The sequence below is a fragment of the Sciurus vulgaris genome, assembly GCF_902686455.1.
Source record: "Sciurus vulgaris genome assembly, chromosome: 9".
Classification (NCBI taxonomy): domain Eukaryota; kingdom Metazoa; phylum Chordata; class Mammalia; order Rodentia; family Sciuridae; genus Sciurus; species Sciurus vulgaris.
This window is the reverse complement of record NC_136469.1, coordinates 126,591,175-126,663,263: the sequence shown is the minus strand read 5'-3', so window position 1 is coordinate 126,663,263 and position 72,089 is coordinate 126,591,175.

The window sequence follows — 72,089 nt, the reverse complement described above, 5'->3', positions numbered from 1 at the left end:
CTAGGAAAGGAAGATGGCCACGTGTTCAGGGTGAAGCCCAGCTCAAAGGAGTGGCAGCCTTCAGGGACAAGTGTGCCAAATGCTCTGCTTGAAGGAGAAGAATAAATATTTGTTGTCCCTGGCTCTCACTCTTTCTGTCCCCAAGGGAGAAATTCAAATGCCTTTCCGAAGCCTCTCTTCACTCCTCCAAGTGCCTGGCTCCCAGCAGCCCTGGCTGGTTGGCATCTGCCCCTCAGCTGAGTTCTTGTGGAACTCATGTATTCGTGGAGCACGGACCAGGATGAGGCCCTAAGTTAAATACACTGTGTATTAACTTGTTCAGCATCCCCTCACACCTCTACCCATGAGGAAGGAAGCTTTAGTAATCTTTTGTGCAGTGGATGACAGAGAGGCACAGAGAAGTTAGGGAACTTGCCCAGAGCCACACAGCTAGTGAGGGGTAAGAAGATTCCCTATTATTTCCTGTACATCTCTGACAACTGCCACCTGTTCCCTTTACTTGTGACTAGTGCACATTTCTGCCATGTGAACTTCCTAAGTTGAGGACAGATGCTACCCGGTGGCTGGCTGGTTGTTGATCTTCACTACTATCAGTGCCCCACAGGCAGTCCTCATCCTGAAATTGATGGGGCCTGTGCATGCGTCCTATTTGGAAGCGGCAACGTCCCTAGGTGCCCAAGAAGCCTAACTTTGGCTCCCAGCAGGCCAAAGCTGCAGGTTTCCCAGCCCTCAGGGCTAGGTCCAAGGAAAAGAACTACCCAAGGTCAGGGGGAGCTGCTCTCTGCAGCCACGTAGCCACATGGCCACATGGGGCTCTGTGGGAGAGCTGGTGGCAGGCTTAGCTGCAGGGAGGTAGAGAAGCCTCCATCCGGGAAGCCCAGCACAACACAGGCTTTGTGGCTGCTCCTGGCCCAGCAGTCCAGACCTGGGCATGGAGCCAGGAGGAGCACAGGCCAAAGAGGGGGACCGCCTGTGAGCCCCACCTGGAGACTGTGGAGGAGGCGGTGTCTGAAAGCCCTCGGAAGTTCGTGAAGGGCCGGCTTCCTAGGCATGGGACTGTGGCCACACAGGGCCCCGCTTCTGGGGCCCAGGCTTGGTTTAAACTGTTGAGACCAGCCAAATGAGAACAGGCAGAGCCATCTGCTCAGAGCTGCCCAGCGAGGGGGCCGTCACCGTCACGTGTGTCTGTCGGAGACTGAGGCAGGCGGTGGAGCTGATGCCTCCCAGCGGGGAAGGGGAGCTCCAGCTGAGCCCCAGCAGGAGGCTGCTGGCGGGAGAAGCCGCAGCAGGAGCAGAAGCAGGGCGCCCTGTGTGACTGGCCGAGGGAACATAACTGGCTTTCTAGTTGGTCCTGAGTTGGAAGCAGGGACAAGGGTTAGGGAAGCGGTCAGTCAGTAATCAAGTCTGTGGCATTTGGGGCGATTGCTTCAGAAGTTATCATTTAGCCCCTGGGCTGTGACTAGAGCTCATCCAAGTCCCTGCTGGGGCGACTCACAGTAGCTGGCTTCCTGGGCTGCTCACCAAAGATTAGGGCTGGGTTTCCTGGGCAGGTCGTGGGTCAGAGTCTGGTTTTCTGGGTCCAACCACTGCCCTCGTGGCTGTTCGTTTCTCACTCTGCGGCTGCCTCTTGACGTCCTGAACAGGAAGCCCTGCTTTTCCCTTGACACTGGGCCCTGCCCAGGTCCTGGCTGCTCTGGGTTCCCCTTGGGGATGTTGACCAAGGCAACCCCCCCATGCTGTGGCTTTAGGAGGCAGCCTGACGCAGCAATCATTTCTCCTGAAGACAGAGGGCCTCCTGGTCACATCCCAGGGACCTTCCCCGCGGGTCTCACTGACATGCCTCTCCTTCACAGGCAGACAGCTGCTACCGGCAGCACGGCTGCTTTCTCTATGTCAGTGTGGCCAGGCGTGGGGTGGCCGTGAGTGCAGGGTGACATGCACGCCCAGCTTGAGTCACATCTCACAGATTCTGATCCTGTTCATTGTTAATAGGGATGTTTTGATCTGTTGTTGAAATTTTTAAAAATCTAAGAAGATTTGCTAAGCAAATGCCCTGTGCCAAAGGTTTGCAGGAACAGGGACCATTCTGAATCTGCTGAGAGCACTTTTCAAGGACCCAAAGAGCATCGTGATCACCCCAAGGACCTTCTATATAAAATCCGATTCAGTGCATTCTTCACCACCATGAAAGTGACTATTCAAGCCCTCTGCTTGGAGACTTACCAAGACCCCCTGAAAGGCAGGAGTGCCCCCTTGGTGGTGGATGTGTCCTGACACTCCCAGGAAATACCCAAATCTCAGATAGTATGGGACTGTAGGTTGAATGTTTTTCCTGGACATAAATGCCTACTGTGAAGTTTAATTTACAAATTAGACACAGGAATAGATCAACAACAACACAATAGAACAATTATACCAAAATACTATAATTAAAGTTATTGAGTGACATCTCTTTCTAGAACTTTCCATGACATTTTTGAACTGAAACCTTGGAAAGTGAAACCTCAGATGAGAGGGACTGTTCTATTCAAAAGCAAGAAAGCTAATCTCTGGATGATTTGCTCATGGGGGTTCATGGCACAGAGCAGCCCCTGGACCCTGGGTGCTGTCACTCTTGCTCGCTGGCTTCCTGAGCGACTTCTGCCCATGCAGACTTGGGTCCCTCGCAGCATGAGCACCTTCCTTCCCTCCTCCAGACCAGTCCTCTGCCCACGATGCATGTCACCCTCCTGCTCAGAGGCTGCCTCCCAGGAGCCGTCCCTCAGCCCAACCCCCAACTGCTCCAAACCCCCTGGGAGCCGACAGGCCAGGCTTGGCCTTGAGGCCACGCTGCCAGAGTCCTGAGAGCTCTGCCAGGCTGCTCAGCCTCCTGGAGCCTCACCTTGCCCACCTTCAAGATGGGGCTGGCCGCCCACCTCAGGCAGCGTTCCCTTCCTGTGAGGGCATGGACACGCCCTGGCCCCATCCGCCTCGCCGTGGAGGTGAGCTACTGTCGCCTCTCCTCGTTGCTTGGGTTAAATTCCTCTTTCTGATCTGTAAATTTCCCCGTTTAAGTGTCAGCCCAGACATCAACACTGGCTTCAAATCCAAACTCTCAAGGGGAACGCTTCTCCAGGAGTGGTCGCCAAGGGAAATGCTGCGGGGCCCTTGGCAGCTGCAAGGAGTCATTTCTAGACTAGAGGAAAAATGGCCCTGGGCCAGGTCCATGCGCGCGTCCTCTGGAGGCGACTGTTTGCCAGGGCAGGCTCAGTGCAGGTGTAGGTCTGAAGGCTGGTTTTGGAAGAAGTCCCTCTGCTCTCTGGTCACATTTGTAAAGCAGAGTTGGGGAAATGACCAGGGACACAATGAATGATCCTGAGTAGGAGCCAACCATTGTGGGCACTGCCACTTCTCTGCACCCTGGGTCCTCCTTGCTCTGCCCCAGGACCTTGTCCCTTTGAAGACGATTGCACCTGGCTGATACCATGGGGTGACTTACGGGGATAATGCAGTCAAGCACCGTTGCCAACACACCTGCTCTTGCCTCGGTTCAGGTCCCTCCTCCTGTCGATGTGGTGGATCACGTTCGTTGAACTGTGTGTGTTGAACCATCTTTGCATTCCTGGTATGAGTCCCACTTGTTCATGGTTGTTATGGTTTGATATCAGGTGTCCCCCAAAAGCTCATGTGTGAGAAAATGCAAGGAATTTCAGAGGTGAACTGATTGGGTCGTGCGAGCCTTAACCTCATCAGCGTGCCGATCCACACGAACGGATGGATGGGTGGTAACTGTGGGCAGGTAGGCTGTAGCTGGAGAAGGTGGTGCCCTTGGGCGTGTACTTGTCCTTGTTGAGTGGAGTGTGCACTCTCTCTGCTTCCTGGTGGCTTCCTCCTTCCTCTGCTACACTCTTGCCATGTTCTGCTTCACCTTGTGACCTGAGGAATGGAGTCAGTCGGCCATCTGTGGATTGAGACCTCTGAACCCATGAACTCCAAGATAAACTTTTTTGCCTCCAATCGTTCTTGTCAGGTCTTTTGGTCACAGTGGCAAAAAAGCTGACTGAAACAGTGGTGTATTATCTGTATAGTGTACCGCTGGATTTGATTTGTTGGGATTATATGACCCATTTGTACATCTATGTTGTCAAGAATATTAGCCTGTAGTTTTGCTTTTGTTAGGTCTTTGTCTGGCTTTAGTATTGGGGGAATACTTGCTTTGAGCATGAGTTTGGAAGAATTCACTCCTCTCTATTAACTTAATAGGAATTGGGCCTAATGTGGTGCTGCATGTCTGCAATCCCAGTGGCTAGGGAGGCTGAGGCTGGCGGATTGTGAGTTCAAAGCCAGCCTCAGCGACTTAGTGAGGCCTTACGTAACTCAGACCCTGTCTCTAAATAAAATACTCACCCTCACAGAAAAAGAAGTCTGGGATGTGGCTCAGTGGTTAAGCATGCCCAGATTTACTCCAAAGTAACAAAAAAAAAAAAAAAAAAAAAAAAAAAAAAAAAAGAAAGAAAAGAAAAAGAAAAAAAGGAATTGGTATTATTCCTTCATTGAATGCTTGGTGGAAATCAGCAGTGAGACATCTGGTCCTGGGCATTTCTTTGATAGAAGAATTTTTACTGATCAATCTCATTACACATTACTAGTCTATTCAGGCTTCCTATTTCTTCATGATTCAGCCTTGGTAGGGTGTAGGTGTCTGTGGAATCTGTTGGCATGTAGACTGTTCACAATAACCACCAAAGATTCTTGGCATTCCTGTGCTGTCCATTGTAAAGCCTCATTTTTCAATTCTGATTTTATTTGAGTGTTCTTTTATTCTTGATTAGTGTAGCTAAGGATTTGTCTTTATCTTTTTGAAGAACCACCTTTTCATTTTGTTGGAATTTTACATTGTTATTTTTTAGTGCCAATGCCATGTATTTATACTCTGATCCTTATTGTTTTTTTTCCCTTCTACTAATTTTGGTTTGGTTTGTTCTTGTTCTGGTTCCATGAAGTGCAGCAATGAGCTGTTACTTGGGATCTTGGGATCTTTTGCTTTTTTGATGAAAGTGTGTATTACTATAAACTTCCTCTTAGTATTGCTTTTGCTGTATTGGATTTTTTTTAAAAAATCTAATTTTTTTATTCTCTTCATTTGTCTGTTTCCTTTTTCTGAAATCCATATAAGCGGATCCTCTTCCTTTTTTGTCTTATTTCTCTTGCTTTCATATCTTTGCTTTTCTCTCTGCTTTGCCTTCCAGACTGCTGTTGATGGGTGTTGGGTTGCTTCCAGCTTGGGGCATTAAGGACAGCTATGCCACTCTTGCAGATGCATTTTGGTTAATATACTTAAGCATTTATGTTGGGCATATATCCAGGCGAGGGTGGCAATGTATATGTTTCAAAATGGCTACACCAGTTTACACACCTCCAGAGGTGTCTACCCGAGCAAGCAGGCAAGCTGCGGGGCCACCCTGACATCGAGAACCTCTGGTACTCGAGGAGTGACTTCAGGTCTCTGGGATGCTATATCCTCAGATGTCCATAGCTGGGAAATTCCTTGTTGGGATGCACTGCCTGCCCGGGGGCTGCTGTCTGTCTGTCCGGGGTGCTAGAAGTCGTAAAGAATATACTAGGGAGTGTGTCCCAGACACGTGCACAGAAAGACTCTTGTTTGTTCTAGGCCATTCAGATTCCTAGCTCCAACCACCAGTTAGGGCAGAACTTGACTTTACAATGCCCTATAAGTCATGGGATTTAGCACTAGCAGACTTTTGGGAATCAGGCCCTTTGAGGCCAAGTCACAGATCTGATGAGAAGTCGTATATTCCTCTCTGATTGTACTGTCTCATTTAAATACTTTATCCCCCCATGTGATGCTGATAGAAGCGACAAAACTTAACACCTCTCTTCTGCTTCTCTGAATTTCATATTAACAGTTAACTCCCCCCTTTCAAAGTCGGCTGCAGTGGAAATGGAAACCTCATCATTTGGGGTCACACTATCCTAATTTAATTCCTGGTGCTGGGGTTAACGAACTGTGTGGTTTTGAGTAAGTCTCTATACCATTCTGATATCCAAGCTGCTTGATTATGAAATGAGTTTATCTACCTTACAAGGGTAGGTTCAGACAACTGACGCAAAAGCAAACTGAAAACTTTAGGTTGCTAGATAAATATAATTTATTATGTATATTAAAGTTTGGACTTGATCTATTTGGTTATTAAAAACCTATGCGAGGGGATGTTGATAAAATGGGGTGCTGGGGTTTAGAGAACAGGGAAAATAGGGCAGGAGTGACCATGAGGGAAAAAAAGTAGGCTCCAGAAAGCCAGTGGCACTAAGTTCCCGTGCTGCCTGGCAGCCGCCGAAGCTGGGGTCTGAACACCTGTTAGTGAAGCGGCCAGTGCAGAGGTGCATCCGGCCACTAGAGGGAGCCCTAGATCCTGTTGGGTATCCCAGGGCCCTTGTATTTAGCCAAACACCTTACAAGGTTTGCAGATTTAACACTTGTAAGTCTGAAAAAAGCACTAAGCCAGACATGCCCTTTCTTGCTTCTTAAAAAAAAATCATCTGCCTTTTCAACATCACCATCATCATCATGTTAATCCTGATCTTTGCTCATCTATTCATTAGTCTTGTTATCCCACTGGCTTCTTTTCAGAGTGAAAATATTGCCTTTAAAAAAAATCATAATATTCCATGGAAAAGATGATTTGCTAACAATTCAGAGCCAATCAGGGCATCTTTTCTCTCTACTGGAATTACATGAAAGGTCAACATTTTTCTTTTTGAGGTGCCAGGGCTGGAACCCAGCACACTAGGCAAGCTGTCTGCCACGGAGTCCCCATCTGAGATGCCACCTTTTAAACCAGAAGTTGGCTGGGTCAGGACCTGGCTGTGGGGGACCCACCTTGGGGGTGAGCGTGGGAGCCAGGCCTGTGGAGGAGCTCGTAATTGCATTTGATTTTCACAGAAGCAGAACACCAAGGCTCTGGGGGGGGGGGGGGGGGGTCCAGACTGAGAAAGAATCTGTTTATTTTCGGAGTTTCTGATAAAGCCTGAAAAACCACAAAGGTCGAACATTCAACACATTCCTTTGACTGTGTTACCGACTCCTGGGGAAATCCGTGTTTGGCAACTCCGCAGGGATGGGCAGCAGCCTCCCCAGTTTCTCTCCTTCTGGGAAGAGGGGAAAGCAGAGGGGTTATGACTTCCTCCTAGACGTGAGCGGTCAGCCCTGCAGTGACCAGAGCCAGCCTCCAGCCTCCCTCCTCTGCCTGGCATCCAGGTGGGGCCCTACCAGGAAGCTGGCAGGTCCTGGTGCCTGAGCCACTCCTCAAACCCCTGGCCCAATGCCTGGGCATCCCCACACTGCCCGGGAGGAAGTAACGGGGTCAGGAGCCGCTGGGGAGAATCCCGGGACCTTGCGGAAGGCTCACCTTCCACACTCAGGTGCCAGCATTGACCATAACAAGCGCAGGTTACTGTCGTCACTTTAAGGGCGATAGCAGTAACGGAAGCAGGACTCCGGCATTCTTTCCTCCCTTCAGCCAACTCCTGGCCATGCTTCACACGAGTCCATCCCGACCCCTGCTGCAGGATGGAGGAGGCCTGGGCCTTGACCTTGAGCAGCTCCTGGAGGGCACAGGTGGACAGTATCTAAATGACAAGAGAGAAGCAGGGGCCAGGAGAGGAGTCCTATCAGACAAGGGAGCCAGAAGGCGGCTCTGCCCTCAGGATGTGGGTAAGTGGGCCTACGGACCGGGCAAGGAAGAACGTTCCAGATCAACAGCGTAACACGTGCGGAGGCTCAGAAGTGTCAGAGTTCGTGTCACTTCCTCTGATGGCAAGTCCCTGGAGCAGTCTCAGGGCGAGGTCTGGGCGAGCCTCAGACCAGAAAGAGACCCGAGCCATGAAGAAGGTGGGCGTCGCTGTGCACCCAGCACACGTCCCGTGCTCCCATCTCCGGGGCACTGACCAGCACCCGCTGCTTGCCCTGTTGGTCAAGGATGCTGATCAATAACCAGTAACATAATCTAGTCATCAGATGAGCAAGCTAGCTTCAGGCAATGGCACCCTGGGGGAAGGAGGGCCAAGCAGGCTGAGGACGAGGAGGGAAGCGGGGGAGGGGGGTGCGCCATTGGGTGGCATTTGTCATGCAGGGCGCCAGGCGAGCTCAGGATCAACTTCCTGACGAGTGAAGGGCAGGGCAGGGCCTGGGTGTGCAGAAGAGGGAGGCGGGACCCTGGAGCACCCAGCAGGCGCAGGTCTGCCCAGGGAGGGCCGCCGGGTCGAAGGAGGATCCTCTGCTTAGGAGCCCCTCTCCCTGCTGGGTGGAGAAGAGCAGCAGGATAAAGGGCAGAGGCAGGGCAGCGGGAGACCCTGAGGTCAGCGTAGGCCCTGAGGGCAGGTGGGCAGGGCAGAGCTGGGGCTGTGGGCTCTGCTCTCCCGCCAGGTCCCTGGACCCGCCTCGCTGATTCTCCGGCTCCCCACACTTGCGGAGCCCTGGAGCGGGCCCAGGGTACCTTGAAGGTGGTGTGACAGGGGGACGCAGGGAGGAGGCTGCAGACAGCGTGGGTTTCCAGGTGCATCTTGGCTCTGGGTCCTCTCACCTGGGCTGTCCTATTCGATCCTGTGGTGGGACCATCACCCCCACAGCACCAAGGAGGGAGCCGGGCATATTGGAATTAAAAAAGAAATACAACACGTGAATGTCATGGACACCAGGAATTCAGCACCGAAAAATGGCCAGAATGGAAACTCCATGCTGTGCATGTGACTGCATTTTAAAGGTTTTTAAAAAGAAAACAAATTCAGCAAAGAAAAGCCACAGTTTTGTCAAGTGAGAGAGGCAGCAGGAACTGAGCCCGGCCCAGGGCCTGTGGCCTGTGTGAGAGGAGAGGGTGACCCCTGGCATGGGTCGGAGGAAGGTCACCTGGGAGTCCGCGCCAGTCTATTAACGTTCTAGTATATTAGTAAACTCTGCCGTCCAGATGTGATGCCCAGATCAGAAAGCTGAGGACTCGCCTTGCGCCGTCCCTCTGTGCGGGTCTACTGTACCCCGTCTGTAGTGTGCTTTCAAAGTATCCCTGAACTTTCATGCCCCTGTCCCTGTCCATGGTGGCACCACCTGACTGCCAAAGGCCAGAACGACCAACGGTCTCCTCCAGAGTTCCTGGGGTCTCAGCCTCTCTCCAGGCTCAAGCTCGCCATCCTGCAATCCTGGGGTCAGAGTGGACCTCCTCCCTGAGAAGCCTAGAGCTCAACCTGGTTTCCCAAGTCTGATGACCCCGGACACTGGAGATGCCAGCCACCAGCCCAGACTTCCTGCTGCATCCCAAACGCTGAGATGACCTAGGCTTAAAACTCTCGACTGATTCCTTTTCTCATTCAGAGCGAAAGGCAGAGTCCTCACAAACGGCCTGCCAGTCCCTAAGTGTGGTGCTGCCTGTCCTTTACTCTTCCTTCTTTCTTCACTTCAGCCTCACTGGCCTCTTTGCAGCACTGGGAACTTGCTAGGCACACTTTTTGTCCTGGGTCTGCCCTCTTTCTGGAACATTCTCTCCCAGACCACTGGAATGGCCCCCTCGTTCTTGCTCCAGCTCTTGGCTTGGTTTGGCCCTCTTCGAAATCGCAGTTCCTTCCTTGCCCTGCGCTGCAGTCTCCTGGAGACGCAGCACCTTTGCGTGGAATGTTGCGAATTCACGTTTGGGTCTGCAGGTGGGCGCGGACGCGTTTGTTATTTCGTTCATGGACGGATGGATCCCACAGGCATCGGTAGAATGGATGGATGGCCGTTCCCTCAACTTCCCAAGGAAATCCAGAGTGACGTCATTTCCCTCTGGCCTCTGCTGCCAATGTCCCCAGGAGTCTTAGTGCTGATGGGCGGCTGTGCGTTTCAGCCTGGGCTTGGGGGAGATAGCGCGTTTTCCCAGGCGGAGGCGGACTGTCCAAGCCTGGCTCCTCTGCTGCCCTGCTGCAGGTTCTGGCCTCTCCAAGGAGCTGAGTGCGGGAGGGTGGGCAGCATAGGGAGGGAGGTGGAGCCACGGAAGGGACTCTCTGAATTGGCCTGCATTTCTCAGGAGGGATGGGCAGGAGGACCAAGCCTCAGTCGGGAGGTGGTTGTGTAGAAATTTAAGTTAAAATGCTTTTCTGTGTCGATCACCTGTTACTCCTCTGCTCCCGGTGAGGTTTTCAAAACCAGCCCAGGTGGAGCAGGGGCACAGAGAGCTAAACAGGAAACTCTTTGGGTGGCCTCTTCTGTGGGCTGGGCTCCCCCAGGCCTTTGTAAGCATGGCCCGTAGACCTGGTCATCAAACCACAGAATTTCCATGCGGGCAGCCAGCAGCTCCAGGGCTGCCCCGTCACCCCTGCCAAGCAGGAAGCGTGCCCCCACGTTCCTGCCCCTGGCTGCCCTTCCTGCAGGCTGGGCCGGCCAGGATGCCAGGGCAGGTGGCTAGTTTCCAGGGGGCTTTGCCACCTCCGGCTTCATGGAGCCGTTGTTTCCAGAACTAACAGTGCTGGGCCGTTAGTGGAAATGCAGCAGGCGCTGAAATCTGAAAGTCAGGTGGCATCAAATGTGACCTGAATTTGGTGGCTCAGCCTCACCTGAACTCAGACTATTAATAGTGCCGTATTTAGCCTACTTAGCTTGAAAATGAGTAGGTTTCACGGCAGAAATCTTCATAAGTTTAACTGCAGCGTGCTATGCCACGTCCCGGGCCATCCAGCCATGTCAGACCCCCACTGCCTGAGCTTTCTAAGATGTCAGTGTTCAAGGGACGTGGACCTGTGTGTGTCCTCGTGCTGGAGACATTGGGGTAAAGCATGGCACAGCGCTCGGAGTCAGACCATGTGGCTTCAGCTACACGTGCTGGTTGTATGGTCTTGGTGAGCCCCACAACCTTCTAGACCCTCTGTTTCTTCTTCTGTAAAATGGCAGCCATGACATTGCTTTCCCAGGATTGTGACAAGGTCTGTCCCTGGCTATCTGATCACCTGCACCTCTGTCACCTCCTCAGGTCCTTCTTAAACTGCTTCTCCCCAGATGTCTCCATGCCTGGCGCCCGCCTGTGTTCTGAGGTCCTCCTCCTCAGGGCTCTTTCCCCAGGGAAGCCCCGATGCTCCAGGTGAGGTGCTGGTCTTCGCTGCTGTCCTCCCGCCTTGCTTTCCTGCCCGTGTCCCCTGTGGAATGTGATGTGATCTTATTTCCCCTTGCTCACATCTGCCCTTCTGAGGGTCAGGTCCCCGAGGCTGGGGTTCCTTGCCAGCCCGTGGAGCAGCTCCTGCTGGTGCTCAGGGCGGCTGCACGGGAGTGTGGACACGCGCAGTGCCCATGGATGGAGAATGGGTCCAGCGCCAGGCGGGGGTGGCAAGACGGGGCAGACCGGCCTGCCCACGCTCCAGCCCCCACCTTCCTCCCTGTGGGAGGTTGCGCCGGGTTCTTGCTGTGCTTTTAGGGGGCCTGGAGGAGGCCGAGGTGAACTGGGCGGGTGGGGGACATGGGTGTGAGGAGGTTCTGGCAGAGAAACGAGGCTGGTTTTGTTTTTTACGTGAGGACAAAGCCGCGCAGACGAGGTCTTTTCTTAAAGGCTGGATTTCGGGAAGTCGCTTGGAGGGTTATTGCTGCTGCCCCCACCGTGCCGCCCTGGGGCCCTGGGCCGGCTGTGCTGGGGGGCAGACCCTCCTGGGGTGTGGACAGGGCAGGGCTCAGGCAGGAAAGGCCCGTGGACAGTGTCCCCAGCCGCTGTGCCGGTTCCGGGGACAGGTTGGTTCTGGAAGCGTCCTCAGGCTTCCCGGTACCTGACTGCGAGTCCCCTGCTAAGGGACGGGAGCTTCCCGGGTCCTTCCGTGGCCCCCGGCTCTCCAGCGCTTCAGCAGCTGTGCCAAGGGCTCTCGGCGGCTGCGGCTCGGACGCTTCTCAGCCTGTGAAGCGGCTGCCCTGCTGAACCCGAGGGCACGGGCCGCCCAGAGGTGGCCAGGGCGGGCAGACTGAGGGGCCGGGCACCGAGTCCACGGGCCAGAATGGGCGCCATGAGAGGACGCCGGAGGTGCGGGAAGGGCGCTGCGACCTGCCACCGGGGTTGCGGAAATTTAACGTTTTGTCGTGATTTCTTTAGATTTTTAAATAAGAAACAAAACGTCGGAGACCTTCGTGGAGAGTTCCCACCGGTCGCCCCCGCTCCCCACTGCCCACCTCTGATGTGACGGGCTGGTCACCTCGGAGGACCCGACCCCATCAAGCACCCGGTACAGTGTCCGTGGCCGCAGCCCGTATTTCATCCTGGGTTCTTAGTCTTCCCTGGATGTCCTCTTGCGCCCTGGGTCCCATGGCGGAGTCACAGGCCCGCTCTCGGCTGGGGCACTGTCTCAGATTTCCTTCCTTTTCGTTGTCCTTGGCAGCGTTGAGGAGCACCGAGCAGGTGCTCTGAATCGCGGCCTGTGGTTCTGGCTTGTCTGCTGTCCTTCCTGAGGTTAGACTGGCTCCTGGGCTTTCGACAGAGACAGGGCTGAGGTGTGGGTCTCATTTCCCTGAACCAAGGGCCAGTACCGTCGGTATTATTTTTCATTATTATTATTATTATTTGGTACTGGGGATTGAACTGCAGGGCACTGGACCACTGAGCCTCATCCCCAGCCCTATTTTGTGTTTTATTTAGAGACGGGGTCTCACTGAGTAGCTTAGGGCCTCGCCTTTGCTGAGGCTGGCTTTGAACTCATGATCCTCCTGCCTCAGCCTCCCGAGCCTCTAGAATTCCAGGCGTGCACCTGGCTTTTCCTTGTCGATGTGGGCTACCTAGCTGAGGTGGTGTTGGTGAGTTTCTCCACCATAAAGCAACCCCTGCCCCCCATTTCCATCCTGTACTTGTGGGAGGCAGTCACTGGTAGTCAGTTTTCTGTTGAGAGACAAAATACCTGAGGTGATCATCTTATGAAGACACAAGGTTTCATTTGGCTCATGGTTGTTGAGGTTTCAGTCCATCGTCACTTGGCCCCATGGCTTTAGGGGCTGTGCTGAGCCAGCTCGTCACAGTGGGAGCAGGTGGCCGGGCAAAACGCCTCACCTCAAGGCTGAAAAGCAAAAGGGAGGAAGAGAAGGGGGCTGGGGTCCCACTAGGCCTTTGAAGGACCCCAGGACCTCCCACCAGGCCCTACCTCTTAAAGGGACCACCACCTGCTGATGGTGCCCAGGGCTGGGGACGGAGCCCGTAGCACATGGGCCTTTGGGAATGTTTAGGGCCCAGCACTAGCAGTCTGTGCACAGACCACACTTAAGAGCAGGGAGCTGTGCCCCTTCCATGAGGGACAAGTGGCACATGAATGTCTGCAGATCTTCGAATGTCCGGCATTTGCTCTCTCCGATATGTTGATTTACTCAATCATGTCTGTCAGAAGGACTCAGGGACCTTTATATGACACTTGGGGTCAAGCGTGACGTCATTTGTGGTGTGGCGTAAGTTGCTGCTGCTCCGGCCATTGCAGCTCTCTCACCTGGCTTCTGTCTTCGCCCATGTCTGAGCACCAGTGTGCTCATTGCTCCTCAGGTGGCATCTCAGGGCTATCTAGAAAGACGTCACCAACAAGTCTGCTCTGCGTGCGTCTCGCTTTGATGGAAGATAAAAAGTCGCTCCAGCAATATTAACAAAAATGAGTGAAAAGGAAGCAGAGGGGAGGGAAAGAGACCCCGAGGGATGAGGTGACCAGAGGACGCTGCACGCACGCACGGACAGGACGCGGGGAATCCACTGTTGTGGATGATTATAATGCAACAACAAAAAAGAAACAAGTAGCCCCTTCCCCTCCTTGGGCACAACCGTCATTTCTGTGTTTGCTCCAAGGTGCACAAAGAGGGACGCTGTGCAAGTGCCGTTGAGGTGGGTGGTGGACATTTTGGAGGAGGAGGCCCAGGCCCCTCTCCAGGCCTGGAGGCCGGAGAAGGGGCAGCCGTTCTGCTCCAGGAGGACCAGGGCGATGGCCAGGCAGCCTCCTGCAGCCCGGGGTCCCGGCTCTCTTGGAGCTGGGCACACTGACTCCTCAGGTCCCTCCTGCTCTGGCCGAGCCTGCCCAGGGCTCTGCCTAGGCCGCGGTCGGGAGCTGTTCAGCCATTTCCCAGGGCCTGGCTGGAGAACATACGGACAGAGGCTGCTTTAGTGTGGACCCCGAAGTCTCCCAAAGGCCTTGCGCAAAGGCTCGGTCCCCAGTGCTACTGGGGGAACCTGGGGGAGGAAGTAAGTCATGGCACTGGGATGAGCCGTAGGGGGGACAGGGACCCGGCGCCTCGTCTTTTCCCAGCTGCCACGAGAGGAGCGGCCTGCCCCACCAGACCACCATGCCGTGCCCTGCTGCTCGCGCACCCCCAAAGTAGGCCACTGGTCATGGACTGCAGCTTCCAAATCTGGAACCCAAATCAACCTGTCCTTCCCTTTTTTTTCTTCTTTCTTTTTCAGTGCTGGCTCCGCATGCCAGGCGAGTGCAGTGCCACTGGACCCCCCTTTCTTATTTTATTTTGAGACAGTCTCTCGCTGAGTTGCCCGGGCTGGCCTAGAGCTTGGATTCTCCTGCCTCAGCCTCCTGACTAGCTGCATGACAGCCACGCACCATGCACAGCAGTCCTTTCCTCCTTTTAAGTTGATCATCTCTGGTATCGTGTCGTAGCAACGGAAAGATGACTAACAGAAGCTTTTCTGGGCTTTGCACAAATTTCCCACGAACCTGGGTCTGCGTCTCCTCCGGCCCTGCCCAGCCTGTGTCTCTAGCCCGACCTGCGGAGGGTGGTGGGGTTTCTCAGCCCTTCTCAGGGCCAAGCACTGAGCTCGCTCAGCACTTCTCAGTCTTCCACTGAACCCAAACCCCCTGTAGGGTGACCATTTCTCAGTGGGGACATTGAGACATGCCCCCGTCCTGATCTCCATTAGCCTCAGCCTCCTCGTATCCCACCCCTCTGGCCCGCTGGGTGTGCAAGGGAAGCAAGGTGCCGGGTCGAGACCGTCTCAGCACAGGGCCCGCTGCCCAGGAGAGCTCTGCCCCGCCCAGAGGCGAGGCTGCCCTGCGGCCGAACTCTGTGCAGTCCTCCCCTGGGGCTGTGGTAGGAGGAGGCAGGAGCTCTGGAGTGATGAGGCCACAGGGCTCATGTCCTCCTAAAGAGGTCCCGGAGACTGTCCCTTGTCCCTTCCACCACGTGAGGAGGACACAGCAAGGTCACCCATGAGAAAGGGGCCCTTCCCAGATCTGCTGGCCTTGAGCTTGCACTTCCCAGCCTCCAGCAGGGTTTGCGGCCGCCCAGTCTGTCTTGCCCTGTCACAGGGGCCTAACCAGCTGGAGAGGACTCTGGGCCCCGAGGCGTTTGTGAGTGGGCCCTTCCTCTAGATGGCGCTCCAGTTAGGCTCTCTGCCCAGCCCCTCCCCACCCCCCCTCCCCTCCCCTCTTCCTCACCCTCTTTTTTGGGGGAGAGGGTACTCAGGGTGCTCAACCACTGGGCCACATCCCCCGCCCCAGTTTGGACTTTATTTAGAGACAGGGTCTGACTGAGTTGCTTAGGGCCTCGCTTTTGTTGAGGCTGGCTTTGAACTCGCCATCCTCCCGCCTCAGCCTCCCCAGCCTCTGGGACTACGGGCACTTCGTCACCCTCCTGCTCTGCCCTCTGTCCCCAACCCCGCCTTCCGCTCCTCCATCCCCTTTCTCTTCTGTGCCGCTCCTGAGCCCGCTGACCCGCCGTGGGCGCTGCTGTCCCGCTAGGTAGGACCCAGCGGGGCCGTTCAGGGTCCCAGGGGGAGACGGCTGCACCGGGTCAGCCCGAGCCCGGGAAGCGGCCTCTCAGGACAGCCAGGGCTCCGGGACCTGCGCCCGCGGCAGGGAAGCGAGCCTGGACCCCAGCAGAGCCTCCGGCCTCCGAGCCCGGCCAGCCTCTGCTCTAGAGGTTTGGTGGAGGAGGAAGAGCCGGCGAGGGGAGGCGCCTGCGCCGCCAGCAGGTCTCCTCTGGGGCGGGAGTCCGGCCGAGCCTCCCGGGGGGTGCAGGGAGGAGCCCGGGGCCCCGCAGGCTCGCAGGGACGCCCTGGGCCGACTTGCCGGCCTCGCTGGCTGGCAGTCGGCTTGGCTCAGTGGACGGCTGGGCAAGGCGAAGGTCCCAGCCGTGTCCACTTGGGCACAAATGGAAGACGGGCGCTCTCTCGGTTAGGACAGATGGGAGCCCTGCCAGCGCGCCCAGAGCGAGGAGGTCCCCAGGGCCTCGCGGGCGCAGGGCCTCCCTCTAGCGGCCAGTGCCCGCATCTGCTCGTCCCGGGGAGACAAGGCCGAAGAGCTGCGCGCACACGTAGCTTCTCCTTGGGGGCCGTGTCCACCTCCCACGGCTTCCTTGATAAATAGGCCCCTTTGCTCCCTACCGTGTGTTGACGTTAGCCACCCATCAAGATATGAGCCCACGGTCAACCTTCATCCATTGAATTCACACAACCACCCTTTGCAGAAGAAACTAAGGCACAGAGAAGTTAAGAAACGTGCCTAACAACACACAGGGAGCAGGGAGAGAAGCCCCACACAAGTGAGAAGCGAGGTGCCATGGCTGCAGGCTGGACTCCTGAGCACACGCTGGGTGGCCTGCCCTCTGTTCCCTCGGCCTCCTTTGTACTTGGGCCCTGATGCCAACACTCACAACATCCCCCATCTCCCTTGTCTGCCGGGAATCCCAGCGACCAAAGCCTTTACTCTTATGTCCTTCCTCTGGTGGGTGCTCTGCACAGTGGGGAGCACAAGGACTGTCACCAGCTCCTCTGCACAGAGGGACACTCAGGCTCAGAGAGGGCCAGCGACCTCCCCAGTGTGGCACAGCTGGTCGAAGGCCTGGGACTGAAGGCAGGTCTCCCTCGCTGCACTTGGCCACTCTCCCTGGAGGGCCGAAGGACAGCCCCCTGCCCCCTCTAAACCGTCCCTCTCAGAGCCAGCTTCCTCTGCCCTGTGCCCTGGTCTTCATGCTGCCCTGGTCCCGAGGCCCCTTTCTGTCCTCTGCGATGGTTTCCATTTCACTCATTGCCCTGACCCTTCTCTCCCCGCACACCCGCCCTGTCTGTCCTGGGCCATTTCCCCTCTCCTAAACTGCTCCAAAGCAGTGTCGCCTCTCCCGTCTCCCAGCCCAGCCCAGAGCGGAGTCCTCAGGACCACAGCATGTTCTGGGGCTGAAGATGGCACTTAGCGGATGCAGCTCAGCCCGTCCCTTCGCACGCTCTTCCGTTCCGGAGAGGCCACCATGTCTGTTAGACGGACACTCAGATTCCCAGGCTCCTGCCCTTGAGTGGCTTGGCCTGGACCTGCCCTGAGGAATGGGCATCTGGCACAACTCTCTAAAGTGATTCTGGTTCAGGGGCGCCCCAGGTTGAGAAAGTGCTCCCAACCGGGCGGTCCTGGGTGGACGTGGACGTAGTGCTGGGCCTCAGCGGGTGGGGTGTTGCGGCGGCCTGAGCCAGAGACCTGCAGTTTCAGCGGAACTCGGAGCTATGGTGGGAGAGGGCCTGGGAGCTTCCTGGAAGTCCTGTGCCCATCAGCCGTGACCCAGGAGGCGGTATGGACCAGCGTGACGGAGGGAGGGCGTGCCCACCGCAGGGTTGCTCACTCTGGGCCGAGTTCCCTGTGTTAACCCAAAACGTTTCAGCCCAAGTGTTCGTGGTTCCTGCATCTGCAAGGCAGAGCCGGGAGACCTGAATTCCCAGCCGATGTCATTGACAAATATTAATAAGAATAAAAAATGTGACCTAAGGTAAGTCTGATTCACGAGGAAGCTCCGAGGAAAGGAACGGGCTGGGCGGCCTTGTCGCTTCTCGTTTTTGTCAAGGTTCCTCAGGATGGTTGGTTGGGCACAGATCTGTCTCAGTGGATTGCTGGTAATGCCACGGCTCCTTCAGGAGCCCACCCAGGGAAAGCCAGGCCAGGGATTAAAAACATCGAGAATGTTCGGAGTCTTCCGGATACAGCTCAGGCAGTTGAGGGTGGTGTGCATCTTCAATTATCTGTGCACAAGGTCCCTGGATAAGATGGAATCATCTGCCCACCTCCTTTGGCAGGGGATTTTGTTGCCATGGTAATGGAAAACTGGGGACCAGGCTGAGAATATATCATAACACGAAGACTTTAAAACCTTGGTGGAGGAGGGACTTGTCTCTGAGCCCCCTTTGGTGGGGATATGCCTGACTCTGGCGGCAGGTGGACAGCATATGGGCATAATGGCCTGCCTGGGTGTGGCCAAGTGGACTGTGGCTCCTTTGAATTGCACCTTGGTAACCCAAACACAGGAGGGGGTCCTGCCGTCAGCCGGGTCCCTTCCTGTCTGGATGCTTTAGTCTCTGGCTCCTCCCAGTTCTTCCTGAAGGTGGTTGTGCCCTCCTTGAACTCTCTGGAAAGTAGAGATTTTCTGCTTTGCCCAGGAAGGTTCCGTGACTCTGTTTCTCCCCCTGGGCTGTGTCTGTTAGCGCAGACCCCCATTCCCCTACCTCAAGCCCCATGGTGGCATTGGACAGTTATTTCTTCCCAGAGCTGGAGACCAAGTGGAGAGAGTCCACAGGCAGCATAACCAGCTGCTGGGCGGTGACCCCAGCACGGGGCTGGAGACCCGGGGACGTGCCTGCTGGTGCCCAGCTGGAGGGGCATCTGAGGGCCTGAGAGTCTGCCTGGCATGGGGCCAACCCCAGTGGTCAGAGATGCCTTTGACGTCCGTGGTGGTTTAGCCTCATAATTTATTGGGAGAGGACATGCTGGCTGAAGAGTCTTGTGGGCTGGGCTGGTTTGTCTCGGGGTTATACGAGTCCCTCTTGTCCTCTTATGGGGATGTGTCCAGCGGGTGGCTGTGGCCAACCATCAGGGCCACCATCAGCAAGATCCCTTTACTGAGCACCTGCCATGCACTGGCACTGTCCTAGTTATGGTGGGGGCTGCAGACCTGACTCCTGCTTTCAGGAAGAAAATAATCTCATAGGAAAAGACATATTCAAAAACAACTGCTTATATAGTCGCTTGGGGTACATTACAGGCAAGGTACAATTCCAGTACCCCAGGGAGATTTATTCTGTCTGGGGAGGGAGAGGCCTCCGTCCTGGGAACAGTGGGTCATTAGGTGGAGCCTGGAGCCAACTGTGGGAAGGACAGAGTCACAGAAGGTGGTCATGACCCAGGAAATTTCAGCAAACAGTTATTTAGCATTTACTAGAGACTAGTTGTTAATTCACCAAAACTTCTCAGCACAAGACCATTAGACTGGCTACTATGAGAGAGAGCGAGAGAGCGAGAGCGAGAGCGAGAGAGAGAGAGAGAGAGAGAGAGAGGAGAAAGAAAGGAAGGAAGGAGGGAGGAAGAAAAGAAGGAAGGAAAGAAACCCTCCTCAGAGAGTTTTCAGTTGAAAAATAAACTAACAAAATTCCTCATTATTTTGGACCCACCCTGGACACTTACCCCTCCCTCCCTATGTCTCTGCCCACAAAGTCAATCAAACAGGATCAAGAACCCAGGGTCCCAGGCCCTGAAGGGACAGACTGGTGCTTAGTGCCAGGTACCAGCAAGTGTCCCCCCACCCTGAAACAGGACCCACCCCCAGAAAGGTCTGGAGAGCTGTTTCCATCATCCTCTCCTTTCTGTTGACCGTGACCACGGAGGCTTCAGTCCACATTAAGCCTGTTTCCAGCTTAGCTGTGCTTGGTACTCCACAGTGAGGCTTAGAATCACCATGAATATCCTGGGGAAGAGATGGAGGTTGACCTTTGCTGAGCACCTTGGCCTTGGTATCTAAAGCTGGTTTGTATTAACAATGGGATCCCTACAGGCACCCTGAGTGGTAAGTAGGTAAGTACTGATAATACGCTCATTTAGAGGCTAAAACACTGGTGCTTAGTTGGGTTCAGTCACTGCTCAAGATCGTACATGATGGTAGAGTCAGTTTTTTTGTTGTTGTTGTTCTTTGGTACCAGGGATTGAACCCAGGGGCACTTACCCACTGAGCCATATCCCCAGCCCTTGTTTGTATTTTATTTAGAGACAGGCTCCTGCTGAGTTGCTTAGGGCCTTGCTAAGTTGCTGAGGCTAGCTTTGAACTCATGATCCTCCTGTCCCAGCCTCCTGAGCCACTGGCACTACGGCGTGCGCCACCACACCTCGTCAGTTTTTTAAGTTCACCAGGGAGGAGGATAGGACTCCCCATTCCGGCTCTCCCTGACTTTTCTGAGCACTTACGTTACTTCATTCTCTTTGCCCTGCAGAACGTTCTGAGCGGCAACGGCAGAACCTTAAGGTGACTGTGGTACTAGTTTTTGTTTTTTGTTTTTTTCCCTCTAAAGCCTCTCAGAAGATTGTAAATCATGGCCCTTGTCTTTGTTTTCCTCGACTGAGATGTGGCTAAGAGGACACTGGGTTTTGCTGATAAAACCAGTAACGGGGACCTATCCTGTGGAGGGGAGGAATGACTTTTCTCTTGGGGTGTTGTTGTGTTTCTTTCTTGTGGGACTTAGCCAGAGAGAGACTGCAGCGTTCCTGTGGCCCACACAGCAGAGCGGGGAGGGAATGAGTGGGCCCAGGTATCTGCGATTTGAAGTAAGGGGTGGTGGGTGCAAATCGTATTCAGACATAGTGAAAATTCCCAGATACAAGATGGAGCAAAAGAGCACTTAAAATCCAGAAGGAGGTAGAAAAGCGAACCCCGTCTTGATGTCTGATAGAACGGTGTAAATGGACACCCTCCCTGTGTCGGTCACTTCAGTTCTGTGGCTTTCTTGACATACGTTTGCCAGGAAGGAGGGGGAGGTGCTGTCATTTTCTGTATCTGGATGTTATTTCAGGGAGAAGGAGGATGGGGGTCAGCACATCAGTGGTACCCTCGCTTCCAGGAATGAGCCACATCCTGGTGGTTCTGGGAAAGGACGGAGTAGCACTTTGTGGTTTATTGGGGACAAGATCTTAGTGGTGATCAGTTTGGGGGAGGAAAAGGACTCCAGATGTTCCAGGGCAGTCCAGGGCCCAGCCTGTCTTTGGTAATCGCCTCACTAGTTCATTCTTATCGTTGGCCACCTGTCCGTGGGCTTTGGCTGCACAGCTGAAAAGGACAGCTGCCTCTTTGTGACCGGGAAAGGAGCTCCCAATGGTTCCTTCTGCCGACTGCACTGGGTCCCCCGTGGTTGACCCACTCCCCTCCCTTCTTCGCCTTCTCCCTTTTGGGGAACCTAACCAGGGCTTTCCCCGGGGGGGTCTCTTTAGAGGAGGGGCTTCTTCCTCTGCCTCACAAGCTTAGAGTGGATGACCTTCTCCCGGCCTCCACTGAGGCTCTTCCCGTCTCCTCAGTACCCCACCTTGCCCTTTGGTGACCCCTGGTCACCCTGCCTGCATCCATGGGCAGTTTAGGGACCCCACTCGCCATTGTCTTCTCCAGTCCAACTGCATCACGCCCAGGCCCAGCTGCCCCCTGTTCTCCCTCCTGCGGGCTCCTCCACGTCCTTAGGCCTCCAGCGCCACCTCCCTAGCTGGCGCTCAGCTGTGACGGGCTTTGTTTCACTAGGAAAGTCGGCCTCGCCCCTGCCTGTGCCCGCCCTCCCTGCCTCCCTCCCAGAGCTGGTCATGGCCTTTCTTGGGCCCATCCTGCTTGCCTCTCCCTGCAGGGGCCTCCTCCTCCTTCCTCCTTCTCCAGTGTTCCTCCCTTTGCTGGCTCATTCCCAACGGGCACGCAAGAGTGTGATGACATTCCGCATGGTTAAATTCAAGACCCTCCGAGGGCTGGCGGCTGCCCCAGCCAGTGCTCTCTGCTCCCTCCTGACGCCACTCCTGGGAGCGGCTTCTCCACCTCCAACCCTCCGAGTCTCTGCAGCTCACCCCAAACTACTCTTTATTCCTACCGCTACCTGGAAACTTCTCCTGTCAGGCGTCCCATTTACCCCCATGGGATAACCCAGGAGCACTTCTCAGTCCTGCCTCTTCCTGCCCCTCATGCAAAGAGCCGCCCACCTGGTCAACTGGGCCCTTTAGTCTCTTCCCTCTGTCCCCTCCTCTCCCTTTCTGTGACCCAACACTTGTTCTGACCCTGCTCCCTTTCACCTCCCTGTTGTAACCTTGTCCTCTTGACCTCCCCGCTGCTGTAGCTGCCCCTCTCCCCAGCCTCCACCCACATGCTGGAATGACCCAAATCATTCCCTACTCTCCCAACTGGATGATCAGGAGTTTCTTTTTTGGTACACAGGATTGAACCCAGGGGTGCTCAACCACTGAGTCACACCCTCAACCATTTTTATTTTTTACTTAGAGACAGGGTCTTGCTAAGTTGCCTAGGGCCTCGCTAAGTTGCTGAGGCTGGGTTTGAATTCTTCATCCTTCTGTCTCAGCCTCCTGAGCGAGTGCTGGAATTTCAGGCATGTGCCACCTCGCCTAGCTAATCAGGACTTTTTTTTTTTTTTTTAATATATTTTTGTTTCAAATTTTAGATTTTCTTAATACTTTTCTCTAGTTGTAGGTGGACACAATACCCCCGTTTTATTTATTCATTTATATGTGGTGCTGAGAATCGAACCCAGTGCCTCACACATGCTAGGCAAGGGCTCTACCACTGAGCCACACCCCCAGCCTCTAATCAGGAGTTTTTAAGCTCATTTTCTTTTGCTTTGATTTTGGACCACTCTACTGATCACTCCTTGAAACTGTCCTCCTTCCTTCTGTCTCTCCCTCCTGCACTTCTTCAGCGATGCCAGGCCTGTCTCCAGTCTGTCTGCATGGTATACCAGGTTCCCTGTGGGCTGGCTCCTGCTCAGCCTTGCCACCCCCGTACCCTGCGGGCCCCTGATCCTCCCGCCTGGCCACACCCCGCACACGGTGCCTGGGGCTCTCTCCATCCTGCATCCTCTTCCTCTTCTCCTTCTGAGACTCTCCTGACTGCCCTTCGCCGCGGTGTCTGCAGTCCCGTCTGTGCCAAGCTCTGCGAAGGCCTGGGCGAGCCGCCTTTATTGTGATCGATGTGCTCTCCGGCCCGTGTGCTTCTCAGGGATTCTCACGTTGCATAACTGGCTCTTGTATTTCTTTCTGTCCAGTAACCGCAGCTTTTCATCTCTGTGCCTCCAGAGCCGAGCCTGTGCTTGGCCCGTGGAAGGTGATGAATCAATATTTGTTGAAAGGATAAATGATTGAATGGCCTACAATTGAGGCCCTGCAGGAATTAGGACCCTGGTAGCTGAGCCATGGCCTCTGTTTTTCCACACGGCACGTGGCGGGAATATGCTATCGCCAGGAGCTTCATGGAGGATTTTGATCAGGTTTCCAGAAATCAGCAAGGATGCTCCCAAAGCTGTTTTTTTTTTTTTTTTTTTTTAAATCTTTTATATGAATACCATTTCTCTGCTCTTACCCTGTCGTCTCTATTGAGAGACAGAGCCCAGGTTCCAGTAGGGTGAGGACAGGAGGTGAGCTTGAATTTGGGTTCCATTTAATGAGTTTCATGCATGAAGATGGGGAAGGCTTGCCCAGGGTCTCAGTGAATTGGTGGCACCTAGTGGGTCCCCCAGTAAAGGTTTATTGAATGACTGATGAAGCACTTGTTACCTGTTGCGGGTAACTTAATAGACAGTAGGAGAGATTAAAAAAAAAAAAAAAAAAAAAAGACTCGGAAAGAGTTCTCTCAAAGATCCTATAATCTGTGGGGACAATAAATGTGTTAGTCAGAACTAAACAAAACAAAAACAATTGAAGAAAGTTTTCTTGAGTGCAATTTAGCCACGAGCCGAGGGAAACTCATCTTTCGAAGTCATTTTAGGAGCATAGCAGCACTGCAGAGCGTACTGGGCCCATAAAGGTCGCTTTGCTGCATCTTCCGCAACAATAAAAACAAGGAGAGAGAATCTGAAGCGATTACTCAGATGGCCCTGAACCCCTAGCCCCTGCTGAAGTTTGGGGAACTATCTGGGACATTCCAGGCACAATAGGGTGGACAGAGGAAAGTGAGAAATATGGGCCTTCATTTTTCCTTCTTACGCAAGAAATAACTTTTCATGGTTGAAATTTGGAAAAGAGAGATGAACAAAAGGCAGGGGGAAAGCACCCAGATCCTACTGTTCTACTCTTTCCATTCTGGGGTGGTTTCGTCCTCCCCATTTCTTCAAAACAACACCAATGATTATTGCTTTGCTTCATACACAGGTATTTCTGTTGTGATTCAAAAGCAAAGTGTAGCCACTGAAGAAGGAGAAGACAGTGTAAAGGAGAAAAATGGCCTTCAGGCTCAAGAAGTGAGCAGCTGCAAGTGACAACAGGGGAGTATCTGCCTCACTACCTCCCCCCTCCCCTTCATTTCATGCATAAGACAAGCAAACAAAACTCCACAGCTTTTTCATGCTTTGTGCCAAATTATGAATCACCAATATGCAAATAAAATAAAAGAGAAGGGCGTGGAGTGTAGCTCAGTGGTGCAGCCTGGGCTTAGCATGCATGAGGGCTTGGGCTGAATCCTGGTTTTAAAAATAAGAAAGGAAAGAGAAATGGTCTGCAGCCCACCAGGGCCCACACCGCACCCTGCCCCTCTCTGCTCCCCCTCTTGCTTTCCTTTCTCTTTCTTAACAGGAATGGGAACCGCTGGGTCAGGCTGAGGGAGACAGTGCAGCACATAGAAACCCTCTGCTTGCTCGCCATCCACGGCCTGGCTAGGGCTAGGGGGCTGAGATGGAGAAGGGCGGGGGCCCCTGCATCTGGTCACTCACTGCAGGAACAGGGATAGGTCTTGAAAAGGCTGTTTCCCCCACCCTTTCAAAGAAACCCTCAAGAGGGAATAGACTCAAATTTATCCTCATCAATGAAGGATGAATTTCATCTGCCTTTGTGGTTTTCTTTTGGGTAAAGCGAAGAAGAGGAAGCACCTTAGGCTGTCTCAGACCCGGATCCAGGCACCTGCAGTCACTTCAACAGCCTTGACTCCGCATGTGGGAAGGTGGGGCCCCCGGAACCGGGAGGAAGGGTAGCGGTGGAAGGCACCCAGTGGTTTACGGAGCCCTGGGCTGATTGAATGAAAAGGCTCCTGATCATTTCCAGTGGCCTGTGGCCTGGAGGGCCCCAAGAGGGGCATGCTGGTGCTGGCTTGAGTCAGCAGGCCCTGGACCTCTGGACCACTGACATGGCCTTGTCTCACCCATCCTGTGCTCACTGGGACCCACCATACAAGACGGGGACCTTGCACTGGGACTGGGAAAAGGGAAACATAGTGGTCTCTGGCCTCCAGGACTGGGAATGTGACTTCTTGACTGTCCTCCTCACTGGGCCTCCCACTTGTATTGTTTTGGGCCAACAACTTTCACTTTAATTTATAATATGAACAGTCGGTCCTTCTAGAAATTTAAAAATAGTTTGAGAAAACATTTTTCATAGTAATATGAAGTACACAGCTTATGAGGCCAAGGAGGGCTGCATTCTTAATTGAGAGAATTTAATAAGGGGAATAGGCACATAAATGATAGTAAAGCTAAGAAGCCAAATGAGCTTAGCAGGAGCAGGATGCTACTGTTTTCCTCAGAAAAGACATATGGGGAGACAGGCTTACTGGAGCCCAGAGCCCAGGGACTGGTTAGTGCTGAGGGAAGATGCCAGCTGCTGAATTCAAAGCAGAGAGAGAGAGAGAGAGAGAGAGGGGCAGGCCCCCCTTATCCACTGGGCTACCTTCTGAAATGTTCAATGGATGTCTGGAACTACAGATAACACCAACTCCTAGGCAGTCTATGTTTGTTCCTATATATACACACCCCTATGATAAAGTTTATAGATTAGGCACAGTAAGAGATTAACAATAGTAGCTAATACTAAAATAGAACAATTATCATAATACACTGTAATAACAGGTATATGAATGTGAGCACTCTCCTCACTCTCTCTCTCTCAATGTTGTTGTACTTTTCATTTAAAGGAATCACTTTACATCTTCTTTGCATAGTCCAACTGCTAGCACACTACTCTTGTGCTTTGGGGCCATTAAGTAAAAAAAAAGGTGACTTGAACCTGAGAGACCACAACAATCCACTTGATAAGTGAGATGGCTGCTCAGTGACTAATGGGTAGGTAGCACATACAGTGTGGATACATTAAACAAGGGGATCATCTCCATCCTGGGCAGGATAGAGGGAGACAGCAAGAGATGTCATCATGCTACTCAGAATGGAGCTCAATTTAAAATGTATAAATTGTTTATTTCTGGAATTTCTCATATTTTAGGAATGCAGTCTGCTGTTGAAACTGAAATCATGGATACGGGATTACTACTTTGAATTACTGCCAGATATGTTGCCCAAGGCAGAAAGTTGGGGGAGAAAGGACTTCCTTTTCCAATGACCTCTTCCTAGTCTGCCAGTGACTTCCACCGACTTAATCAATATTCTCAACCATTTTTCATTATTACCCCACTAAGGAGTCTTTTATGACTTTTCCCCCTCAATGATTCTCTCCCATATAGTTTTCATATCACAGATATATACTGAATATCTGTTTGCATAGTTTTGTATGTAGTTGTGCTTTATACACAAAACATAAAATTTTTTTTTTCAGCTTGCCCAAAACAAACTTTCTCCTGTTTGGCAGTAACATGGACTCCGTGAAGAATGTGTGGAAGGAAGCGAACTGGAAGTCAGTAGAAACGGGACAGCCTGTAGGGTTCTGCTCTCTGTGGTCTGTCAGGGGCAGGACAAGGGATGAATCAGCATCTTGCGTGTCTAAAATAGTGTTTTGTCCATCCTCACACATTTTTGATTATGGGACTGATTGTAGGTTTCTAGGTTAATAGTAACTTGCCATCAGAGACTTGAATTCACCCGTTATCTTCTAGCTGCTACTTTGTTGTTAAAAAGTTCCACGAGGTTCTGGTTCTCAATTTTGATCCTTCACAATTTTCTTTTTAATCCATGTGTTGTGAAATTTCATGACAATGGCCATTTGTGTGGTACTTTTCTTTCTTTTCACTAGCCTTTAAAAATCTGAAAATGTTGTTCTTTGGGAACTGTTTTCTTCTTATTATTTCTTTAATAATTTTTCCTCTTTTTAAATTTTTTTTAGTTTAGTTGCTCTATTTGTTTCTGTATTCTGAGCGTTCCTTTTTCATGCATCCTGTTCTTTTTTCATGGGTACAATCTAGTCTCTCTTATCCCTGAGATATTGTTTGTGGACTTTCAAGTTTATTTCTGCTCTCTGAATTGTCTCTTCCTGTGAGTTTCTTTGTGGGATTTGTTTAGGCCTCCTTTTTGCGGAAGGTCTTTCTTAAACATCTGGTGTTCCTTGGCTGCCTGTCCATCCTTAAAAACATAGCACTGAAAAGCTGCTGGGTGGAGCTTGTTGCCCAGTGGGCATCACTATAGGACAATTGGACAGTGGCCAGGTTTCCTCACTGTAAAGCTCCAAATACAGTGTCTGTGGTCTTTCCTCCTGATCTGGTTTCTCAGACTGTTTTCTCCAGCAAAGCCTCCTCAAGGTTTCAGCCTGGGAAGCCTCAGCATGCCTGCCAAGGTTCGAGCCAAGGGCACGTGGGTTTGTGGAACCATTCCATGAGTAGATTTCCACTTAACACCTCTGTATCCAGTTGTGCCTGACTTCTCAACCCTGCCTGCTGCGCCCAAGCCAAGACATCTTCCTGACTCGACTCTGTTTCTGAATTTCTCTCATTTATGGCAAGTGATTAAAATGGAGTTCCTACCCACTCCAGCTCACAGACTGGGAATGGTGCATCAAGGAACCATTATGATATTGTGATAAGAGCGCAGTGACAAGAACAGGCTGAGCCGACCAGGCTTGTACGCCCAGGTCGGGGAGGGCTTCCTGAGAGAGGTGACATCACAGCCTTGCAGAAGTTCTCTAGAGAGGTAATCCCGATTTCCCAGAGAAGCCTGGCTGAAGGACGTGGATGATGGGAAGGTCTGCTTGGTCTCTAAGCCCATTAGGGGTCTTTGAAATACCTCTGTTCCTCCCCGAGGTTCCTCCCTTTTGAGGCACAGGAAGCTTCAGAGCTCCTCCAAGGGCCGAGGCCAATGTGGGTCAATGGCTCCTCCAGTGGACCCAGGATGCCTTTGCTGGATCCACCAGAGAAATGCACCCCACGTGTCTCACCATTCCCCTGTGCCCCAACTTTGTGGGTGGAGGGAGTGTTCAGAGTGGGGTGAAACCGGGCTCTTAGGGCCGAATGACCCAGAAAACTCAGTCTCCGGGGTGAGGTATGGGATTGCTATTTCCCTCAGCTAATCACAGGGAGGAGCTGGCTTGCTGGGGCACCCCAGTGCACGTTGCTTCCGGCACACTGGCAGCCGGTGTTTCATCGAGCTACGTGCGCCATGCTGGCTGGCCGGTCACTTCCACGCAGCTCTGCACAGTGACCCAGCCTGGGGCTCTTTGAGGGCTGTCCAATGACAGAGCACTGGCGCCCCAGTGACTTTTATGCCTTGCTTTAAGAGTCACGGTGGGGTCATCTCCTACCATGTGTCTTGCAGTGTGTGGGAGGGAAACAAGTGTCAGGACAACATACAGGGAAGAGGACGGGGGACAGCTTCAAGGACACACTTGCGGAGTTGGAGGCTTAGTGCCTGCTGTTGACCCATCTCAGAACTGAATTCAGCGGGCACTCAGGTCTGGAAAGGAGGTACGAGGGGGACTCCAGGCCTGGGCTGTGTCCCTGGAGGAGCACCTGTCGCCCACTCAGCGACTTGCAAAGACTTTCAGGACAGGAGCGCCACTCTTGCTTTACAGATGGCCGTGCTGCAGGGCTGGCCAAGGCCACAGTGCTAGCTTGAAAGTCACCGCTGAAAGTCGCATCCAGGTCTCTTGACCTCCAGTCCCCTCTTCTAGTCAAGCTTAAGTATTTTCTATCACCGTCGCCATCATCATGTCAAAGGGCACTAGCAGCGACATGGTGAGCGATGACACCGATCCTGCCTCCTGTTGTGCGGAGTATTTTATATCCGTGGCCTTTACGACAGTTTTGGCTGGATATTTTCGGAACAGAGAGCAGGGACTCCTATCTATATATCAGAAACCAAGTTTTCAGACTCAGCACTTTTTGAATCTGGAGTTGGGCAACTGGGTTTTAAACAACCATTCCACACACATTTATGAAGCTTTCACGCTGTTTTGCAGCCCTGGGTTGGCACTCTGTGTGTGTGTGTGTGTGTGTACAGATGTGGGGATGGTTGTGAAAGACCATTACTTACCCTCATGAAGGGTAAGTAATGCTCTAGTGAGGCAGGAAGACCAGGAGGCACATGGCTGCCACACAGGAAGCCAACCTCAGGACAGGGCGCGTCACATGGTGGGGCCATGTAGGAACATGGCAGGGCATCCAGATTGGGAGAGGTCACCTGATCTGTGTCTGAATTTCACCTCGAGGGGTGAAACTAGGAGGGTGAAGGGGGGCTGGCGAAGAAATGGGGAGGGGAACAAAGCCCTGGAGGACATTCCGAAATCCACGGTGGCCCTGGCTGAGCACCACCCTGCACACAGAGGCCTGGGTGAATATTTGAGCAGACACATGCTCAAGTCTAAATTTGATTTGATTTGGAGACTGACCCCTGGGAAAGCCTTCGCTGCTCCTTGGGGACCTGGCCCCGAGGACTTGGGGTTGGCCGTGCCACTTGGATCTGGGGCACAAAGGGCGTGGCCCTGCTTCTTCATCTGAATATTAATAGGAATTGGCATCTGAGTGTTGGAGGCAGATTCCTGCAAAACCAGTCCCAGGTGTTTCCTGGGTGCTGGGGAGGGGTGGGTGAGTCTGGCGGGTGTTCCCAGCTGCTCTTTGACAGGTGTCAGGTCAGGAGTGTAGGTCGCAGCCGTCACAGCCAGCTTGACCCTGAGGCGCCTCAGAGCCGCCTGCCTTCCCTGGCCCCTCGCGTCCCTCCCGGTAGTCATCTTATTGCGTCATCACAGCGGGGCCACGAAGGAGAGCGACGGTCCTGCAGAGGCCGTGTGACTGCTCGAGGCCACTCAGGTGGCCGATGGCAGAGCTGGGTACAAGACTTGGCTTTTTTCTTTCCAGAGTCTCAGCCGCTGAGTTCATCTGGCTACTAGAGCAAAGTGCCACAGCTCGGCCGACTCGGAAACGACAGGTTTATTCCTAGAGTTCTGGAGGCTGATCCTCCGCCGGCGCCTCAGTACAGAGTCTGATGAGGGTCGGCTCCTGGTTCGCAGAGGGCTACTTTTTGCTGTGTCCTCACATGGCAGAAGGGACAAGGGAGCTCTTGGGGGCCTCGTTTATAGGGGCAATAATCCCACCACGGGCTGGGGCTGCGGCTGGGTGGTAGAGCTCTTGCCCAGCACGTGCGAGGCCCCTCCCCTCCCCGCATGGCAGGGCCACTGTCACTCCACGGCAAAGCTCCCACCCTGGTCTCCTCACCTCCCAAGCACCCCCTCCAAATGCTGTCACCCGAGGGCTCAGGCTGAACCTGGGATTTGGGGGGCACACAGTTATCCTATAGCCGCGCGTCCCCTTGCCCCTCCCTTTCAGATTCTGGCTGAGCCTCTTCTGCAGCGGGCTGGTGGCCATCACCTTCTCACTGCCTTCCATCCCCTGGAGAACACCGTGCTCCCGAGAGCTGGACCCCTCTGCCCTGCCAAATGTCCTGTGCCCAGGGCCCGTCAGAACACCTTTAACAAACCTCAGCTAAATCTTGCCTCTGTTAGTGGCTTGACATCTCCCCGGTGCCTGGAGTGGTGTCTGGCACACATCGTTGTTGACTGAATTGATGAATTGAAGGAACACAGTTCAGACCGTGTTCGAAGGCAAATGATACGCAGGTGGACAGCACTGTGTTTACCCTGAGAACCTCACCGTGGAGTGGAGAAGACAGGAGATAGAGGCTGATGCTGTAGCGGAGGAAGGATGCCTGACCAGCCAGAGACACCTGTTGACTGACCGTGGCCCCCACCAGCTCTAAGATGTCCATATTGATTTTCTGGGGGCGTTGTTGTAGCTGGGAAGAGGGAAGATGGGGCCCCACCTTGTGGAGGTCATATTCCTCTGGAATGGTGTGTTTTTTGAGTTTTGCTGCCAACTGGGGCCCAGTTCATTGATGAGTTTGGTGTGGCACAAGAAAGGACCCCTTCCCTCATGATAGCCAGATTGCAGGTCACCTCTGAGGCCAGGTACCCAGTCCACACAGAAGAAAGCAAGGGCATGCACTCAGCCTGGTCAAGTCAGAGAAACAGGAGACCCCAGTCACTGCCCAAGGAGCAGAAGAGATGAGGACTGCTTATGGGTGGGTCAGACCCAGGAGGCAAGACCGCTTGCAAGCTGGGCGGCCTAGGTACTTGATCCACCTCTCTGAGCCTTAGCCTCTTCATCCAATAAAATGGAGTCCATGATACCTCTTGGATTGAAGGCCGGGTTGAATGCAGCCTGGACTCCAAGCACTTACTGCAGTGCAGCATGGGAGATGCTCAAGAAGCAGTGGCCAGTCATGATGGACTGTGCTGGACGGGACTGTGTTCACGTCTGGGCTATAACACCTGGCTGCAGACGGCAGCAGTCTGCAGGAGGAAGAGACATCACGGGTGAATGAATGGTCTGGGTAGAACGGGGGCGGGGCGTGTTGCCACTGTGTGGGTGACGGGGTGCGTCGGGGTGGGGGATGTAGACCTTAGGGCTGTGCGATGCAAATCCCAACCCCAGAGGCTGTGCCCTATTGTCTGAACCACTTGCCCTTATGTGACCCCATGACCCTGCTTGGAGGTCACCATAAGTGACTGTGTGAGTGTGCTAGGGCTGCCATAGCAAAGGACGCAGAGCGCATGGCTGAAACACCGGATGCTCCCACAGCTCTGGACTGGACGTCTGAGGTCAGGTGTGGGCGGGTGTGGGCGGGTGGGCTCCATCCCAGGCTGTGATGGGGGGTGGAGTCCAGGCCCCTGTCCTTGCCTGGCTGACAGCTGCTGTGCACGGTGTCTTCACGCCATCTTCCCTTCGTTCCCGTGGGCGCCTCAATTCCCCTTCTTCTCACAGGGATGCCGGGTCCCGTAGGATCAGGGCCCATCCTAATGACATCCTTCTAGCTTAATCCCCTCTTCAATAACCCTCTCCCAACCTGGTTGCATTCTGTGCTACTCAGGGATGGGATTCTGGCCTCTGATTCTGGCATCCTATAACAGGGAGCCACAGGCCCTGGAGGGGGTTGGTGCTGGTTCGTCGTGGCTCAGCGACAGCACCAAGGGGCGGGGGACCTTCCCTCATCCTGAGGCTTCCCTCCGCAGGCCTCCTCTTCCAGTAACTGGCCCATGTTTCTGCCTCTTTCCCTGCCGGGTGTGGAAAGCCTTCCATGGAACCAGCCTGATCAGATGCCAGCAGCCCATAGTTCCTCTGTCTGCCTCCGTCCTCGTCCATTAGCTGGGAAGCCCCAGCAGTGGATGGCACTGTTACTGGAAAGGAGGGCTTCTCAGTGTCGATGTGGCTTTGACCTCAAGCTGTTTCATCAGGTATAAAGACAGATCCCTGGAGATGCTGGGCTCTGGGGACTGTGGGAAACCAGGGGTGCTCTGTGGTCTTTCCGTATTCTGACCATCTTGGGACCAGTCTTGTTTCCGTTTTCTTTTCTTTTTTGTTGATTTTGACTGAATGAGCAAATGTTCCACTGTGATGAGAAAAAGCGTGTAAAATACTTCACGTGGTGTCGGATGAGTGACAGAACCGTAGCATGCTGTGCTTTTAGGTTGACAGTCTGGCTTTCCTTCAGAAAGGGGTGAGGAGAAGCTGATAGCATGGAGTTCCAGGGCACTGGTGACTACAGTAGTCCCGTCACCTGAGTCACTATATGTAGTATTTCCGTCACCCCATGTTGCCGTATGAGGTGGATGTTCTCATTCTCGCCTGAAATATGAAAAATCTGAGGTTCCACTTGGTCAGGGCCACATGGTCAGAAGGTGCGGAGGAAGAACTTGGAGGGGCCCTGAAGTGAGAACCCACGTCTTCACTCCTCGATTCTCTTCCTTGTCTAGTCCGGGAAACTCATATCTTAGGTTCCCCTCACGCAGAGCCAGCCCAGGCATGGTGCTGCAAAGAGGAAAGGCCACCTGATGGTTGAAGAAGGACAACTCAGAAGACTTCCAGTGTGCTGAGGCTGTGTAAGCCTTTCTCTTCCTAGAGATGCAACAAGGCCAGTAATGCTTCTCTTCGCATCTCTGATTCTTCCCACAGTTTACATTTCCAGATAAACTAATAGGTGGAGATAATCCATAAACTCTAAAATCTCTGTAAGGGCAACCCCAGATACCTAAGGTGAGAAGTTATGTGGAAGGAGCTCAGAGCAGACTGGGGTGGTGGGATGTCTCGGTGGAGGTGCATCACCGAGAGTATCAGCAAAAAAAGATGCTTCTGAAGGAAGGGCTCGCTGTAGGAAGCTCTGGGTCAGGCTCATGGCTACCTGAGAGAAGCTGGGACATGCAGGCTGCAGCAGAGGCTCTCCTAGGCCCAGTTGTATTCAGAGAAGCAGCAGAGACAGCATGGTAGAAGGACACATGGGAGCCATTTTGTGCAGGAAGCTGTCTGCCTATGTGGTGGCAGAGGAGACATTTGGGGTTTTGAAGCCTGGAGAGATATTATGTCCCCTTCCCTCCCCTCAATGGATGGTCCAGGAAAATTCAACCCAATAAATGATTACTATTTTTAAAAAAACCGAATTAGCACAGTATTTATACAAAGATCATACTAGAGAAAATATAGAAAAGGAGCAAAATTTACTAATTGTCAAAGAACATTTATGAAAAAATCACACCAGGAAAAATTTCAAAGACCTAAAAATTTTATTGTGTAAAATGAAACCATAAAAATAAAGAAGAAAATAGGGAATAATTTATCTCTACCTTTAAATGCTATTAACATCATTCAGAAGGATGAAGAGTCAACTTGGTGAAATTTTAACATAGTTGAATGAGAATCTCTCTAAGGGACATAACACTTCTAGAGATTAATAGGAATAAGAAAATTATTAGGAAAAAAGACAAACGGTAGTTTAAAGCAAAGAAAGAACGAATGTTCTTCAATCCATGAAAAGATGCTCAACCTTACAAAAAAATAAGAAAAATAAAATGACACTGAGATGTCTTTTTCACCTCAAATTGGCAAGATGTCACAAGTTCAGGGATATGTCCTTTTGGCAAGATGGGGGAAGAAGACACTCTTTCACAATGCGGTTGGGAGGACTTCAGCCTCCCAGGGAGACGAGAGGGAGCTTGGCACTGACACCCGGCCCAGCACTGGACTTCTGGGAATTGATCTGCAGAATTGATGTGTGTGTGTGTGGCATGATGTCCTCCCAAGGTCACTCACTGGGGCACGGTCATTCGTGTGTGCATGCGTGTGTGCCTTTCTGGAGGATCACACAAGAAACTGCTAACACTGATTTCCCAGGGGGAGGGGACAGAGGGTTGAGGACCAGGTGGATGGAACTCCACAGACTGTTCACTGTACACCTTAGCATTCAATTTCACCACTGCCTGCGTCACTTACATTAGGGCTGCTGTAACCAACTACACACACTCAGTGCCTTCAAGCAACCAAGGTGAACTCTCTCACAGTTCTGGAGGACGGGTGCTGACAGGCTGTGTTTCTTTCAGAAAGCCTGGGGAGAACCCTTCCAGCTTCTGGAGACACCTGGGTCCCTTGGCTTACAGATGCATCACGCCAACCTGACTCCACCTTCATGTTGTCTTCTCCTCTGTGCCCCTGTGTCCTCTCCTTGTATAAGGACCTCAGACATGGGAGTTAGGGCCCACCCTGAATTCAGGATGATTCATTTCCAGATGCTTTACCAATTACAGCTGCCAAGATCCTGTTCTCAAATAAGTTCCCATTCTGAGATTCCAAGTGGACATGAATTTTGGGTGGACCCACTACACTATGCAAAAGTAAACACTTTTTAAGAAAGGAAAAATAAAATCATTGCAAAATAAAGCAAAGTTGACATTGTCAAACAAAAATAGTAACTCTTTTAAAGTTAGCCTTTCTGGCTTTTTGCAAGCGCTAAAGCTGGAATCCAAGGTAATGCTTCCCATAAATTAGGGATGGTTTTACTGCAATCATTGTGCATCTTAGTGCTGGTTACCTGTCTAAGAGGAAGGAGAGAACTGGGAGTAAATGCAAATTTATTCAGTACCACTGAGTGCGAAGGGACCGTATTCTGTTAACCAGGGGAGCAGCTGACCAGATTTGTGCTCGGTTTGCATTGTGTGAAATGGTGGGACTCTGTGCACTGTTTCTAAGCTTGTCTCAAAAGGTCTCTGAAAATGTGGCAGGCCCACATATGGGGGAGGTGTGAAGAGTCGGGATGTTGTCTGAGATTGCTCAAATGCACATTGAACATCCCTTATCCAAAATGCTGGGGAAAAGAGGTGTTGCAGATTTTTTCAGATTTTGGAATATTTGCATATGTACAATGAGCTATCTTGGGATGCAACACACGTTTAAACCTGAATCCATTTATGTTTCATAAGCATCTTATGCACGTAGCCTGCAGCTAACTACACAATATCTTTAATGAAACAACATTTCATGGTGTGGAACCTCCCACGTGTGGAGTTGTGTTGGCTTTCAAAAAAAGTTTTAGATTTTGGAGCATTGGAGCATTTCAGATTTTAGAATCTTGGATTAGGGATGCTCAACCCATGCTGAAGACTGGCAGGTTTGAAATAATGGAAACTTTTCTCTCACGGTTCTGGATGCCGGGAAGCCAAAGATCAGGGTGCTGGTCAATTGATATCCTGGTAAGGTAAGGGCTCTTTTCCTGACCTGAAGATGGTGAGCTTCCTGCTGCGTCCTCACGAGAAAGAGAGAGAGAGAGAGAGAGAGAGAGAGAGAGAGTGCATCTCTTATAAGGACACTAATCCTCTAGCATCGTGGTTCCACCCTTGTGATTTCATTTAACTTTAATTATTCCTTATTCCAAATGTAGCTCCACTGAGGTTTAAGGCTTCGGTGTATAAATATTTCAGGGGACACAGTTCAACCCACAGTAGGTATTTTAAATCAACTTGAGCATTTCTAACATGGGCAAAGTTGAGAGGTGTGGTATAAGATTTGGTCATGGATCATGAAACAGGCAGAATTTGAGAGATTTGAGACTCAACCATGGGAAGTCATCATTTATCATTTACCAAACTATGCCCAGCCTGGGAGCTGGGGAAAGAGGACAAGAGATTCACTCATGTGAATATGAAACACTTCTTTTTAAAGTTTTTGGGTTGAAAACAAAGGGCTTTCCTTCAAGGGTACTCACTACTTAAGGAGCTGCAAATCAGGCCTGGCTTCCTGTCCTAGGCGTTGTCAAGTGCTGGAGGGTTTGTACTAACACTTGACCACTGTGGAGATTCTGGCACGTTGCCTCACCTCTTTGAGTCTCTGTTTTCTCATCTGTAAGAAGGGAATGTAAAGCCCTCCTTGGTTTGTTATATAGACCTGCGGAGCACTCGGCACAGGGCACATAGTAAGTGTTCATTAAAGCCGGCCATTATCATCATCGATAACGAAGAACACACGCCTGGAGAAAGCGTTTCCAAATGCCCAGAAATACTCTAGAAAGGATTGTTGGGCTTGCAGTTTGTAGCACTTAAAAGGTAAAATGATGACCTGAAGGCAGAGCTGTTGATTTAGGAACAAGGAGAGGCTTCAGCTAAGCTTGAAGACAACAATTCCACACTCAACATTTGAAAGTTTATATTCTAGGAAGAGTAGAATTTAGAGGAATGTGAGTCCATTGACTTTGGACTCTGGGTGGTGATGACACAATGTAAGTTCATCAGTTCTACCAAATGTACCATGCTGACGGGGAAGTTGGCCATGGGGATGTTTGGAAAAATCACTGAACTTTCTGGTCAGTTTTTCTTGTGAGCCTAAAACTACTCTAAAACAAACAAACAAACAGAAAACAACAAACTCTATTAAAAATCAGAAGAAAATAAAATGAATATTTTTTTTCATCACGATGAAGAGGAAACAACCTTGACTGACAGTCTGGAGCCTGGTCCTTAGTGCTTGCTCACCTGTCACTCACCTCAACCCTCTCTGCCCTACCACCCAGGAGTGGGCTCAGAAGTGTCTGGTTAACTGTGCAATGCAGGAAGTTTTCCTGCTGCAGGCCTCTTCAGAAGAGCTTTCTGGCACATCTTCTTGTAATAAAAATGAGGACTGTCTCACTTAATGGACTTGTTAAGAAATTCAGAAAAAATAAGAGGAATGAGAAACAGTGTCTTTGTAAGTCTCCTTAGGGAATCAGAGACAATAACCTTCAAGACCTATTTCCTCACCGGGACGTAGTGGTGCACACCTGTAATCCCAGTGGCTTGGGAGGCTGAGGCAGGAGGATTGCAAATCTGAGGCCCCGTCTCAAAAAAAAAAAAAAAAAAAAATTAAATGCTTTTATTAGTACATTACAATCATACATACTATTGGGGTTCACCTTGACATAGTCATGCATGCATAGAGTATAGTTTGCTCCATTTTACTTCTCAGGACTTCCACTTTCCCTCCTCTTCTCCCTCCCTCCCCTTTCTCCATCCTCCAGTTTGTCTTCTGTTTATTTATTGTTTTCTAAATTGGTGCTTAAATTTACAAAAGGGTGGCAGGCAGCTGGAGGTGTAGCTCTGCGGTAAGCAGCTCCTGGGTTCCTTCCCTAGTACTGAGAAAAGAAAAGGAAGAGAAGGATCATCACCATCACCACCTTCACCACCAGCACCATCATCACCATCATCAACATCATCACCACCACCATCACCATCACCACCATCACCATCACCATCATCACCATCACCATCATCACCATCACCACCATCACCATCACCATCATCACCTTCATCACCATCACCAGCACCATCACCACCATCACCATCACCAGCACCATCGGGGGTTAAGGGCATTTGCCTGGGGCTATGTGGGAGATGGTCAGGGAAGGTTGGGTGATCAGCTGTGGAAGGACCTTCAATGCTGGGTGAAGAGTTTTTCCACAACACTTTATACCCGGGACAGTGTGGATCTTTCTGAGCAGGAGGCAGCATACGCTGTAGTGAGACTCCTTTGCAGAATGAGAATAGCACATCTGTCATGTGGGGGTTGAGGGGAGTGGTCCTCGGGGACCTTAACCCAGACTGTGCACTCTCGCCCACCGGGGTTCCCTTTTGGAAAGGTGAACCATGCACGGGCCTATGGCTGAGTGGGAGCAGGGGCACGGCAGAGCAGCATGGGAGGACGGTCAAGGCCATGACTGCGAGGAGGGTGGCCGGGGATGAGGTCGCAGTGCAGGGAGAGTCCAAGTGATGGAGCATGACAGGGAACACAGCAGAGATGGCACAGCCACTCCAGGCTTGGAGGAGGGGAGGGGACCACAGACGGCCAAGCCAACACCTGCACAGAGGACCAGCAGGTCTGGGGTGGAAGGGGGGTGTCCACCGGGGGCTGCGTTGGGTCAAAGGTGCCTTGAGATGTCAGTCAGGAAGATAGACAAAGAGATGGGGGGAGTAACTAGTGCCGAGGGAAGGGGTGTTGGTGGTGGCTGGAGCTGAGAGGTGCGAGGAGCCCCTGAGGGGAACAGGGCAGTGCTGGGGACATGGGCTCTGCGTCAGACCGCCTGGCCTTGACTTCATTTACCGTGCATGACCTTGGGAATAGGGTCTTCATTTACAGTGCATGACCTTGGGAATAGGGTCTAATTTCTCTCTGCCTCAGTTTTCCCTTCTGCAAAAATGGGGATCAGAAAACCAGAACCTACTTCATTGGGTCATTTTGCAAATTAAATGAAGCAACAACCATACATTCCTAGAATTGTGCCTGGCATGCAGTGAGCACTCAATGAATACCTCACAGTAGAATTGGAAGATGAATCAAGGATTGGCCTGTTTGGGGGTTCCTCATGTGCATGCTTCCTTGCTTCCTTGCTTGTTTGCTTGCTTACTTTATTTATTTATTTATTTATAATGAACACCAAAAGGGCTTATTTAATATGAAGGAAGGTGAATTAGTATTCAAATGCACGAAGTCTCCTTTATGTTCATTTAATGAATGTCATTCATTGACTTCAGATCTCTGGCATTAATTACAGGTTTCCGTGCATATAAGTGCTGCCCAAATCAGAATCCCAGCTTGGATATGCAAGATTTGTGAAACCAAGGCATGCCAATGGAAACGCATGGGCTGCAAATGTTTTCACATACCTGTGACTCACGACTTTAATCAAGACTGATGGCCTCACTTGTAAAAATGCAGAAATGATTGGTTTTGTCTGTGGTCAGATAAACCAGTCACCATTAATGACTCTGGCCACAGCTCTTCCTTTTTGTGGATGCCTCAGACAAAAATTCTGATCTTTATCTAAAGGAAATTGGGATGCGTATGCTTATTAAAATATCACCATTCATTGGACACCAGCAAAATGTCTGAGCCACTGGCAGCCTGCCATCTTTGCTTATTATTTTAATGACCATGTAGTGCAAAGGTCTTTTCATACCTACTAAATATTTATAAGTTAATACAGCTAATTGTTTAACAAAATATTCCAGATACAGGTATCCAAATGAGTGACCCATTCAGAAGTGCCTCCTTGACATTCTCAGGAATGCTCTTGACACCTGGGAAAATCTTTGTGGAATTGACTCCCTAGTCTTGGCACACTCTTTAAGATCCATATTGGCAAAAAAAATCTTTTTCTTTTGAAGGGCATATGAGTTTTTGAAAAGACATGAATTCATTCATATTTCATTGATGTAATGCCATTTTTGTTAAAACGCGCGCGCGCACACACACACACACAGTATTACTAAAATAACAAGGCTCTTTTTTCTTGCCTGGATCATGAACTAGCCTGGAGGGCAGCTTGAGGAATTCTAAAGCACACTTCCCAAGGTGAACATTAATCCTTGCCCAGAAACAGCAGACAGTCTTCTGTGTAGGTGGCCAGCTGCTTCCAGTTTGTTGGGGACTTAGATTCTGTTTGACCACTAGAAGTCCTACATCCGGGAACCTCTGCAGTCCTGAGCAAAAGGGACAGCTGGCCGTGCTGTTGCAAAGCAGGCCTGATCCTCCCGTTGACTGGAGGATGACCCTGCTCCGTGACACAATCACCCCAGGGTTTCTCTTCCTGGCCGCTTCCTCCCTGCTGAAAGACAGCTCAGATCTGTGAGGCCTGTCTTGTTGAACTATCACTTTTAAGCCTTTATTTTTTCATTGTAATTTGTAGCAGTCTTTGAGATTGCTTTGTACTTTGTGGTTCCTGCCTGTTTGCACTGCTTTTGCTCAAACTGAGCCAACCCGTGCGATCCACGTGGACTGGGACCTCTTAGTCTGAGCTCTGCCATTTCCTTAGTTGTGAATCCTATCGCCTGTCTGATTCTCAGCTTCCTAACCTGACCAATAGGAAAAATAAGTAATTTAGTGATTCATAGGGTTAATGTGAGAATGAGAAGAGGTCATGTTAATGAGCTGAAGTTATTATTAATTTTAACAATGAGTTAATGTGGTCACTAAGTGATTGATGATCTGTTACATCCAAAACTTCCAGAAAGTCGTCACGCTCTGGAAACAGACACACCTGTGGATGCACAGTTAACCCTGGATGATGTTTTCAGTGCTGCAGGATTTATTTGAACAAGGTAGTAGGACTTCGAGGGCAAGGCCAGAGAATGCCCCAGGAGGCACCTCCGAAGGCTTCCTGGGGGAGGTGATGTTTGAATTGGATCCTGCAGGATGACAAAGGAAATGGCGTGAATGGAGACCTGGAGATGGGAAGTCTAGGGTGGTCTGAAGGTGAATAAATATGCTGGTGTGAGCAGGATGGAGCCAGACCTTGTAAGTGCTGGTCTACAAACTGCACTTAATCAGGGGCTGGATGTAATCAGATCCCCTGGGGGGCAGAGGATGGCATTGACTTTGAGAAGCAGGACATGGGGAGAGAAGTACCTGTGGCTTTTTGTGTTAACCCGGGGAACCCCAGGGTATTATAAATGAGGATAGAGGCAGTTGGAAGGAAGAGGGGAAGAAAGATCAGAATGTTCCGTCAGCAGTGTCGCCAACTTGCGGGAGAGCCTGGTGTGACTTCCCCACGTGAAGGCTCTCGTTCCCACGCCACTTGCCTTCCTGAGCTGGCTGTGTTTTTCTCCTTAGCATCATCACCATCTGCCACACTGTTTTCTTCTCGGGTGTTTGTTATCTATTCCCTCACCAGCATGGATATCAGAATGGATGTTGCATGAGAGCAGGTCTTTGGTTTGACTCTTTACTGTATCCCTGGTGCCAAAACAGCGCCTGATATGTAGTAAGGGCTCAATAAGTATTTCCTAATTTTAAATAAATAAAATCAGTTTGAGGTCCTTCCCACTGACTCTGTGAATCGACTGGTCAATATGGTTGATCAGCTGCTGTTTTCATTTATGGATAAAATTTACCTCACTCTGAAAAGCATTTGATATGGTTCCAGAAATATATGCACTACAGAATAATCTTGTGTATCTGTTTTTTTACTTTGGTGCTGGGACTGAACTCAGGAGCTCGCATGTGTTAAACAAGTGATCCACCACTGAGCTACCCTCCCAGCTACAAGAGTGATTTTTAAAGAACACAAATAAAGCTGGACATGGTACCAGCAACTTAGGAGGCTCAAGCAGGAGGATTGCAAGTTTGAGGCCAGGCTGGGCAATTTAGGGAGACCCTGTCTCAAAATACAAAATAAAAAGGCTGGGGATGTAGCTCAGTGACCAAAAGGCCCCGGATTCAATCCCTAGTACAAAAACCCCACAAAAAACCAAAACAAAACAAAACAAAAAAAATCAAAACCCCACCAATCAGGCCTAACTGGAAAAGAGGATTGAATAGGATGCTAAAGCACAGAGTCAGTGTGCAGATGTAAGGGCACCAGGGTAGCACTGAGATGATCAAGGTGGGAAGCAATTCATATCTGAGCTTCCTGGTGGCCAAGGCAGAGAGGGCAACATGGCCAGCTCTGACCTTCAGTCTTTGTTAGTCACAACATGCCACGTTTTCAGAAGAGCCCTACTCTTTTGTGGATAAAGATGACACTGAGGCCATCTGCCTTAGTATTCATGCTGTTTGGCAGAGTGACCAATTGGTGACCCCTTAGCTATTTTGGAGAGAGCTCAGCCTTAGGTTCAGCCTCACTCACCTACTGCAAGAGGTGACCAGAAATTTACCTGCATCAGAAGCATCCAGAGAGTGTGAAAATCTACAGATGAAGTGACACTCACCCAAAGGTAGGGTCAGGTGGGGAGAGGATGTAAATAGTCCGTTCCTGTCCTTTTGTCCCTTCTAGACCCTTTATCAATCTTGAAGGGACTTATCTCTGCTGATAAGGAGGAAAGTTACACAGAAACCTGGCAAAGGTCACTGAAATCTGGGTGCACTCTGTCTCTCTTCCTTTGATTTATTCAAGTTCCTTTGAAGTCCAACCTAAGTAAGAGGTTGGTTTTGGCTGATGGTGGATTTTTAAGAATAAAACAAGGTTAGAAGTGGAGCGGAAACTGATTTGTCAAATGATTAAATGGTAGTTCTCACTCTAATAAAGAATTTTTTTTTCTTTAAAAGATATTTAAAAGGATTTTTGAAAAAGTAATTCATCCATATGAGAAAACAAAATTCAAAGAGAGCAATAAAATTCAGCCAAAATTGTCACCTTTTTGTTTATTCTTGCAGAGATATTTATGTGTATGCCAACACACACACATTTTTGTTATACAAATGAGAATTTATGATACAAATACTTCTCTCACTTTTTTTTCGCTTAATAATAAATCGTGGAGGACATTCCCTGTGAATTCTTATTAAACTACTTTATTCCTTTTTAATGGTGGAATGGTACTCTTTTATATGAGTCTACCTAATTTATGCATCCACTTTCCTGATTGGTAGATATTAGGCTGCTTCCAGCCTTTTATTTTGCTATTATAAACAACCCTTCAATAAAATCCCTGCATTTGAATCTGCACCAGTCAGAGTTCTGGAAGGAAACAGCACAGAAACTCAAAAAATTCAAATCCAGAGATTCCTGTGGGCAAGGCCAAGGGAACAGATGCTGGGCACCCAGGGTGACCACTGTAGGGAGCTCTTACCTCCTCAGGCCTGTAGGGAAAGGGTTCCACTGGAGCCCGGGGAGAGCACCTCGCAGGAGCTGGGTCCTTCCTTCCAGAAACACAGCTTCAAACGATGGAGGGAGCAGAGAGAGACACCTTGACCTCTTCCTGCACTGCAGTCTTTGGCCAAGAGATTAACCATTAGCCAGAAGTAACCACAAGGGCCAGTTGGCAGGGGAGCTCAGGTGACCTAGCACAGAATAGTCAACCTCCTGGGATAGAAGAATGAAAAATGGGTCTGGGAGGGAGGTGTAGAATGCATGCATTTTATCTGTGGAAATTCCTAGAGGTGGAAGTTCTGGTTCGAAAGCATATGCATCGTTTCCAAAGTCAATACTCACTTGCATTTACCCTTTCTGTGGGGTTCTCTTTCTTTTGTATGTCTATGTTTCTTTTGGGGACATTTTCTTGCTGTCTGAAGAACTCTTTCATATTTATTTCAGTGCAGTTCTAATGACTAAAAATGACGCGTCTCGCTGGTGGCATGACGTTCAGTTTTGAAGGATAGTTTCATTAGTAGTCTGCTCCATTATATCCATACAACCCTAGACTGGAAGTTCTTTTCTTTTGGTATCTTTTCATCTGCATTGCATTCTTTTTGTTAAAAACCACCTCTCCATTTTAATGCTTTTCCATTAAAGTTTCTCTCTGCTTTTAAACTTTTCTTTTCGTTTTCGGTTTCCAGGCTTAAGTATAAGTTGCCTCCATGTGGTTTTCTTCCTGCTTGAAAATTCTCAAGCAGAATTTTAAAAGAGTTTTTCTTTGGCTTTCTAACATTCTCTATGGGAATATTGGTTTATTAGTCTGTGCCATTACATCCAGAAATGGAAGTCAGACCTTGTATTCCATGTTTATGTCTCTGGATCCTTTATTCTTCTTAGTTCCTCCCCTAATTTAGGATTTTTTTTTGCATTTTGAATTTAATCTTATTGCCCTTTTTTTTTTTTTTTTGCAATAGAAACGAAAACCACTTAATAGAGGAGATCATGACAAGCTAACATTTCTGTTGCGATTTGAAAAACTTAATTGCAATGATTGTATTTTTAAAGACATTGGAGAGGTTTTTTTAGATACTTAATATGAAATATATTTAAGAAAATTGTCAAGAGTTCTTTAACAATTATGTGATCCTTGATTTCTGTATGGCATGAATTGCTTTCTTATGGCATAGTATGCTTTCATAAAATTATTTTTTCTTTCTTTCTTTTTTTAATGTTGCCTTTTTATTCCACATGAATGTGGACTAGGTGACAAACTCCCATGCCTTAACTCTCCCTCTGGAGAGTCAGTATAAATGGTGACAATGTTCTTTCCCTCTCAGGGTTTCTTTTAGCCAGCTTTTTGTCACCGTGACAAACACATGAGAAAAACAACTTAGATGGGGGAAGATTTATTTTGGTTCATGATTTCAGAAATTTCAGTGTATGGTTGACTGGTTCCATTGCTGGGGGCCTGAGGTGAGGCAGAACATCATGGTGGAAGGGTATGGAAGAGGAAAAGTGTTCAGTTCATGTCAGCTGGAAAGGAGAGGGAGAGAGAGAGAGAGAGAGAGAGGGAGAGAGATGGTGAGGGGAGGGGAGAGGCAGGGAGGGGAGTAGAGGAGGGAAGGGGAGGGAGGGGAAGAGGAGAGGAGAGGAGAGGAGAGGAAGGAGCCGGGGACAAGATATAAATCCCCAAGGGCACGCCCCTGAGGACCCAATCCCTTCTCTAGGTCCCACTTCCTGTACTTCCCACCACCTCCCAGTAGTCCATTCGAATGATAGATCCCTGAAAGCATGAATTCACCAATGACGTCAGAGCCCTCTTGATCCAATCATGTCCCCAAAGCCCACCTCTGAACACTGGTGCCTTGGGGACCAAGCAGGGCAGGAGCCTCTGGGGCACATTCCAGATCCAAACCACAACAGGGCTCTTATAAGCCTTGGTGTGTATTAAGAGCTCAGCACAAAGTCTACGAACAGTGAAGTGCTCAGTGGAAGCAAGACTTCGTTAGGAGGAGGGGAGGAAAGAATGCTCTGGAACGTTGGAATCCATGGCAATAGAGTTGTCTCCTGTTACCCACTTTTTAAATTCCTTCTTAGCCTATTAATCTTTTTGCAGCTCTGACCTTCCTGTACATCTTCCCGATACACAATCAGATGTATAATTTAGAAATTCTTTTAGTGAAGGTCTCAGAGCAAACTGTAAGGAGGTTGTTTTTTCCCAACATTGGTATAGATACAATTCTAGGTTGGCAGTTGTTGTCTCTCAGCATTCTGAAGATATATTTCTTCTGGCCATATATAAAATTAATCTGGTTTTCCCCTTTGGCTGCTTTTATGATCTTCTATTTATTTTTAGTGTTCTCTTATACTTTGCTACTGTACATTATTTCTTTTCATTTATCTGCTTGAGAACTTTTATTCCCCCAGAAAAATCCCAGCTACAAGCTCTTTGAATAATGTCTCTTGTTTCTATTCTTTTTCTTGGGGCCCTCCAGTTTAGTACCTCTTCGCCGGTCCCGGGAACCTTTTGATCTTTGGTACTTTCCATCTTCATCTCTCTGTTCCATCCTCAGGTCATCTTCTCCCTCGTCTTCTCTTTGCCTGTATTGGTGCTACTCTTGGCACCTTCCGCGAAGGCGTGTGCGCGTGTGCATGTGGGTGTTTTGTGATTTTCGACAGTTGATGGAATTTGCCTGTTGGAATTCTTTGAAGTGAAGGTCCCTGCCAAGAGGTTTACCTTTCATTTTCAAAGTAAATTTTGTTTTTTAAACTGTGGAAAAGGTACAGCTTATTCTGTAAAACACAGTTAAAGGTTATGGTTGTTCATTTTCGGAGGATTCTTTCTCCTCCCATAGGTCAAGTCGTGACAAACATGTATATTATTTGTCTCACTTTGCAGAGGGGAGGCTGTTCTAGAAGCTTCTTCTGGTGGGAATGAAGGTGTTGGGACCAGACTCTCTGCAGTGGCGTCCAGTCTCGCCCTTCACCTTGCCTGACACCTCTCCGCTCTCTCCTGGAACCTGCTGGGACTCTTGCTCTAGGCTGCAGGGCATAGATCCAGTTCTTGCAGACTTATTTGGATTCTGGTCCTCACTTTTTCTTTGGCTTCTGTGCATCTCTCTAATTTTCTTTCCATCCTTGTCATGCATTTAAAACTATTCTAAAAGAAGGTAGATTCTTACCATTGTAATAAAACCAGAAAAACAAAGTTAACAGAGGAAGAGACAAAATGGTTATTGTTTTCAGATAATATGATTATTTGCTAAGACCTCAATTTTAAAAGGTGTATTAAAACTAATGAGCCAGGTAATCCCAGTGGCTGGGGTGGGGCGAGGCTGAGGCAGGAGGATCATGAGTTCAAAGCTAGCCTTAGCAATGGTGAGGTGCTAAGCCTTTCAGAGACCCTATCTCTAAATAAAATGCAAAATAGGGTTGGGGATGTGGCTCAGAGGTCGATTGCCCCTGAGTTCAATCCCTAGTACTGTTCCCCACAAAAATAATGAAAGTTTAGTAAGATTGTTGACTATGATATAGACGTTAAAATATTGAGAAAGTTTTCTATATAAAAGCAATAAATTATAAAATGCTATGAAAAACTCCATTCACAAAAGTACAACCAAAGCAAAACAAAATAAATCAAGACAAAATAAAGCAAGAAACCCAGGAACAAATCTAAAGAAATGTTCAAGTATGCAAAATGATATTTTAATAAATATAGAGACATCTTATACTCCAGGAGGAGAAGATTGAATATTTTAAATAAATCAGTACTCCATAAATAACATAAACCCACTGTCATTTCAATGAGAAGACAGTGTAATTTTTTTTTGGTAGTTAATATATGGATTCTAAAATTCATCTGGAGAACACATGCAAATGAATCCTAGTGAATTATTGAAAGAGGATATTGAGGAGTAGAGAACTTGTCCTAAAAATGTAAAAACCTTGTCCAAACTCATTGCAATGATAACATGGTGGTATTGTTATAGAGAAGACGAAATTGATCAACTGGACCTGGTATGGAGCATTATATATCCACAAGAATAAGTAAAGGCAGTCTAAATGGCTGACCCATGCAAATAGCAATGTTGAAACAACTGGCTACTAAGAAAAATAAAATCAGAGAATTATCTTTTAATGTACCCCCAAATAAAAGCATACGCACACACACATACACCATCACGCCTGGTAGGAAAAAGCATTTGAAGAATACTTTTCATAGGAGAATATTTCATAATATGGATTTGGGAAGCATATTTTAAAGGCAAGGCATAAATCGAGTGTGGTGGCACACTTCTGTGATCCCAGCAGCTCGGGAGGCTGAGTCCGGAGGATTCCAAGTTCAAAACCAGCCTCACCAACTTAGCCAGGCCCTCAGCAACTTAGCAAGACCATGTCTCAAAATAAAACATACAAAGAGTTGGACATGTGACTGAGTGGTAAAGCACCCCTGGGTTCTATCTCTAGTACCAAAATAAAGAAATAAAATAAAATTAAAGAAGTGTAAAAAGCGAGACATAAAATTCCAAAACCTTAAAGGAAAAACTGTCAGGTGTGTGTGTGTGCAAAAAAAAAGTTTCAGACTTGGGAAGACAAACAGACACAGTGTAAAGAAAAACAACAGAAGACGAGAAGGTATCTGCAGCGTACCAAGGACTCTGGACAGGCATATTGAGGACCTAGGGTCGCCACTGCGTGTGAGATTCCGGACTGTTCGCTTCCACTTCTCTCAGGTCATCATCAAGTCCAGTCTCGGAGGGAGTGGACATGCCCGCTGTGCAGATGAAGGAACTCGGCCCTGGAGAAGCCTGGCAGCTGGGCTGGGGTAGCTGGGATTCCAGCGGGAGCCCCGCTGACGCCCGCCTGGGACTCTGCTGTCCTGGTGTGCGTCCTCATCTCCTGGAGTCGCTTGGCATGGTCTCTTCATGGCTTTGATGTGCTGCTTCTGGACTGGTGCAGGGTCTGTGTGGCGTCCGCGTGTCGGGGGTCCTGAGCTGAGGAGGGAGCAGTCATGACTCTGTCACGCCTTCTCATGAGCTCCCAGGCCTCCTGCCTGGCTTTTGAGTGTCCAGGCAGAGGGGAACTGGGTGGTGGCCTCACTCTGCATCCTGCCCTCGCCCTCTTCCCGCTCCCACTGGGCTGTGGCAGGGAGGGAACAGAGGCCACCGGGGCCTTCCCGGAGGGGGTGGGTGGCTGGCCTGGCCTGTCCTACCGCTCGCCTGCTCATTTCCTTCTCCTGGCCTCCCCCTCTCCGCTCCCTCCCTCCCTGGCTGCGGAGCTCTGGGTGCCCCTGGCACTGCGAGAAGGTCTGTCATTTGAGATGTTCTAGAAAGGCTGCTTGCCGGTGAGCCCCCTCTCGCTCCGGAAGAGATCTGGACGGGGACTTGGCAGACTGTTGTGTCTGCCCTGATCCCTTTCTTCGACTCTCAGATGCTCCTGTGCCTTCTTGTTCCTTGTCTGGAGACCCCAAGGTCAAGTTCAATCTTCCTAAAGCACAGATTTTGTCACATTTCTCTTTTGCTTAAGAACCTGCCAGAGTTCCACCTCCAAATTTTTGTAATGGGGTTCCCAGATGTCATATTGGGGTCCTGGAGAAAATATCAGACCTTCTATTTCTATTCATTCTTTCTGATTCCAGACATTAAAAAGAAGTCACGCTTTGGTGATACATACCGAGTAACTGATGTCACCAGGGCCCTCACTTGTTCCCTCTGTTGCTGGGTTTCCTGGATTATGCCGCATGTGGGGCGTACCTGGTGTGGGGGTGGGGGGAACTGGGAGGAGGGGTCACACATGTCCCCTCACTTTTAGCTAAGTGCTTTCTGTGAGCCTAGTTACAGGGCTCTCACCTCATCCCCCAAAGGATGTGGCTGAGAAGTGCTTCTTAGAAAGGGATCAGGCATGATTCTTTTGGAATCAGAAGTCCCTTTTAAAGCCAGGTGTGGTGGTGCATGCCTGTAATCCCAGCAACTCAGGAGGCTGAGGCAGGAGGATTGCAAGTTTGAAACCAACCTCCGCAACTCAGACAGATCCTGTCTCAAAATAAAAAACAAAAGGACCAGGAATATAGCTCAGTGGTAGAGCACCCCCAGGTTCAATCCCCAGGACTGGGTGGGGGGAGAACAATTTGTTCAGTTACATATTTATACGACAGAACGGTATAGTAGTTATAAATGTAATCTCTGTAACCAGATTATGGCATTTAAATCAGCTCTGCTACTTGTCAGCTGTGTGCTCTTAGAGAGATCACTTGACCTTTCTGTGTCTATTAAGTAGAAATACTAATACCTACCTAGTAGCATGGTTGTAGGGCGAAATAAAATGATATATACAAGCTGTCAGAATATTGGAACGAGACCATTATCTATTGTTATGACTACTATCAATAAGTACCTTATGAAATAAAAGAAAATACAAGTTTAAAAATATAGAAAAATAACTGGAAGGGCGGATCTGGCATGTCCCTTCCCACTGACAGGCTCTCTTGTGAACTCTGGGGCACATCCCCCCCACTGAGGAGACCGTGGCTCAGGCCGTGGTGGGACCATCCCCCTCCCCGGGTATGATTCTTGAGATGCTGGAAAGTTCTCAGAGGACTGCAGGTTCCCTAGTACAGGGGCTCTCCGATTCCTGTGCTCTCCGATTCTTGGCTTCTCTGTGTAAGCAGTGATCAGATCGGGGGTTCGTGGGGCCTCCTGGCCAGTCCTGGGGTGAAGGCTGCCTGGGCTCTGCTCCCTGCTTTGCATACGCCTCCCTGGTCTTGAGCCACTTCTGCAGAGCTTAATGCCAGGGCCTGGAGGGACAGCTGCCTGTCACTCTGCTGTGAAACCAGCCATCGCTTCAACCAAATGTGAAGGCAGAACTAACCAAAGCAAGTTTGTGCCCCACTCACGCGGGGGAGGCGCCTACTGCCAGCGTCTCCTTGACCTGGCGCCAGCCCAGAGACCTCATGGGGTCCCCTCACATGCTCCAGTAGCCGGGGAGCTGGTGGCCCTGTCGATACCCAGGGCTGCTGGCCTCGCTGGGCCTGGCCAAATGACTGGCACGTGGGGAACCACAATTAGACCTCTGACCTCCAGGGAAGGGTGGTGGGCCCTGCGTTAACATCCGTGTCTGAGGAAGCTGGCAGGAGCCAGGTCTCTTTCCCGAGCAGAGGCCTCAGTGCATCTGCAGGAATGGCCCCCAGCCGCAGCTACGTAGGTCAGATCATCCTAGGATTAAAGACCCTGCAGACCCTAAGTGGACCTCAAACCTGCTTGCACCCTCAATGGAGAACCTTAAGCTGTTTATTATCATTTAGTTTTGACACAAACAGCATAAGAGCTAGCAGGACTGCATCCTGGCAGACTGCCCGCCTCTCCCGGTGTAGCCGGGACCCTCAGAGCCTCTCTTGAACTGAACTGAAGGTAACTCTTTCTTGAATTTGATGATTATCGTTTCAACTAGGAGAATTTTTAAATCTGCAGATTCTTGTCTCTGAAGGTCTGGGCTCAAGGGTCTGGGATGGAACCCAGGAATCTGTGTTCTAAAAGGAGCCCTCTGCGTGCTCCCAGTGACGAGCTGGGACTGCTCAATGCCTGCTGTCACCAAGGCTTGCCTGAGTGGACTGAGCCCTGGGGTCAAAGTCAAAAGACCAGGAATTCCATCCTGGTGGTGCCAACTCCCACCTGGTGACCTCGGGCAATGGATATATCCCAGAGCCTCGGTTTCTTCATTTATAGGGAGGGGATATGGGCAGTAAATGCCTCTGATAGGTCACATGTACATATAAACCTATAAAACTACACAGACATAGGACTTAGGGCTCATGCCAAGGGCTCATCCACGCTAGGGTTGGTCAACTTCAGTGATAGGGAGCTTGGTACTTCCAGAGTTAGTCTGTTTTATTTCTAAAGCTCTGGGGGAAAAGTGTCCTTCCTTCCTCTGATCAGCAACCTATTCCCTTCAATATCCTCCTTGGGTTCAATTCTACCCCTTAAAATAAACTTAATGTCTTATCTGCAGAACAGCTCTTTGAGTATTTAAAACAATCACATTCTTACAAGCACAGTCTTGTCCTCTCTCTTTCTTTCTTTCTTTCTTTCTTTCTTTTTTTCTTTCTTTCTTTCTTTCTTTCCCTTCCTTCCTTCCTTCCTTCCTTCCTTCCTTCCTTCCTTCCTTCCTTCCTTCCTTCCTTCCTTCTTCCTCCGTTCTTTCCTTATTTCTTTCTTTCTTTCTTTCTGCTTCTCTCTTTCTTTCTTTCTCTTTTCTCTGCCTCCCTCTATCAATTCTAGGCTTCTTAAACCTACTGTCTGCTGAGAAGTTTACTTCATGAGTAAGCAATATTTCCAGAAATACTGCAGGCATGGCTCTGTTTCAACAAAACCAGGGAGCCATGTTCCTGAGTTAGTAATTTCAGGAGGACCCATTTTGCTTTTAATTAATCTAAATCACAAGTTAATTGAATCACCTCGTTAAATCGATCGCCCATGCCGTGGGATCTAGTTACCAAAGCATTTACTCACTAAACGCCTAGCATTCTCAGAGACCCGTGAGTGTACCAGGCACTGTGTTGTGTGGCCAGGCGTGCTTAGTTCTTCCGAGGAGCCCTGACAGGTAAGTGTGCTTATTCCTGTTCTACCGGAGAGGGAGCCGAGCGCAGGGAGGGTCACAAGTGCTCAGGATCTTTTGGTTGTTGTGGATTTGGTTCCTTTTAGATATAATGACAGTAGGGTGCGTTTTGACATATCGTACACACATGGAGTATGGCTTCCCATCCTTGGGGTCGTACGTGGTTTCACTGGTCGTGTGTTCATATATGAACATGGGAAAGTGACGTCCCATTCATTCTACTGCCTTTCCTGCTCCCATTCCCCTTTTGCTCCCCTTGTCTAATCCAATGAGCATCTGTTCTCCCTCCCACCCCCTATTGTGACTTAGCATCTTCATATCAGAGAGGACATTTGGCCTTTGATTTTGGAGGATTAGCTTATTTCACTTAGCATGAGAGTCTTCAGAGCCACTGGATCTTGCAACTAATGAGTGGCTTTGGGCTTTCTGACGCTAAAGCCCAAAGATAGTGGCGATGGTCTCCTCAGGTGGGGTCTGGAGAGGAGCAGGAGGCGGCTAGGCCTGGGCCGCTTCCTCTTATTTGTTGCTCTTTGCCCTTGGAGTTTCCCTATCTGGCCGAGCGGAGTGCTCCGAACACACGGGAGGTCCCCAAAGCTCACCTCGACCTCATGAGACTCAGCAGAAGAGGCCCAACCTCCTCCCCAGGAAGCGAGGCAGCTTCCCTGTCTGGCACTCTGCTCCTTCCCAGGGAAGATTAGATTTTTGCAGCTCTTGAGTTACTTGTGGGCTTGGTGTGAGGCTGGTATATAATCCCTTTCCTCTCTTCCGGTTTTCCCAGACAAACTGAGGTCACCTCCCATTCCTGTCCCTGCCCAGAGGCACTGGGTGTGTCTCACTGGAGAAGAGCCACCAGGTTTTGGAGCAGCAGAGCTTTGGCCACCAGGGCAAGAAGGCTCTGGCCTGATATCTCAGACCCTGTCCCCATGCCTGCCCTGCCTGACCGGATAAAGGCTGCCCCCAAAGGCACACAAAGTTGTCACCCCCAGGAGTGACGCAGCCCTGCAGCCTCCTCCAGTGTCCGAGATAGCTCATCTTTCAGGTGAAGAGAGCAGAAGCGATTCTTTTTAAATTGATGTACGATAAGGAGGTGTCCCGAGGGGCACAGGGACATCTTGCCAGGCATCCCCTGCTGCTCAGGAGGAGGCAGCACCCCACTCACCTTTCCCTTTCCAGACGAGTGCGGTGGGTTTTCCTCCCTCCCGAGGGGGACAGCGCTCACCATCCACCAGGGGCTCACCACTCACAGCTGCCAGGCCACTCTGCCCAGCTTCCCTGGGCCCCTGGACGAGCCAGGCAACGGCATTCGCCTCCTGTCAGTGGTGGGGGTAGTCCCGCGGTGCTCAGGCACCCGAGGACAAAAGTGAGCAGGAAGGACAAAGTGTGGTCACTGGCCTTTGGGCCCATCTCCTGGAGGGCCTCACATTCGGGAGCGCAGGCGGGAGGTGAGACCATTCCATACCCTCTGGCGCCGCTCATGAGTTGGCTGAAGCTTGGTCTGCTGGACGACTCCCAGGAGCAGGAGAGTAAAGCCGAGGTCATCTGCGAACACGCAAAGCCTAACCAGCAAACCAGGAGGCCCACCCCGCCACAGAGCCCCGCTAAGCAGTATGGTTTTTATAGAAAGGCAGACACAGCCAAACCATATTTTTCTTATCAAAACACTCCAAAAAGAGGTCAAAAATGCCTCGGTATTATTCTAGCATGACTGAAGCATAGAACTTTGAAATCCTCCGAATTAGAGCTAATTCAAACTGTTACTTCATTCTGAATCAATTGGTCCTAGAAACTGGCCTTTCAGCTCACAAGAATATGTTTATTCATTAAAGGAGATTTTCAGATAGGGAAGTGCATAGATGTGAGTATACAATCTGATGAGTTTTGGCAAATACATAAAACTGTGGATCCTAAATTCCAGTGAAGACAGAGTAGCTTCATGGTTACACCGAGCTCCCCATCCAGAGGTGACAAGCTGGTCTTCTGATTTCTAACATCGCTGATTGACTTTTCTCTCTCCTTGGCATTCTGTATGAATGGAGTCCTGTGGTATGTGCACTCTTTGGTGTTTGGCTTCATTAAAGTTTTTGTTAGTGCATATAATTAAACTTCAAAGTGGGATTCCTTGTCATGTATTGGTACATGTGCACAATGTAATGGTGTCGTTGGATCAGTGTGTCCCCATACCTCCCCTCTCCTCTCCTCCTCCCTCCCCTTGGTCCCTTCATCCAGTCTACTAGTCTCCCTTCTAGTTTCATGAGCTCCACCACACCAATCTTTTTTCTCTTTATCTTCCATATATGAGAGAAAACATGTGACCCTTGATTTCTTTGGCTTATTTTGCTTTCAAGTTCCATCCATTTCCTGCAAATGACATCATTTCATTCTTCTTTATGGCTGAATCAAACTCCATCATGTATATATACCCCATTTTCTTTATCCGTTCATCTGTGGATGGACACTGAGTCTGGTTCCGTAGCGTGGCTATTGTGAATTGTGCTGCTATAAACATGGGTGTGCATGTGTCCCTATCGTATGAGGACTTACACTCTGTGGCAGGCGGAACCCAGGGCCCAGGGTTACGCCATGTGCATCCAAAGATGGTGACTGCCAGAGAGCAAACGGTGTTCTGATTATGCATGGAGAAAGGCAGAACGCGTTTACAATTAGCTGTATGATAATCAGTTCAGCCGCCTAGCGCGTGGACAGATATACTTTACATGTATGCTCGAGCGAGTGATCGCTTGACCTTTAACAGGATTGGATGGACATATCTGGCTACAATTGCTTATGCATGAGACTGCTTATATATTGAGGGTGTTATTAGAATAAAGGGGAAGCTGCTTGATGAACCTTTGAAGTGTACATGTCTTCTGTCCCACTGGTCGGGCCGTAAGCGCGAGAAGCGGTGGTTTTAGGTAAGGGAAAAGAGCAAGAAGCTGCGCCGAACCGCTTGGAGCTGCTTGGAAAGAAGCCACGGTTTTCCACCTGAAGCAGCCCAGGAGCAAGCAGCGGTTCTCGGTAACACTCTTGTGGACAGATACCGAGCGGTGGTGTCGCTGGGTCATGTAGTGGTTCCATGCCTAGTCTTTTGAGGAAACTCCACTGATTTCCATAGCAGTTGTACTAATTTACAATCCCACCAACAGTGTAAAAGTTTCTGTTCCCCCATCCTCTCCAGCATTGATTATGACTTGTGTTCTTGACGGCTGCCATTCTGACTGGCGTGAGGTGAAGGCTCCGTGTAATTTTGCTTTGTGTCTCCCTCATTGCTGAGGATGGTGGACATTTCTATCATTCATTTCTTATGTGCCTGGCTTCTTTTGCTCGGCATCTTTCCTCCCAGTGCTGGATGGAACCAGGGCCTGCCCATGCTGGGCGAAGCACTCCACTGCGGCCCAGATCCCCAGCCCCACGGTGAACATGTTTGTGTGAACATATTTGTTTTTTTCTGTGTATCAGCTCTTGGCTCTTCTTCATCGTTGAGTAGTATTCTGTGTACGAGCCTAGCACATCCTCTTCATGAACAGGCCTTGTACTTCTACAGGCCATGAAGAAGCCATCATAGGTAAATCCATCACTGATTCATTGGGCAAATGTTTTCCAGAGTTCTCTCCTTGCCAAGTACCGTTGGGGGTAATGTGAAACTTTGGCGAATAAATGGAGCCCCTGCCCTCAGAGAGCTCTGATTCTAGCGGGAGAGAGGAAGTAAGCCCAGAGGCGAACAGGCCGCAGTAGAGCTCCGGGGGTGCTCTGAGTCTGCGCGATGGCACAAGAGTGGCTTGTAAGGACCCTGGTCCCCTTCAGATTGGGTGGCCAGGGAAGGCCTCTCTGAGAAGGTGACTTGGCAGACTTGAGAGTGACACAAAGATGCCACCAACGAAGATCCGGAAGAGGAGTGTTCCCAGCAGAAGGCACAGTGGGGCAAAGGCCGTCAGGGGGCTGAGAGAGACACTCCTTGTCGTGGAAGGAAGAGGAGCCGTCAGGGGGACTGGAATAAATGACAGAAGCTGGGGTTGGTGGAGGGGAGGTGGGAGACAAGCGGGTGGAAGAGGTGCTGTGGGAAAGAGCTGGGTTTTATTTTAGGGGTGACAGAAGCCCCATGGAGGCTCAAGATAGGAAGCCCCATGGTCTGACTTGGTTTTTAATATAAGTGGGGGTTTATTTCTTATGGCGGTCAGTAGACTGAGGAGCTGGGGAACAGGTGCTGCTCCACCCAGGAAGCCAGAAGCCTCGGAATAAGAGAGAGGCCAAGGATGCAGCCCCTGCGTAAGGCAGAGGCCCCAGAGCCCCCGGAGAGCGGCTGGGGCATCTGCATTCCAAGGCAGAAGACCAGAGTCTGCTGCCCACAGAAGACAGCAGCAGGAAAAGGCCCTGTTAGGGACAGGAGACAGCCGGCGACAACGAGCTCTGGGGCTGGACCCAGGACCTTGTGAGTGCCCAGAAGCACTCCTGGGCACACATACTGAGCTCTGTTCCTAGCCCTTAATTCACATTTCTTACAAAAGTCACTGGGGGAGATCCAAGATGGCGGACTAGAGGGAGGCTGCGTTCCTTGTCACTCCATAACTCCGGTTTCAAGCAGAGGATATCTATTTCTTGCCTGTCCATCGCCTGCCTTACACCTATCCATCACCCAACGCAGGTGGTTCACCTCCCGATCGTCCCACAACAGTCAGCAAACTGATCGCTGACTGCCAGTGGAGCACCAGCTGCCTGCTGTTGCCTGGAAGTTCACTGTGACAGAACCTGCAGGTTTGGTTACATGTGGCTGCCGCTATTTTGAGACAACGGCCAGGCCCCATAGGACTCCTGGCCGGACAGACTGAATCCCATCTCCAGGATCCCTCAGCCTGACCGATCACTCCCTGCCTCTAGGGCCCTCACATCGACTGACTGCTCCCTGCCTCCAGGACCCCCAGACCAACTGACTGCGCCCTATCACCGGGACCCCAGACCAACTGATTGCACCCGGCCTGCAGGATCCCACAACCACACCAAAGACACCGGACCTCCAGGACCCCTGCCTGACCAACTGCATCCCGCCTGCAGGACCTCCAGCTGACCACGTCCACACCCTGAGCTGCAGCTCCCCATTTGCCAACACATTTCGAAACCAGAGCGGCCATCTTGGATAATACTGGAAGCCCTAGCTCTGATCTTCAGGTGGGGCAAATCCCATCCTGAGACGCCTGCTGGAGGCTTGAAGCTCATTGTCAGGTACTTCTCATGCATCAGGCTACTGAAGACTGGGAGGTTTCATTACTATATGACTGTTATATTGTAGATTTTCTTTTTTCTCCTTATTGAAAAAATTTAAGTTTTTATTTCTTTTGGTGTGGTACTGGGAATCGAACCCATAACCTTGTGCTTGCAAGGCAAGCACTTTACCGACTGAGCTATCTCCCAGCCCTTAAGTTTTTATTTCTTTACTTTTTTCTTGCTCTCTTTTCCTTTTGTTTACTTGTTCCCTCAGAGTCTCTTTCTCCCTTTTTTGCATGCTAACATCCAATTTCTTTTGATTACACTCTTACCCTTTCTATTATCTAGAACTTCTGTATATTCTTTTCTTATCCCATTAACAGCCACATTCTACATACCTCTGCATCTTCTTTGTCCTCCATCTGAAACTGCAGACCTTACTGCAAATCTGTTTGTTTTACTGAAGATAATATTTTAACTCATTCTGTTTATTATGACAATTTTGTTATTGCCCTCATAGGGACTATTTGGTCTAGGATTACATAGTGTCTGAATTGGGCACTGCTAATATTGATCTCCCCTTAAAGAAAGGGTTTTGGAAACCTATAGGGCCACTATAAGACTATAGGGGGAAACCTGCAATACCCCAGATCTGCACTGCTAGAGGGGAAGATACATGAACAACATGAAAAAACAAGGGAAGAAAATGATCCAAACAAATCTAGATTCTACATTAATAGAATCCAATGACAGTATGGTAGAAGAAATGTCAGAAAAGGACTTAATTATACACGATTAAGATGATTCACGAAGCAAAGCATGAGATAAGAGAACAAATGCAGGCAATGAACGATAATACCAATAAGCTGAAAGAGCAACTGCAGGAAGCAAAAGACCATTTCAACAAAGAGATAGAGATTCTCAAAATAAAAAACAAAAACAAAAAGAAAACAACAACAACAAAAAACAAACAGAAATCCTTGAAATGAAGAAAACAATAAACCAAATAAAAAATTCAATGGAAAGCATCACCAAAAGACTAGACCACTTGGAAGACAGAACCTCAGACAATGAAGACAAAATATTGAATCTTGAAAATAAAGTCGCCCAAACAGAGAAGATGGTAAGAAATCATGAACAGCATCTCCAAGAACTATGGGACATCATGAAAAGACCAAATTTAAGAATTAATGGGATTGAGGAAGGCACAGAGATACAAACCAAAGGAATGAACAACTATTCAATGAAATAATATCAGAAAATTTCCCGAACCTGAAGAATGAAATGGAAAATCAAATACAAGAGGTTTACAGAACACCAAATGCACAAAATCACAACAGATCCACACCAAGGCACATTATAATGAAAATGCCTAACATTCAAAATAAAGATAGGATTTTGAAGGCCACAAGAGAAAAGCATCAGATTACATATAGGGGGAGACCAATACGGATAGCAGCCAACTTCTCAACCCAGACTCTAAAAGCTAGAAGGTCCTGGAACAACATATTTCAAGCTCTGAAAGAACATGGTTGCCAACCAAGAATCCTATACCCAGCAAAACTAACCTTCAGATTTGAAGATGAAATAAAATCCTTCCATGATAAACAAAAGTTAAAAGAATTTACAAATAGAAAGCCTGTGCTACAGAGTGTTCTCAACAAAATATTCCATGAGGAGGAAATGCAGAACAACAATGGAGGTCAGCAAAGGGAGGAACTACCTTAGAGAAAAACCACTCAAAGGAGAAACCAAGCCAACTTAAAAACCAAAAATAAGCCAAATGACTGGGAATACAAATCATTTCTCAATAATAACCCTGAATGTTAATGGCCTAAACTTATCAATCAAAAGACATAGATTGGCAGAATGGATTAAAAAGAAAGATCCAACAATATGCTGCCTGCAAGAGACTCATCTCATAGAAAAAGACATCCACAGACTAAAGGTGAAAGGATGGGAAAAAACCTACCATGCACATGGACTCAGTAAAACAGTGGGGGTTTCCATCCTTATATCAGATAAAGTGGACTTCAAGCCAAAGTTAGTCAGAAGGGATAAAGAAGGACATTTCATACTGCTTAAGGGAACCATAAATCAGGAAGACATAACAATAGTAAATATTTATGCCCCAAACAATGGTGCATCCCTATACATCAAACAAATCCTTCTCAATTTCAGGAATCACATAGACCACAACACAATAATGCTGGGTGACTTTAATGCACCACTGTCACCACTAGATAGATCTTCCAAACAAAATCTAACCAAAGAAACCATAGAACTCAATAACACAATCAAGAACCTAGACTTAATAGACATATATAGAATATTCCATCAATGAGCGGATTCACTTTCTTCTCAGTAGCACATGGAACCTTCTCGAAAATAGACCATATGTTATGCCACAAAGCAGACCTTAGGAAATGCAAAAAAATAGAGAGACTGCCTTGTGTTCTATCAGATCATAATGGACTGAGAATAGAAATCAATGACAAAATAAAAAACAGAAATTACTCCAACACCTGGAGACTAAATAATATGCTATTGAATGAAACATGGATAACAAAAAACATCAGGGAAGAGATAAAAAAATTCTTAGAGGTCAATGAGAACGATGATACAACATATCAAAATCTCTGGGACACTATGAAAGCGGTACTAAGAGGAAAATTCATTGCATGGAGCGCATTCCAGAAAAGAATGAAAAGTCAACACCTAAATGACCTAACATTACATCTCAAAGCCCTAGAAAAAGAGGAACAGAATAACAGCAAAAGTAGTAGAAGACAGGAAATAATTAAAATCAGAGCTGAAATCAATGAAATTGAAACAAAAGAAACTATTCAAAAAATTGACAAAACTAAAAGTTGGTTCTTTGAGAAAGTAAACAAAATAGATAAACCCTTAGCCCCACTAACAAAGAGAAGGAGAGAGAAGACTCAAATTACTAAAATACATGATGCAAAAGGAATTATCACGACAGACACCACTGAGATATAGAACATAATGAGAAGCTACTTTGAAAATCTGTATTCCAACAAAATAGAAACTACCGAAGACACTGACAAATTTCTAGAGACATATGCTTCTCCCAAACTGAACCAGGACATACACAATTTAAACAGATCAATATCAAGCAATGAAATAGAAGAAGCCATTAAAAATCTACCCTCCAAGAAAAGCCCAGGACCAGACAGATTCTCAGACGAGTTCTACAAGACCTTCAAAGAAGAACTCATTCCAATACTTCTCAAAGTATTCCAGGAAATAGAAAAGGAGGGTACTCTACCAAACTCATTCTATGAAGCTAATATCACCCTCATACCCAAACCAGGAAAAGACACATCAAGGAAAGAAAATTTTAGACCAATATCTTTATGCAAAGATCCTTAACAAAATATTGGCAAACCGTATCCAAAAGCATATTAAGAAAACCGTGCACCACGATCAAGTGGGGTTCATCCCTGGAATGCAAGGATGGTTTAACATTCGTAAATCAATCAACGTAATCCATCATGTCCATAGACTTAAGGATAAGAATCATATGGTTATTTCAATTGATGCAGAAAAAGTGTTCAACAAAATACAACACCCCTTCATGCTCAAAACACTAGAAAAAATAGGGATAGTAGGAACATACCTGAACATTGTAAAGGCTATTTATGCTAAGCCCATGGCCAACATCATTCTTAATGGAGAAAAACTAAACCATTTCCTTTAAAAACAGGAATAAAACAGGGATGTCCTCTTTCACCACTTCTATTCAACATTGTCCTCGAAACTCTAGCCAGAGCAATTAGGCAGACCAAAGAAATAAAAGGGATACAAATAGGAAAAGAGGAACTTAAGCTGTCGCTATTTGCTGATGACGTGATTCTATATTTAGAGGATCCAAAAACCTCCTCCAGAAAGCTTCTAGACCTCATCAATGAATTCAGCAAAATATCAGGCTATAAAATCAACACACATAAATCTAAAGCATTTTTATATGCAAGCGATGAAACAGTTGAAAGGGAAATGAGGAAAACAACTCTATTTGCAATAGCCTCAAAAAAAAAAAAAAATACTTGGCAATCAATCTAACCAAAGAGGTGAAAGATCTCTACAATGAAAACTTCAAAACATTGAGGAAAGAAATTGAGGAAGACCTTAGAAGATGGAAAGATCTCCCATGTTCTTGGATAGGCAGAATTAATATTGTCAAAATGGCCATACTACCAAAAGTGCTATACAGATTCAATGCAATTCCAATTAAAATCCCAAAGATGTACCTTACAGAAATAGAGCAAGCAGTCATGAAATTCATCTGGAAGAATAAGAAACCCAGAATAGCTAAAGCAATCCTTAGCAGGAAAATAAAACAGAGGGTATCACAATACCAGAACTTCAACTATACTACAAAGCAATAGTAACAAAAACAGCATGGTATTGGCACCAAAATAGACAGGTAGATCAATGGACAGGTAGATCAATAGAATAAAGGACACGAACACAAACCCAAATAAATACAATTTTCTCATACTAGACAAAGGTGCCAAAAATATGCAATGGAGAAAAGATAGCCTCTTCAACAAATGGTGCTGGGAAAACTGGAAATCCATATGCAACAGAATGAAACTAAACCCCTATCTCTCACCCTGCACAAAAATCAACTCACAATGGATCAAGGACCTTGGAATCAGACCAGAGACCCTGCATCTTATAGAAGAAAAAGTAGGTCCAAATCTTCACCTTGTTGGCTTAGGATCAGACTTCCTTAACAGGACTCCCATAGCACAAGAAATAAAAGCAAGAATCAACCACTGGGATAGATTCAAACTAAATAGCTTTCTCTCAGCAAAGGAAACTATCAGCAATGTGAAGAGAGAGCCTACAGAGTGGGAGAATATCTTTGCCACTCATACTTCAGATAGAGCACTAATTTCTAGAATGTATAAAGAACTCAAAAAACTCTACACGAAGAATTCAAATAACCCAATCAACAAATGGGCTAAGGATATGAACAGATGCTTCACAGAAGAAGATCTACAAGCAATCAACAAACATATGAAAAAATGTTCACCATCTCTAGTAATAAGAGAAATGCAAATCAAAACTACATTAAGATTCCATCTCACCCCAATTTGAATGGCAATTATCAGGAATACAAGCAACAATAGGTGTTGGAGAGGATGTGGGGAAAAAGGTACACTCATACATTGCTGGTGGGGATGCAGATTAGTGCAGCCACTCTGGAAAGCAGTGTGGAGATTCCTTAGAAAACTTGGAATGGACCCACCATTTGACCCAGCTCTCCCACTCCTCGGCCTATACCCAAAGGACTTAAAATCAGCATACTACAGAGATACAGCCACATCAATGTTCATAGCTGCTCAATTCACAATAGCCAGATTGTGGAACCAACCTAGATGTCCTTCAATTGATGAATGGATAAAGAAACTGTGGTATATATATACAATGGGATATTACTCAGCCATAAAGAATGATAAATTATGGCATTTACAGGCAAATGGATGAAATTGGAGAATATCATGTTAAGTGAGATAAGCCAATCTCAAAAATCCAAAGGGCAAATGATCTCACTGATAAGCGGATGATGACACAAAATGGGGGGTTGGAGGGGGACAAGAATGGAGGAAGGAGGGACTGTATAGAGGGAAAAGAGAGGTGGGAGGGGTGGGGGGGAAGGAAAAAATAACAGAATGAATCAAACATCATTACCCTATGTAAATGTATGAATATGCAAATGGTATGCTGTTACTCCATGTACAAACAGAAACTACATGTATCCCATTTGTTTACAATAAAAACAAATTAAAAAAAAAAAGTCACAGGGTTCAGTGTGTGGTGGGGGAGGGTGGGTCAGGGCAGCAGTTCAGAGGTTCCTGGAGGGACAGGTGAGAGCAGGTGGAGACTAGGTGGTGTCCTCTGAGAGGGCGAGAGGGCACGGTGAGTTAGACGAGGGGCAGTGGGCGACAAGAGGAGGCGGGCGGCTGGGGGCGACTCCTAGGTCTTGGCATGGGCAGTGCCATCTTCTAGCTGGAGTGCATTCAAGTTTTCATTGCTGTGACAAAACACCTGAGAAAGTCAAGTTTGTCCTTCGGACTAGGCTTCACCTCCTAGTTTCTGCCACCTTCACTCACGTTTTGAGCCCCTCAGTGGACTCATCCACCGATGAGGTCAGAGCCCTCATGATCTAATCTCGTCCAGAGACTCCCACCTCTGAACATTGCTGCCTGGGGTCCAAGCCCTCAACACAGGACCCTTTGGGGGACATTCAGACCCAAACTGTGATGCTCAAGGTCATGAGTTGTAAGCCTCAGGTCACCATGGTGGGAATGAGCAGTTGGGAGAGAGGATGTGCCCAGGATGCCTGCCACGCATCCTTTAGTTGGAGCACCAAGCGGGCAGTTAGGTATACATCACCTGGGCTCAGTGGAGAGGCTGAAGCTAGCGATCCACCCCATCCCATCAGCGATTGCATATGGTGGGTGTTTAGGGCCATGGACTGCATGTGATTGCCCAAGATGAGAAAGGGTTTGAAGATGGAATCCCAGGCAGAACAGCACAGGAGGCTAAGCAGACAGGCGCTAGAGTCCTGTTGTTATTACCAGAGTTCTCTAAAACCTGTAAGGGGCTGTTCCATGCATCTTCCTATCTGGGTTTCATTATAGTTCTGTGAGGTACACGTAGAGCCTTGGCTGCAAGTTGGCCTGTCCATTTGATCAGGCACAGGATTAGGTTCTTTTTGGTAAGTCTTGGAGCCCTCAGGGTTAGAGGTAGGCGAAGGTTAATTACACCTCCCCCCAACCTCTCCAGGAGGGACTAAAGAAAGTATAGACCAACGGTTACTACACACATGGATATTTATCGACCCACAGGCTCAGAATAGCCCTGCAGAAGAGCCACACGAGGGTTCTGCAAGCTCTGTGAGGTCCTACCCCTCTGTCCCCCCAACCCCTGCCTTTTTTTTTTGTACCAGGAATTGAACTCAGAGGTACTCGAATGCTGAGCCACCACATTCCCAGCCCTGATTTGTATTTTAGTTAGAGACAGGGTCTCACGAGTTGCTTAGCACTTTAGTTTTCGCTAAGCCTGGCTTTGAACTCAGGATCCTCCTGCCTCAGCCTCCCAAGCCACTGAGATTACAGGCATGCAACATGGTGCCCAGCTCTTCTGTTCCTTTTGATGATCTCAAAATACCATAAAAAGCCCCCTTGAAGAGACCACAATGTTCTGGGTCCAAAGTGGGTCACCAGTGCTCGGAGGGATCAAGACTCTGGTGACATTCCTGGAGGTTAAAAGTGAAGGATCAAGTAAGAACAGGAAGCATTTCCAGACTATTTTATTTTGATTTCCACTTGGAATTTTATCCGTGGGAGCCTGTATTTTTTTACATCCATGAGACTGGTTAGCATTCTCTTCTAAGTACCTCCAATAGAAAACCAATTCTAACACTCACTATATGTATGGATCAGCAAAGCGTGTAGGTATTGATTGACCATAAAAATAGAGCAAGGGCTTGCCTTAGGTCTCTGGGGTGGGGTCTTTGGTTCAGGGACAGCTCAGCAGCCCTGGGATGCAGATCTGAGCCAGCCGAGTGATTCCGTCCTCACTGACAGCACGTTGGCTTCCCGAAGCATTCAGAGTGAGCTGTGGCGATCACAGTGACATCTGTACAATGAGAGGACCATCTCAGATAAAGGAAAAACCCTAGAGCTGGAATAGTCCTAATAGTAACAGACACTGTGGACTGAATCCTTCCTTTTCACAGGTGATGAGCTGAGTTCTTTACATGAACTTGTCACTTGATTTCCTCAACGTGCCTGTGAGTTACCTCTTCATTTTATGCTTGAGAAAATGGAGACTCAGAGTGACCAAGGACACCCGACTATTCTGTGGCAGAAGATGACTTTGAACTTGGCTCTGTAGGACTCCACAGCTTGTGTCGTAACCACAGCGCTGAGTTGCTTGAGTTCATGACCTGAGCTCCCCACTTGGCCTTGGACAAGTTGCTAATTTTCTCTGCCCCGGTTTCCACATCTATAAAATGAGGTGGGGGGGGTAATGACGGGTGCGCGGATGCATCCGGAGGAGTACCATACGCTGTGACAATTCTCCTGTGTCAAATGTCATTGTTGGCATGGCCCGACTCTCTCCTGGGGCCCTCGCTCGAGTGCCCACGTCTTCCTGATGGCAGGAGCCATGGCTGGGCGTGTTTTGTGCAGATCCACCTCTGACACCTCTGACGCTCCCCGGCTGGTCTGAAGCCCAGGCTCGAGCCCAGCATCCCAGAGCCTGTGACATTTTCTTGAAAATCATTGAGCAAACCACAGTCCCTCCCTGTTTCTGGGAAGTGACCGGGGCCTCTTCCTGAGAGGGCAAGATTGCATCCTGGGGTGGGTGTGCCAGCCCTGGGCTCCTCACTGGCAGGCGCCAGACCTCTGCGGAAGCACGCGGGTGGCTGTGGTAAGGGGAGGACGACCCAGATCTCTGTGTTTGCAGTCAGCGTTCAACACGTGGACCTGGGCAGCTGCCATGGGGTGGGGAGGGTGCTCTGGCCAGTGAGCAGACCCAGCCTGGTCTCACGCAGCTGCTGCCGTGCGGGAGGAGAAGGACAAACACTTCGGAATACACCAATTGAATGAGCAGAACCAAGTGTGCAGATGAAGTCCACAGAGCTGACTTACAGAGTGTCTCAGGGGAAGTCAAAGAAGGCGTCCGAGTGCCAGGGTGGCACTGGGACAGCCGTCTCCTAACTGTCTTGGGTGTGCCTTGGGGTTCACGGGGCAGCTGCCCTCTGCAGATTGGAGGGTGCGGGAAACGTCTTGGCTTGGGTTTCCTGCAGCGTGTTCTGTTGACCAGCCACCAGCTTCTAAGTCCAGAGGCAGAAGAAGGGGCGTCTCTTTCTCACTGAGCTGGATCTCTTGGGTACAGCGTGGCTCCAAATCCAACACGAAGCCGTGCCCCCCGAGCCTGTGTTGCTGGGGCTGGTCGCCTTCCTGGTGTGGCCGCTTCCTGTGGCTGGTCCTCAGTGAGGTCCTGAGCACCTTTCCCAGGGCCTGGGCCAGAGCCCACTGTCCAGCCGTCCAGCGATTTTTGTAAATTCTTTATTCCCTGGAGTAAAGCTCTTTCTGCTTAGCATAGGTGCCTATCTTCTTTTCCTGCTAGCGCATCCTTACCGACAAAGTCATGGGTCACTTAACGATAGGGTATGCTTGGAGAAAGTTGTCCTGAGATTTCATCACAGAGTACACTTACCCAGACGAAGATGGCTTTTTCTTTTTCCCCTGGCAATTGAACCCAGGGCTTCATACACGCTAAGCCCTCCCTCTACCACTGAGCCACACCCCTGCCCCAGGCAACTTCTCCTTAGGGCCTACCATTGCACATTCATGGTTGACCAAAATGTTGTTCTGCAGCACATCACTGTGTGAACAAGCGAGAGTTAGATCCATTTATTTAGCCATGGTATTCTTTTTTTCTTAAGGCAGTCAGTCTCTTATGATGCTTTAATATGCTAGATGATAGCTGTGAAATCATTGCAAAGGAATAATGAACACATTCTATTTGCAGATTAAAATGCTCTTCTCCAATCGTTTTGAAAAACTGTGTCGTCACCTACAGTCAAGTTCAGATCCACCTCAAAATGCCCTGAAAATGACAGGTCGGTATAGTCTGAGCACCTTGCAAGTGCCCAGGACTGCTTTTAGGCTCTGGGGTAGAATAGCAGGTAAGACAAAGTCCTGGCACCTTTTCACACGAGCATGACAGTTACATTCCTGATCAGAGCAATCCCGTGGAGATACGGTAGGAATCACAGGCAAACTAAAGAGGTTTTTGGTATCCACATTTTAAAAGATCAGTGAAGTTAATAATATATTTTATTTAACCTAATATATCAAAAATGTTATTTCAACATGCAATTAATATAATAATTATTGAGTTATTTTATATACTTTTTTCTGAGAAATTCAGTGTTTGATTTTTACTGCAGCATATCTTGACTCAAATGCAAACTATTCATTGGAATACTTCATCTATATTATATTTCACGAAACTTATGATTGAAAAAGTAGGCTCACATACCTGAGATGTTACAAATGTATTTAAATGTCTTCTACCAACCAAAAAAAAAAAAAAACCACCAAAAAAAAAATTCTTTAATATTTGCAGCCATATTAACAAACCTTCTTTTCTAGAAGAACTCATTTGACTTTAGAGTGAAAGTATTTTAGTTTTAAAACAGTACCTGTGTCTGAAATTCACTAACTCTTGGGTCAGTGCAGAAGCATATTACGTAAATTAAAAAGCAACTTAGAAGTTGTCAATGACAACAGTGTCCTTCCTATTTATCCAGTCTTTGCAGCTGATTACATGACACTTGTCAAATACAACGAAGATAATTTGCATACTGATTCCTGTCAGAAAAAAAAGGTGAAGTCATTAATATTATTTGTGCTTTAAAAGTTTTAGTTTCAACATAAATTCCAATTCCTGCCTAACTATGTCATAAATTAGTTTTTCCTTGCCTTGGAGTTTTAAATTTTACTCATTCACGTGCAGTCTGATTTTGGTGAGAAAACATAAGTCACACTGCCACTTTCTGTCTCTTGCTGAATATTTGGCAAGCATTCTTTTTGTTTCAAGAACATCTTGAATTGGAGTTAAAGATACAGTAAGTCTTTGTAAAATGTTTCCATGATTCAAAGAACGCTGACAAAGAACAAAAGGTCATTAGATCCTTTGTCTTCTATTTCCTGCAACAGTTCCATAAACTGGAGATGATTCACAGTATTCGACTGTGTATAATAAATGGTTTTAAACAGCTACCTATCCATGATGCTTTTCCCAGAGTCTGCTGCAGAAAACTGCAAAATATTTTCAAAATGTATCATATAATGAAATATGCAATAAGGCAAATACCAGTCCTTTATGTGAAAATTCCGAAGAATGGAATTTTTGACCTCGCACAGCAAAACTAACATTTATGGTGAAAGGAACTAATTTTTTCTTATCTGGCTAGAATTTTTCTTTGACAGACATAAAAAATTTTTTAAAAATCTGTGTCATGTATTCAATTTTTTTTTGATAACTTTTCTTCTTGAATTGGAAGTCCTTGGGGACAAAATGCATCAAAAGTATTAATTGGGCAGCAGCTGTTTATACTGCTTGGCTAAGGACAAAGATTTGTAATTTTTCAAGTTTATTGACTGACCTTTGCTATTGTTAGAAAGGCTTTGTATTTCACAATTATCTGGTGGCTAATATTTTTATTATAATAAAAATATAAATATAATAATAATAAAGCTTTTATATAAATATAATTTTTATAAAATATAAAGCTTTTATATAAATATAAATTATTACATTTATATTTATAAAATATATATAAATTTATATATAAATTATATATATAATTTATATTTTATTATATATAATTGTATATAATATATATAATTTATATATAAATACATATAATTATATATTTATATATAATTATATAAATTTATAAAATTATATATATTATAAATATATATTTATATTTATAAAATATAAATATAATAATTTATCTTTGTAATAATATAGCTAGATATAATAGCTTTTATTTTTGTAAAAATCTTTGTTCTGCCTTCAGAACTTTTTAACACTATTTCCATAGTTGAAAAATAATCTTTTTAACAAAATGAAACAAAACAACAACAAAATGTCTTCATCTAAAAGTGTTTTTCTGTAGGGCATGGTACTGCACACATGTAATACCAGTGGCTCAGGAGGCTGAGGCAGGAGGATTCCAAGTTCCCAGCCAGCCTCAGCAATTAGCAAGGCCTTTAGCAACTTAGCAAGATACTGTCTCAAAATAAAAAATAAAAAAAGGCTGGAGATGTGGCTCAGTGGTTAAGTGCTCCTGGGTTCAATCCCCAGTACAAAAAAGAAAAAAAATCCTAATCATTTAATATTGGCCAAATTTATAAGTGCATATCTTGTTTAAATTTATCTAAAAATTAAAAATTAAGAAAAATTTTTTAAAAATCAAATTTTTGTTGAATATTTAATTCTGCTTTTAGGTAGCTGATTTGATTTATTCTTTTTTGACAACTAAATACTTTTTGGTATGCCTGTAATATCAACTCCTTGGAAGACTGAGGCAGGAGGATTGACAAGTTTGCAAATTGGGGACCAGCCTGGACAAGCTAGCAAAACCCTGGCTTAAAAAACAAAAACAAAAACAAAAAAAACAAAAACAAAAACAAAATTAAAGAGCTGGAGATGTAGCTCAGTGGTAGAGCACTTGCTTAGCATCCCATGAGTGAGCCCCTGGGTTTAATTTCTAGCACCATACACACACAAGAAAGAAAGAAAAAAAGAAAAGGAAAGAAACACTTTTTTTTTTTTTTTTGGTACTGGGGACTGAACCCAGGGGCACTTAACCACTGAGCCACATCCCCAGTCTTTTTTATATTTCATTTAGAGACAGGGTCTCACTGAGTTGCTTAGGGCCCCGATAAATTTCTGAGACTGGCTTTGAACCGGCGATCCTCCTGTTTCAGCCTCCTGAGCTGCTGGGATTATAGGCATGCACCACTGTAAGAAAGAAAACTTCCTATGATATACACTATGCATATTCTGACACAGTCTCAGAATAAAATATTATCCACTTTATTGTCTTAATTTTTTAATGCAAATTGCCTTTCACTGTCTTTTTGCTTACTTTTCCGGTTGTAGTGCTATGTACCTTCACTTGATTCTGCATCAGTGGTATGTATTTGTTTAAAAATTAAAAATTTGCCCGTACTTTCTTAAAAGCTAGAAAAAATTAATTGCTTTATATCTAAGATTTTAGTTTCATTAATGAGGATTTACATGGAAATCTATATACCTCTGTCTGCTGAGAAATTCAAATACATACCAATGTACATAGGTGCATAGAAAACAATCTGAACTGAAGAAATTCACTGATGCTTCTGTATAATACTCAAAAACGATGTTTTCTGGCTACATATGCAGTATATGATCATATGTTATGTGATGCAAGGGTTAAAATGAAATACAGTTTTAGTAAACTAATAAAGTTGTAGTAGTGGGAAAAGATTTTACATGCTTTTGTTTTTAAATTAAAATTAATAAGAACTGAAAACTCAATTCTGCCGTCTCACTAATCCCATGGCGGGTCCTCAGTGGCCACCTGAGTCTGTGGCTCCCACGTTGGCAGACGGAGTGTAGCTGGTGCTGTGCTCTGAATGGGAACTGGACCCCTATCTTGGGTTACTTTGAAGTTGCCCTGACAGAGACCAGGAGGGAAGACCCACCAGACCCGAGAGGCTGGGGAGAAGGCAGAGGAGAGGGCCACAGTTTCCCAGTCTGAGCTACAGGAGCAGAGAGGGGTCAGGGACCTCCAGTCTGCGATTCCGCTTCATTCAGTCTGAGTCAACGTGAGGTTGCTTTTCAAGTCTGCTCCACACAGATGGGGATCCATCCACCGGGACAGAAGGGTGGCCACTGAGTGCACAGCGGGCGGGCACGGGGATGGTTATCCTGCCTTCGTGGACTCAGTTTGCGGGATAAACACTGCAGGAACTTGGCCCATGGAGTAAGCGCCCCCAGAGCTCCGCTTCCTCTTGCTGTCTGTCTGTCTGTCGTGGGAGAGTGCTGGTTGTCCTTGAAGTGTCTTCTGAGACATATTTTCATACATAATGTTTCAGTAAATGTATGTTTTAATGCCTTGCATTTCTAAATTTGGCTGGATTGAACATCTGCCACATACCCTCTGCCCTTAAACAGAACACTCCTTCCACATGTAGAGTTTGGAGAGAAGTCAGTACAAAAAAAGATGTTCATGGGGCTGGGGTTGTGGCTCAGTGGTAGAGCATTTGCCTAGCACGTGTGAGGCACTGGGTTTGATTCCCCAGCACCACATATAAAATTAAATAAACCAAATAAAGGTGTTCTGTTCATCTGCAACTAAAGATACTTAAAAAAAAAAAAAAAAAAAAAAGATGTTCAGTATAATCCCTCCCTCCCTTCCCTCCTTCCTTTCTCCCTTCCTGCATTTCGTCCTCCTCCTTGTTAGCACAGAAAGACCAGGCAGGATGCAAACCTCACACGTCAGCTCGGCTCTTTATTCAGGGGGCTGAAATGGTGCCCGTGGACCCACTCTCCTGGTGGAAAAGGAGCCACTGAACAAAGAAGGGATTGGTTTTATGCAGGTTATTTTGAGGGGTGGTCTAGTGAGCATATGTCACTTTTGCTTAGTCAGGAATGTGGGCCCTTTCGGTCAAGGTCTGTGGACAGTGCCAGAAAGGATGTTGCTTTGGAGGAGTAACACCTCCTAGAGATGGTTTTCTTTTGAGGATGATAGAACATCCTCTCTGCCTGCAGCCAGCGTCTAAAACATTTGTCCTGGGAGATGAAAGCTGTCCATGCCTGTCCTGCGTTTTTACTCCCCTTTCTTTTTCTTAGGCCTCACTATTTTGGGGATTCCTTAGTCTCCATAGCCATTACTCCTCCTCCTCTTTTGAACCAAATACTGAAGAACATAGAGACGAGTGTGAGTGGACAACCTCCTCTTACAGTGACCGTGAGTCACTGAAGACCGCGACCCTGGGTCCTGAACTCGGCACCTTTCTGGTTACCTAAACATTAACACTGTGATGTCTGGAGACAGGGTGTGACTTCCACTTTCTTCTTTGGGCCTTTCTGAAGAATTTTAAATATGCATGCGTATTCTAGAAAAGTCAGGAGGAGACTCATGAAAACGGACGGCCCTGAGAGGAGCTTCCCAAGATTTTCGGTCTCCCTCCAACAACAGCAGTCCGCCAGGAGGGGCCCCTTGGCTGGGAAGTCATCATCCAGGGTGTGTGGGGGGCTGGGAGAAAGGCCAAAGGCCCTGGAGGACGAGAGGGTGGTGCAGGGACTGAGCCCCAGGGAGAGGCCTGGAGGCAAGATGGCGTGGGAGGAGAGCGGGAGGGACCGGCCAGGCAGCTGGGAGTGGGCCTGGCTGCTCTGAGCAGCTGGGACCTGGTGGGGGCAGCCAGAGGAGGCTTGAAGCAGGGGTAACGATGTCAGAGGTATTTGTCGGCAAGTCACCTGGGCACTAGGAGTCTCCCAAAGTCAGGGAGATGCTGAGCAAGTACAGGAGGAGAGGACAGTGTCAGCCAGAGGGGAGGGGACCCCTGGGTTTCTGCAGACCCTTTTAAGTTGGGGAATCAGTCGGTGTGGGTAACGTGGTCTCCTGAAGGAAACGACTCGTCTCATGAATCTCTG